The sequence below is a fragment of the Bombus pascuorum genome, unplaced genomic scaffold, assembly GCF_905332965.1.
Source record: "Bombus pascuorum unplaced genomic scaffold, iyBomPasc1.1, whole genome shotgun sequence".
NCBI lineage: Eukaryota > Metazoa > Arthropoda > Insecta > Hymenoptera > Apidae > Bombus > Bombus pascuorum.
In genome coordinates, this window is record NW_026869731.1 from 1,457,609 (window position 1) to 1,529,697 (window position 72,089).

At 34.1% G+C, this 72,089-nt stretch overlaps 7 protein-coding genes across 7 annotated transcripts; 1 reads left to right on the top strand and 6 right to left on the bottom strand.

Annotated features, from left to right (window-relative positions):
* Nucleotides 1-1,428: 1,428 nt before the first annotated feature.
* Nucleotides 1,429-3,820, top strand: LOC132915671 (putative serine protease K12H4.7). Its single transcript, XM_060975504.1, has 8 exons — nt 1,429-1,560; nt 1,661-1,830; nt 1,904-2,139; nt 2,220-2,355; nt 2,426-2,739; nt 2,814-2,946; nt 3,031-3,200; nt 3,273-3,820. The coding sequence occupies exons 1-8, from the start codon at nt 1,429-1,431 to the stop codon at nt 3,380-3,382; spliced, it is 1,401 nt and encodes a 466-aa protein (XP_060831487.1). The 3' UTR covers nt 3,383-3,820.
* A 7,217-nt stretch (nt 3,821-11,037) lies between these two features.
* On the bottom strand, nt 11,038-14,107 carry LOC132915663 (sterol regulatory element-binding protein 2-like). The gene is made up of 4 exons (XM_060975493.1): nt 13,925-14,107; nt 13,499-13,806; nt 11,677-11,832; nt 11,038-11,599 (listed from the first exon to the last, which is right to left on the bottom strand). The coding sequence occupies exons 1-4, from the start codon at nt 13,980-13,982 to the stop codon at nt 11,246-11,248; spliced, it is 876 nt and encodes a 291-aa protein (XP_060831476.1). The 5' UTR covers nt 13,983-14,107; the 3' UTR covers nt 11,038-11,245.
* Nucleotides 14,108-14,576: 469 nt separating this feature from the next.
* On the bottom strand, nt 14,577-17,175 carry LOC132915664 (sterol regulatory element-binding protein 2-like). Its single transcript, XM_060975494.1, has 3 exons — nt 17,038-17,175; nt 15,218-15,373; nt 14,577-15,140 (listed from the first exon to the last, which is right to left on the bottom strand). The coding sequence occupies exons 1-3, from the start codon at nt 17,122-17,124 to the stop codon at nt 14,787-14,789; spliced, it is 597 nt and encodes a 198-aa protein (XP_060831477.1). The 5' UTR covers nt 17,125-17,175; the 3' UTR covers nt 14,577-14,786.
* A 1,346-nt stretch (nt 17,176-18,521) lies between these two features.
* On the bottom strand, nt 18,522-19,186 carry LOC132915648 (uncharacterized). The gene is made up of 2 exons (XM_060975479.1): nt 18,999-19,186; nt 18,522-18,880 (listed from the first exon to the last, which is right to left on the bottom strand). The coding sequence occupies exons 1-2, from the start codon at nt 19,054-19,056 to the stop codon at nt 18,537-18,539; spliced, it is 402 nt and encodes a 133-aa protein (XP_060831462.1). The 5' UTR covers nt 19,057-19,186; the 3' UTR covers nt 18,522-18,536.
* A 462-nt stretch (nt 19,187-19,648) lies between these two features.
* Nucleotides 19,649-22,637, bottom strand: LOC132915658 (sterol regulatory element-binding protein 2-like). Its single transcript, XM_060975490.1, has 4 exons — nt 22,540-22,637; nt 22,114-22,421; nt 20,292-20,447; nt 19,649-20,214 (listed from the first exon to the last, which is right to left on the bottom strand). Exons 1-4 carry the CDS (start codon nt 22,595-22,597, stop codon nt 19,861-19,863), a joined length of 876 nt encoding a protein of 291 aa, XP_060831473.1. The 5' UTR covers nt 22,598-22,637; the 3' UTR covers nt 19,649-19,860.
* A 548-nt stretch (nt 22,638-23,185) lies between these two features.
* LOC132915651 (sterol regulatory element-binding protein 2-like) lies at nt 23,186-26,259 on the bottom strand. Its single transcript, XM_060975483.1, has 4 exons — nt 26,077-26,259; nt 25,651-25,958; nt 23,833-23,988; nt 23,186-23,755 (listed from the first exon to the last, which is right to left on the bottom strand). The coding sequence occupies exons 1-4, from the start codon at nt 26,132-26,134 to the stop codon at nt 23,402-23,404; spliced, it is 876 nt and encodes a 291-aa protein (XP_060831466.1). The 5' UTR covers nt 26,135-26,259; the 3' UTR covers nt 23,186-23,401.
* A 664-nt stretch (nt 26,260-26,923) lies between these two features.
* Nucleotides 26,924-38,116, bottom strand: LOC132915672 (sterol regulatory element-binding protein 1-like). The gene is made up of 4 exons (XM_060975505.1): nt 37,900-38,116; nt 37,474-37,781; nt 27,370-27,525; nt 26,924-27,292 (listed from the first exon to the last, which is right to left on the bottom strand). The coding sequence occupies exons 1-4, from the start codon at nt 38,114-38,116 to the stop codon at nt 26,939-26,941; spliced, it is 1,035 nt and encodes a 344-aa protein (XP_060831488.1). The 3' UTR covers nt 26,924-26,938.
* Between the last annotated feature and the right edge of the window lie 33,973 nt (nt 38,117-72,089).

Sequence of the window (72,089 nt, forward strand, 5' to 3'; positions counted from 1 at the left end):
ATATATATTTTACAATATAATATGCACTAAAATTCCTTGTTGAAGATAATTACCATATTTAAAGTCGAAAAAGGTTCATAAAATGCCAAAATTTATAGAAAGTCTAAGATGATTAATAACCCAGATTAATGTAAATAATCAAATGTAATTGTCGCTAATGACCTCGTAATTAAAGTAACATCAATCATTAATAAAATGAAAGTACCGTATGCCATTACAAATTGCAAAGACCATCATTTATAATATACTTCTAGTATGTTATAATTTTTTTTTGTTTATGATTGTCCAGTGAATCTTCTTTTTCTCCTTTTTCAATCTATTTAAGAATAATCCTGATATATCTTTGTTCTCTAACACTAATATCTTCTTTCTAATTCTTCCGAGAATTTTACGCAGTTTACATGTCTTTTACATCTCTTGTTATTTATCAAAATTGATAAATGACAAATTGATAAATGACTACGAACTATCGTCTTTTTACAGAATACAGACTCTGTAAGCTATAACTGGATCGTGTTACTCCTTAACATCAGTGAGGTATTGGCAGACTTCATCCTGGTACTGCTTAACTGCCACTTTTATTCAACTTTGTATCCGAGGGTGCACAGCTGTTTCCAAATAGAGACAATCGACGACGTAGGAAACAATGATGAAATCGAGATGCGTGACATGGTCCAGCAGTGGGTCGCCCGACACAGCGAGATGCCGGGTATTCAACCGCCTTGCTTGGAACGTATATATTATCAACAAATAAAGGACGCGAAATATAGCACACTCTTCAACAACAAAACAAGATAAATATAATTAAAGTAAGTACAGGCGATAATACTGCGGATATTTTTACGAAGGCACTGTGTAGAGAGAAATTTGAAAGGTTTAGGTCATGGATGAATGTAAACTAAGAGGAATGTAAATAAAGTAATAAGGTTTAAAGGTTCTATTAAGTAATTCGACGAATCATGTAAATCCGATAAGCAGTCGTTAAGAAGCATCTGGAAGAGTCGGTTGACAACAAGCGAGCGTGCGAGTAGGTTTACGAGGTCTTCAGAGTATAACATATGTGTATAACTGTTGTGTGTTGAATAAAGTGAACTATTTGAATTTCCGAATCCCTTCTATATCTTTACACTAAGTTATCAAATTCATAGTTTAATAAACAGGATATATACAAGGCACTTGTTCAGTTCAGCCTCACAATCTTCAATTTTGATGCACAAAGGAAATATTAATTGTTCATAAAGTACGACCTGCACTCTTTCTGGCAAACTATTGCCTATATAAAAATTACATTAAATTTGGAATAATATTGCTTTGCGTAGGTTCTGATAATAAAACAATTGAACTATTTTTAACTGGCATTTGATATATCTATATCAACTGTTTCTTCTTTCAGCAATGCCCGTTTGTCTTCTTTACTAGTAGACTTTTATGAGGGGTCGAAGCAAATATGGTAATCTAGATGCTCCAATTTTATCTGAAGATCATGAACTTCCAAGTGCTGAATGGTTTACACAGTTTCTAGATCACTTTGATCCAACTGATGCGCGTGTTTGGCAACAGGTAATAAGAATATATTAAATATTTCTTAATTTTTATTTTATAATATAAATCTTTTTATTATTTTTTCAGAGATATTTCGTAAACGTTAGGTTGGGGTTAGGTTGGAGAGCACTATAAGAAAGGTGGTCCAGTATTTTTGATGATAAGTGGTGAAGCTGCAGCAAATGCTAAATGGATGGCAGAAGGTCAATGGATCGAATATGCTAAGCAATTTGGGGCGCTATGTTTTCAAGTGGAACACCGCTTTTATGGACAAAGTCATCCTACTTCGTATGTAACATTGTTTATAAAATATATAATTGATACATTTTAAGTTATAATGTTACGTTTTTGTTATCTGCAGGGATCTCGGCGTGAAAAATTTAATGTATCTTTCATCGCAACAGGCACTTGCAGATTTGGCTTACTTTATAGAATTCATGAATATTAATTACAAGTTACCAGCTGGTACTAAATGGATTGCATTTGGAGGATCATATGCTGGATCATTAGCTGCTTGGTTGCGTAATAAATATCCTCATTTAGTACACGGGGCTGTTTCTGCTAGTGGTCCTTTATTAGCAGAAATTGATTTTCAGGGTAAATATAAGATACACTTAAATATAAAAAATATTTTATTTAAAACAGAAGTGTTTTATATTAATAATTATACTTTATAGAATACTTTGTTGTTGTTGAAAATGCCCTCAAAGAATATTCTGAAGCATGTGTAAATGCAATACTAGAAGCAAACAAACAATTTCATATAATGTTACATCGTCCTATCGGTCAACAAGGAATAGCTAAAAAATTTATGTAAGTAAAAGTAAAATTCTTCATTTACAAATCAAATATATCATTATTGAAAAATTATTTTTACTTATAGTTTATGTGATCCAATCAACGAACATACCAAACGTAATGATATTTCGAATTTATATGAAACAATAGCAAGCATCTTTGCTGGTATTGTACAGTACAATAAAGACAATCGTAATAATTCCGCAATGGCTAATTTAACTATCGATAGTGCCTGCGACATATTAACGAACGAAACATTGGGTATTGCTATTGACAGACTTGCAATTTTGAGCACTAAAATATTACAAGCATCAGAAAAAAAGTGTTTGGATTATATGTATAATAAAATGATTCATAAACTTCGGAACATAACATGGGCTAGCGAAGAAGCAGAAGGGGGTAATGTATTTTTTTACTTATACTATTGCTGTTTTAATTTTTATTTATTGTATTTTAAAATATATTTCTTGTAGGACGTCAATGGACGTACCAAACGTGTACAGAATTTGGATTCTTTCAAACTTCGACAGCACGCCCAAAATTATTTAGTGAAACTTTCCCAGTAGATTTCTTTGTGCAACAATGCATTGATATATTTGGCCCAAGGTTTATTTAAAATTACGATAAATACATTTCTCAATTATGATAAATCATTAGCTATAAAATTATAACATTTCCGTATTCTAACAGGTACAATATTCATTTGCTGAATTCGGCAGTGAATAGAACAAATATTCTGTATGGAGGATTAGATTTAAAGACTACAAATGTAGTATTTGTACATGGATCAATTGATCGTTGGCATGTTTTGGGAATTACAAAATCAGCAAATCCGCAAATACCTGTCATTTATATTGATGGTGTGTACATATTAATTGAAATTTTTCATTTTTCGTGTAATACAAAAAATTTATTTATTATTATGACCATAGGTACTGCTCATTGTGCCAACATGTATCCTCCTTCCAAAAATGATCCACTTCAGTTGAAAGCTACCAGAGTTGAGGTTGGACATTTAATAGATGAATGGCTGCATAATTAAATATGATATTTTTAACGCTGTGTGTGCTACATTTAACTACTTTATGATAAGTAGTTTTTTATTTTTTTAAACAAAAATGATGTATTAAAAGAATTAAATTTATCTTATTAACTTTTTGAACAATTTGTATTTTCCTTTATGAACTTCTGTGAAACAATTATGATACATAAATATTTTTAGTTGAAACAATTCGTGCATAACTAAGACTAAAACTAACTATGTACGTACATAACAAGTTACTGAAGATACACGAGTGTTCACCATTCTGTGTTTATGTTTAAACAACTAGAATGCATGTATAGATACAATTAAACAAGTTTGCCCATAATGGCACTATTACAATTTTTTGTAGATTACTGAAGTATTAAATAAATACATGTACAAACTTACTACGAATATCTTACGTCAGTCAATGAATAAATACATATCTATTAATTATATATGTTTTATTCTTGACAAGCATGAGAAAAGATGTTCAACTGGTTAAAATAATACTAAACACAAATAATTTATTAAGGTGTTTTAAAATCTGCAAAAACAGATCCGACATGAATTTGAATAAGTGCAAAGTGTCTTAAAATGAGCACCATAACTAAATGAATTTTGATTCTGATATGTATAGCGTCGGCCTTTCCTTAACGGTACCATCTTCGAATATCGTTTCGTTATGAGTTTGTTCGATTCCTTTAAGGCGAGGCCAAGGTGCCCATTACAGATATTGATCAACCGAGTATGCGTATGATTTTCATAAAATATTGTCAATCCTATTATAATCGAACATTCTTATAATAGTTTGTATCGAATTCGTTTAAAAATTATTAGAATTCGTTTGATCAGTAATTATACATATACATATATTACTTTCTCATTTTTTTGGCATATCCTTCGATCAACTCGTGATCCTCCTACATTCACAACTTTCATCTTTGACTTACGCTACTGCAGTATACGGTATTTACATTACGTAACAAGGTAGTCGTAAATAATTTACTGTATAACAGAACAATAAATGTAGGATGAATTAGTTTTTCTATCTATGAATCACGCTTAAAAATTCTCCTACGCAACGTTTGAATTGTTCACCATGTTGTTTTAAGTTTCCATTTTAAATGGAGTTACAAATTATTTCATAAATGATATAGCAGAATACATGGATGGATGGTGATTTAATGCTAAAAAGAAGATGAAATATAAGAAAATTTATTCACATGAAACTTTATTTCTAAAGAAAATGATTTTAAATATTTGTCAAACGTTTGTTATGATATATATGCATTTGGTAATATTTTATTTTACTAATTTCTTCGTCAAATGACTACAAAATATTGTTCTAAGAATATTAGATATACATATACATATTTCTTGAAAAAATTTGGGACAAAGATTTATAATTCATGTTAAATATACATTCTTCTAAGTAAACTTTGAATTGTAAATGGAAAACAATATACATTTTTGATATTCTAACTTAGAATTAGCTGAATTACTAGAAACAGTTAGTTGAATTTTAAACACAAGATTTTATACATGTTTCAAAATGTATATGTGTAATTTAGATCTAGAATATTATAGAAAATGTCAACGATCCACCTCAAAAGATTTTGAGATAGATGTGCTTTTCTATAAAAAATAAAGTTATTTAGAAATTAAAATTGAAATTAAAGCAATGTATGAATTCATCAATTTTTTTCTTAAAGAATCAGATCAATATATAAAATTCACATACTACTGTATTGAAGAAATAAAAAAGAGATGTTCTTATATATAAAAATACACATACACAAGAAGTATTTCACTTATGTAAACAAATTTGTCTGTACAAATATTTTTAAATCCAAATATTACCAAATAAACATTCAATTAATTATATCTTTCAACAAATAATCAAAAATACATTTGCTGAAATTAAAACTCTATATTGAAGGAAATTTACCTTACATTTTGTACGTATTTCCTAACATAAAGTCATCATCTTCCAGTGCGTCACCATTTATAAAATATGCATACAGCATAAAAAATACAACTTGCTCGTGATCTAATCGCGACTCGTCACAATAATCGATTCACCGAAAATCTCAAAAAAATAAACGGTTCTAGGTAACCGATTTTATGTTTAGTATCTGTGATGAGACTGAGACTGCCTCCACTCGGGCGTAGAGTTACCGTGGTGATGATGATGATGATGATGATGGCGTTTCTTGTCAGAAATGCTGGCGTGCTTGTCAGACGGGTACGTGGCTACATCGCTCGCAACTAATTCTGAACCATCTCTCTCGGTGTTGTTGCCACGGTAATTTTCTCGGTATCCTGGTTCATCCAGGGTCTCCTTGCGACGAAGAGGAGGATGATTGGTCTTATGACCGGCCGTCTCATGCAGATTTTCCCAAGCTTGACGGTAATATCGATTCAGTCCTCCTCGACTCTCAGAGGAACTGCTTCCAAAGCTGGCCACGGTATTGCAATCTGGAGATCACGGTGTCGGTAATGCTTGCTGCTACTGCCGCGATTTCCGTGTGAATAGTTTAACAAATATTTATTATTATTTCAACTTCGAGACCTTTATGCATAATGATTTACTGGTAATATCTGTAGGTTGACAAAATGATAAGTTGTACAATTTTTCTATTTTATATAGAACATTAGTCGAATAAGACTATTGAATGGTAATTTGTTAAATTGATGTACAGAAGTAGTTTTCTAGAAAACTAATGTTTTATCGGTAGAAATGTTTTGTTAAATCAGATAATCATCATCGTGTGAAATGTTAATTTCAACAGGCACGAAGTTTTTTCGGTTATAAATATGATATTTATTTTTTTAGTGAATTTTGAAACTAGAAATTTATCGGTAGGACGATTTTGTTAAATCAGATAATAGTCGTCCTGTGAAATGTTAATTTCAACAGGCACGAAGTTTTTTCGGTTATAAATATCATATTTATTTTTTTAGTGAATTTTGAAACTAGAAATTTATCGGTAGGACGATTTTGTTAAATCAGATAATAGTCGTCCTGTGAAATGTTAATTTCAACAGGCACGAAGTTTTTTCGGTTACAAATATCATATTTATAAATAAATTTATAAATATCATATTTATAACCGAAAAAACGTCGTGCCGAAGGCCGATAGTTAGAATGCCGACTATCGGCGAGGAAGAGTAATGTTACATACATCTGTGTAATGGCATCGTGGGTACATTAGCCGAAGACTTCCTCTTTGTACTGATTACACCAGGTCGACTGTGGTGCTAATGTCCAAAATGTTTTTATCATTTCAATCTTCTTTCAAACTTCTTTTTCAGGGCCTCCATTTCAGGCCTTACATCATCTCTTCCGCGATCCTTTATTGGGCTGCTCTGCCTGTCCGATTCCGTTGGTACCGCTGCCCCTGTTGTTCCCTTCTGGAACTCGTTCATTGTTCTTACCATGTCCTCAATCCTTCTTTCCATTGATTCCAACTTCGCCTTGCACGCCTCCCTCGTCCTTTCGTCTAGGAAGTCCGACATTGGAAAGGCGGAAGTCTGGTGAGACCATGCCGCAACAGTGTATTCCGTAGCGTCTCTATGGGTTCTAATGTACGTCCCCTTTAGATTAGAGGACCTGACTGCCACCCTTAGGACTTCTGCCTGATGGCGCAGGACTTCAGCGCCGACATCCCTTGGTGAGGCCTTCAGCCGGTCCGACACTTCCGGTCCGATTATCTTCTGCATCTTACCCCTGGAGGTGATCGAGGCCACTGATTCCTCGTCCTCCGATCGGGTTTCAGATATCGAGTCAGCTCTCGCTCTCGACTGTTCTCTGGAACTATCCCTCGATCTTACTCCATCCTTTGATTTCCCTCTCTCCCCTACTCTTCTGGGGACCCGAAAGATCTCGCTATCGTCCACAGCGGTCAGCGTTTTTACTGCGGGTGGGGAGGATGATGACAACTTCCCCTCCCGACTACTACTTCTACTTCCGTTCCTGCTTCTTATCTTTTCTTTTTCGGCTCGCTTCTCCTTGTCCCGTTCCTTCCTATCCGCCTTCGCGGTACCTTCCTTTGATGTAGCTTGCTCTATCGGAGCCTCTTTCATTTCAATGTCCTTCTTCCTCCTCACTAGTCGTGATAACATGAATGGGGGCCTGGTGGTCCACCCCCATCCGGCCACGGTCACAAGCTAACGACACAGCGGGGCCCGCTTGTCCACCCACGTCTGCGCCGGTACTGGGGTATCCCTCCCCTGCACCGTAAACTTCATTATTTATATTTTCCGACATATCATCATTATCTCCATCATAAAGGGTTTGTTTTATCGTCTTGGTGCTTTCTCGTCTTGGTGCCACTCACTCTTTCGCACCCTACCCCGGTCGGGACCGATGCAGGGTGACGGGGAGCCCCGCGTGAAGGTGAGGTGAGTGGTCTTGACAGATATGGGCCCACCAACTTCTCCGAAGTTCTCCGCACCGGATCAGCGATCTGACGGGCGCCACAGCGCCGGCCAGCCGCCACCCGACTATAGGTGAACATCAGATACATCGGGGTTTCTCAGGGCATGATGCTACGCACTGAGAACCCATACCCGCCTCGTGCTCCCCATGTGAAGTGTGTATCTATGTAAAGTCCAAGGTATTTGACTTGCCTTGTTTGTGTTATTTGCGTGCCGTTCAGGAAGATGTTTGGTGTTATCTGTTTTCTCAATGTGAATGTGATGTGGTTGCATTTGTTAGGGATAGCTTTGATTTGTTTGTCTTGTAGCCACTTTTCTATTTTTGTGATGTGCTCTTGTAGTATTGTGGCTGCTGTTACAGGGTTAGTGTGCCTGACTAGCACGGCTGTGTCGTCCGCGAATGTCAGTATTTTGCTATTGGTAGTTGTTGGAATGTTGGCCGTGTATAGTGTGTATAGTATGGGTCCTAGGACGCTTCCTTGTGGAACACCTGCTTTGATGTCTTTGGCTTCGGAGTGTGCGTCCTTGATTTTTACTGTGAAGGTTCTGCTGCTTTAGAACCATGACGTATATTACACATATATAATATAGATAATATAAGGATAAAGGGAAAATCGAAAGAAAATCGACATACCGTAGGAGTTTCTTTTATTTTGCATAACTATACAGTAATTTACAGTAATAAACATCAAATCCTACGGTTACAACACTTACACGACATTTTATTATATTTTATTTTAACACGCAAAACATGTATGTATAACATCTACACCTAAAACATCTACATCTAAAGCATTTAGTACTAATACGGCGAACTTCTTCGCCTTTGTCATATAAGCCGTTCCGGTCCGTGGTATTGCACACCTGTAATCAGAAAATCGTGTCCGTCCGGACACAGTATTTTATATTTGGCCTACCTATAAGTTGTTTGAAAATAAGATAAGAGAAAAATGTAAAGCCGAAGGACCTTACCCCTTCTGTTATGTGTCCTAATTGTGGCCGGAGCGGCCACTACTCCACCGGTTGCTATTTGTTCGAAATCCAATACAATCTCGCTTCCTTCGGGCAGCGGAGAATAAAATATTTCGAGGACCGGAGGTCGGTGGACCTCGTTGTTGTTCTCGCGCCGATATTTATATCCGCTTACACGGATCATGCATACATCAGGGTAATGGTCTGCGATCTGGAACGGAAAGAGAAAATTCATACGTTTAGTCTCGTATGATTGCATTCCATGTTATATTCTTGTGCGAAACAATGCCACGACAGTTGGATAAGGTAGTTAATACGAATATACGTTGTTACAGGCAGATATATCTTTTTCATTTTCAGCTATTTTACGGGGATGTTGAAGAAGTTACAGTAACGAGATATCTTAGTGGGATTATAGTAATTTAAACTTTGATATTGCTACGTCCTTCTATATGAAATAATTGATTTCAGAAATGTGTAATATTGTTCAAAATATAGTGAGAAAAAATTCTGTTAAATATTTATTAGATTTCGATTTAAAATTTGAAGTTAAGCGAACGCAACGTCCTTAACCTTAAACCTTATTATTGACCTTATATTATATTAACCTTATTTGAAGATAGAGATATAAAGGTTTGAAGATATCACCAACTTTTCTCATTAAGAAAGAAAAACGCATAAATTAAATGAGAAAATCAATATTTCCAAATAGCATTGGAGGATTTCCCTTAATTCCCACGACACTTTTGAATTTGAAAAAGCATAAAACATTTGAAAATCTATGGAAACGGATGCACATACAGAGCTTAACGAAACGGCTCATACCTTCTATGTACACTCGACGGTAGAAAAAGATCGCAGAAAGAACGAATAAAAAGAACGCGATGAGTCGGCGGAACATGTCATTAATTACTATACACGGTTCGTACCTAACGAAGAAACGTGAATCCATCGCGACGGCGGCATTGCCACTCGAAGTTCATTGGAAGTCGTCCCCTAGGTCTTACATTAATTAACAATGTCAAGGCTTGGTATGACATCGACGAGTAAAAGAACGCTTCTAAAAAAGGTAGAAAGAGAAAGAGGAGAGAGAAAATTCGAGTAAACATCAAAGAAAACCATATAGAAAAAAAACGGAAATGATCATGTACAGGCTGTTGATATTTATACAAATTCATATTTTTATGAATATAATTAAGAAAACGAAACGTAGGCAGAGAACTGTTTCACGTATTAAATATCATAAGAAGTATTTTATTAGGCAGTTTTGAAAGTTTATAACGAAATTTAAGAAAATTTTAAAGGTATTGTGCTTTCATTATAGAATTAGCGTATCATTAAGCGGCACATTCGATAATATTTTGTTATTTTTCTGGGTAGCTTTACGATTTTTTTTTCTTCTTTTTTTTATTTTGGATGTAAAAACTATTTCAGAAATGTCAAATGTCATATGAATAAAATGGGGTAAATTCTCAATGAATACCTTCGTCTACTTTTCATGGAAATAATATCTTTTTTCCTTGCTGGAAATCACACTGTTTCTATTACCCAGAAATATTGCTACAGAAAGATATCTGTAATTGACACATTTTTGACGTCTAATTAAAAAAACTGTTTGTCAAACAGTATTTTGCAAAATTACGTAATTTTTTTATTAGATAATTTTCTTTAGATCTGATAAATATATGTAATATATAGAATATAATAAATATCAGGTGTGTAAGTATAAAACCGGAATTGCGACTGGCGATGAAAAGTGGATATATTTAGAGAATTCTGAGCGTAAAAGATCATGGGTAGCTCCAGGCGAACCACCGACATCGGCTACAATAACAAATCGCTATGGACGGAAAACGATGCTCTGTGTTTGGTGGGATTAGAAGGATGTGATCTATTATGAGCTGTTAAAACCTGGCGAAACCGTTAATACTGAGCGCTACCGACAACAAACGATCGATTTGAATCAAGCTTTGCGTGCAAAACGACCAGAATATGAAAAAAGGCAACACAAAGTAATTTTGCTCCATGATAATGCACCATCGCATACAGCAAAACCGGTCAAGGAAACGATCGAAGCGTTCAGTTGGGAAATACTTTCGCACGCGGCTTACTCACCAGACTTGGCTCCGTTCGATTACTATTTATTTGTATCGATGGGACACGCACTATCTGACCAGCACTTCGCTTCTTACGAAAATGGCTCGATGACTGGTTTGCCTAAAAAGAGACACAGTTTTTTTGACGTGGCATCCACCAATAGCCAGACAGGTGGGAAAAATGTATAGCTAGCGATGGGCAATACTTCGAATAAAATATTTTTAATCATTTTCATACAATAAACGTGTATTTTCTATATAAAAATTCCGGTTTCATATTTACATACCTGGTACAATAATGAGTCATGAAAAAGATAAACCCATGTAAAAGACAAGATTGAATGAGGTATATTCTTATACCAGTAATATATCAGTTAGCAGAGATAGCTGGTCCTAATTGCCTCATTAATTTGTAACATTCTTGAAGTCTCTTTATATCACCTACCCTCTCAAGAGTTTTAGCAGCTTCTGCAAGCATGCCTGCACGTTCTCCAGGAGAGGCTAATAATAGTGGAGGTAAATGTCGGCAAGCTAAACATAAAGCTACCGCGTGTTCTCTTTCTCCAGTATATTGATCTTGTGAACGATCTTTTCCACGGATAATTGAAGAACGTGAATTTCTGTGATGTAAGCTACGGTCTAACAATATTTGAGTTTTCACTGGTGTTGCTCCCGCCATTATACGTGTTGTGGCTTCATAAACAAATACTCTTGCTAAAGTAGACTAAAAAGTACGTGACAATTGTTAAAAACAATAATTAACTTATAAATTATAATATTAGAAAATATATATAAACTTACTGGAATATGTTGACATAATTGTCTCAAACAAGCTAAATCACGTTGAAAACCTCCAAGAGATATATTTGTAGTTAATTTTTCTAAATCGTTATCTAATTCCTGCCAAAGTGTAGTTCGCATTTCAAGTAACCACTCACAAATCCACAATTGAGTAAGCTAAAACAATAATCAAAGCTAATAAGAAAATTATTATTAATTTTGTAGATTTGATTGATTTGTTGGATCCAGGAGCTGTTAAATGCTATCTATCCCTAAGAAAAAGTTTTGATTCCATTTTCTACCATCCTGTAAAATATTATAAGCCAAATTCTTAGAAATCATTTCATTTCTTTTTAAATTAAGGACAAAGGAGTTGATAAATCATCTGGTATGTAAAAAATTTTTTAGGAAGACTACTACATATACATAGGTAAAGAGAATCCCTTTAATTTCAAATGGAGTGAGATATTAACATTTCTTTATTCAAAGAGCTCTTATTAAATATTTATAATATTTAATATTTATCTTGTTAAATATATATAAGAATAATATTTAACTTGAATATTTTTTGACTTTGCACAGTTAAAGAGTTATGGTAAAAAATACGTGTTTCTCTCAAGAGAAACTCCAGAAGGTAAACAGAGAAGAAAGGAGGGGAAAAATATATGTATAAATGTATTCCAAAGTGAAAATTATTTTAATAAATGTTTAAAATGATGTCTTTAGATTTCTAAACACCTATTGAGTCTTTCATAAATACTGTTTTAAGCATTTCATAGCGTTAATGAAATAACCAATGTGTATGCGCAGTAAATACTTTTAAGTTTATATTTTCCTTTATTGTAGGATATATTAAATATTTAATCATCATATGAGAAGATGATTAAATAGTACGGTTCATCTCTCTAAAGAATTTAAAATTTACATTGTTCATAAAATATTTCAAGAAATTACCTTTCTATTATCAAACAAATAGGTAAAAAAATATGTTTATAAAAAGAGTTGAAATATATTCTTGTCTCTAAATGTATCTAGAACTGCATTGAATTATTTATTAAATCTCTTTAATTGTGCAGAATAAAAAGAAATGTTTTAAGTAAATGTTACTCTGTTTGATATGAGTTACCTAAACGAAGAAAATGAATACCTCGTTGCATTTAAGATAAATGAAGGAGGCTGCCTTTAAACTTTTCTTAGTAGTCTTAAAAAAATTGATTGCACTCCAAATGATTACCCCGCTATCATGTTTAATTTAGGAAAGAAAGAAAATATGTACAATAGTTTATAAGAAAACAGTCTATAACATTTTATTTCGTCTACCCTGTATATATATATATTTATCTACCACATATGACGCTGAGACCTGCCACAGGAGTTGCACTGTAGAAGTACTGCATAGTTATATTTCATGCAATGCCACTAGAGTGCTCACTTGTAACAAGTAAGCAATTGCATAAATATATGCATAAAAACTATTGTTACCAGACACTTTTAATTTTGTGAGAATTAAACAATATACTTAAAGTTACTACATATATAATTCATTATTTGATCATTTTCTTTCGTTTTATGAAAAAAAGTGTAATGATATTCATTTTGAGAAGATAAATAACATAAAAACAGATTTTTCGAAAATCATAAATTTCAAAAAATATAAAAAAAATTAAATATTCTATTTCCGTATTCGAATCATATGTTATATAATTTATTACTTCATAATTTCTAAATTTATTATCTGTGTAAAATAAAAGCATTGCAAAAAGATATAAGTAATTATAATAATTTTTGTATAAAAGAATTGAATATATTAATATATTATAAACATAATATTTAAATATCTTACCAAAACGTTTTGGGATGACTGTTGCTTGCAATTATAATAAACCAAACATTGTTCAAGCAATATTCCTGCCTGATCAATAAAACGCATAGAGACTGATTTAGTAGTCGCTTTTGCTGCTTGCAAAGCATTTAAAACAATATATGGTAGTGGACTAATACTATTATTATTATTGCAAAGTTGATAACATTTCTCATAAGGAAATTTGCTTTCAACAATGCTCCATGCTTGTGAATCGTCTTCTTTCAATCTCCAACATGCTGCCAGATATATAACTGCTCCCCACCATAATCCAATTTCATCTTCGCAATCTAAAACATTGATTCACCAAATTCTATTTATTAGTTAAAGAAAAAAAAGGAAGAAAGAAATTTAATGCCATCCAATACCACCAATGAACTCATTAAACAAGAGTTTATTTAAACTTACGTGTAACTGTAACTTTGTCAGTACATAAAAATCCAGCATCTATTCCAGCAGAAGCCATAATAGTTTGTCCATATTCTAATATTGAAGATAAATGAGCATCTCCAACAGTACCGGTTAAAATACGTAAACAATGTCCGATTAAATAATCTCTATATGCACGTGAAGCATACGATAAAGGATCAGCTTTACCAGTTGATATCAGCTTTACCACCGACATCGGCTACAAGAACAAATCGCTATGGACGGAAAACGATGCTCTGTGTTTGGTGGGATTAGAAGGATGTGATCTATTATGAGCTGTTAAAACCTGGCGAAACCGTTAATACTGAGCGCTACCGACAACAAACGATCGATTTGAATCAAGCTTTGCGTGCAAAACGACCAGAATATGAAAAAAGGCAACACAAAGTAATTTTGCTCCATGATAATGCACCATCGCATACAGCAAAACCGGTCAAGGAAACGATCGAAGCGTTCAGTTGGGAAATACTTTCGCACGCGGCTTACTCACCAGACTTGGCTCCGTTCGATTACTATTTATTTGTATCGATGGGACACGCACTATCTGACCAGCACTTCGCTTCTTACGAAAATGGCTCGATGACTGGTTTGCCTAAAAAGAGACACAGTTTTTTTGACGTGGCATCCACCAATAGCCAGACAGGTGGGAAAAATGTATAGCTAGCGATGGGCAATACTTCGAATAAAATATTTTTAATCATTTTCATACAATAAACGTGTATTTTCTATATAAAAATTCCGGTTTCATATTTACATACCTGGTACAATAATGAGTCATGAAAAAGATAAACCCATGTAAAAGACAAGATTGAATGAGGTATATTCTTATACCAGTAATATATCAGTTAGCAGAGATAGCTGGTCCTAATTGCCTCATTAATTTGTAACATTCTTGAAGTCTCTTTATATCACCTACCCTCTCAAGAGTTTTAGCAGCTTCTGCAAGCATGCCTGCACGTTCTCCAGGAGAGGCTAATAATAGTGGAGGTAAATGTCGGCAAGCTAAACATAAAGCTACCGCGTGTTCTCTTTCTCCAGTATATTGATCTTGTGAACGATCTTTTCCACGGATAATTGAAGAACGTGAATTTCTGTGATGTAAGCTACGGTCTAACAATATTTGAGTTTTCACTGGTGTTGCTCCCGCCATTATACGTGTTGTGGCTTCATAAACAAATACTCTTGCTAAAGTAGACTAAAAAGTACGTGACAATTGTTAAAAACAATAATTAACTTATAAATTATAATATTAGAAAATATATATAAACTTACTGGAATATGTTGACATAATTGTCTCAAACAAGCTAAATCACGTTGAAAACCTCCAAGAGATATATTTGTAGTTAATTTTTCTAAATCGTTATCTAATTCCTGCCAAAGTGTAGTTCGCATTTCAAGTAACCACTCACAAATCCACAATTGAGTAAGCTAAAACAATAATCAAAGCTAATAAGAAAATTATTATTAATTTTGTAGATTTGATTGATTTGTTGGATCCAGGAGCTGTTAAATGCTATCTATCCCTAAGAAAAAGTTTTGATTCCATTTTCTACCATCCTGTAAAATATTATAAGCCAAATTCTTAGAAATCATTTCATTTCTTTTTAAATTAAGGACAAAGGAGTTGATAAATCATCTGGTATGTAAAAAATTTTTTAGGAAGACTACTACATATACATAGGTAAAGAGAATCCCTTTAATTTCAAATGGAGTGAGATATTAACATTTCTTTATTCAAAGAGCTCTTATTAAATATTTATAATATTTAATATTTATCTTGTTAAATATATATAAGAATAATATTTAACTTGAATATTTTTTGACTTTGCACAGTTAAAGAGTTATGGTAAAAAATACGTGTTTCTCTCAAGAGAAACTCCAGAAGGTAAACAGAGAAGAAAGGAGGGGAAAAATATATGTATAAATGTATTCCAAAGTGAAAATTATTTTAATAAATGTTTAAAATGATGTCTTTAGATTTCTAAACACCTATTGAGTCTTTCATAAATACTGTTTTAAGCATTTCATAGCGTTAATGAAATAACCAATGTGTATGCGCAGTAAATACTTTTAAGTTTATATTTTCCTTTATTGTAGGATATATTAAATATTTAATCATCATATGAGAAGATGATTAAATAGTACGGTTCATCTCTCTAAAGAATTTAAAATTTACATTGTTCATAAAATATTTCAAGAAATTACCTTTCTATTATCAAACAAATAGGTAAAAAAATATGTTTATAAAAAGAGTTGAAATATATTCTTGTCTCTAAATGTATCTAGAACTGCATTGAATTATTTATTAAATCTCTTTAATTGTGCAGAATAAAAAGAAATGTTTTAAGTAAATGTTACTCTGTTTGATATGAGTTACCTAAACGAAGAAAATGAATACCTCGTTGCATTTAAGATAAATGAAGGAGGCTGCCTTTAAACTTTTCTTAGTAGTCTTAAAAAAATTGATTGCACTCCAAATGATTACCCCGCTATCATGTTTAATTTAGGAAAGAAAGAAAATATGTACAATAGTTTATAAGAAAACAGTCTATAACATTTTATTTCGTCTACCCTGTATATATATATTTATCTACCACATATGACGCTGAGACCTGCCACAGGAGTTGCACTGTAGAAGTACTGCATAGTTATATTTCATGCAATGCCACTAGAGTGCTCACTTGTAACAAGTAAGCAATTGCATAAATATATGCATAAAAACTATTGTTACCAGACACTTTTAATTTTGTGAGAATTAAACAATATACTTAAAGTTACTACATATATAATTCATTATTTGATCATTTTCTTTCGTTTTATGAAAAAAAGTGTAATGATATTCATTTTGAGAAGATAAATAACATAAAAACAGATTTTTCGAAAATCATAAATTTCAAAAAATATAAAAAAAATTAAATATTCTATTTCCGTATTCGAATCATATGTTATATAATTTATTACTTCATAATTTCTAAATTTATTATCTGTGTAAAATAAAAGCATTGCAAAAAGATATAAGTAATTATAATAATTTTTGTATAAAAGAATTGAATATATTAATATATTATAAACATAATATTTAAATATCTTACCAAAACGTTTTGGGATGACTGTTGCTTGCAATTATAATAAACCAAACATTGTTCAAGCAATATTCCTGCCTGATCAATAAAACGCATAGAGACTGATTTAGTAGTCGCTTTTGTTGCTTGCAAAGCATTTAAAACAATATATGGTAGTGGACTAATACTATTATTATTATTGCAAAGTCGATAACATTTTTCATAAGGAAATTTGCTTTCAACAATGCTCCATGCTTGTGAATCGTCTTCTTTCAATTTCCAACATGCTGCTAGATATATAACTGCTCCCCACCATAATCCAATTTCATCTTCGCAATCTAAAACATTGATTCACCAAATTCTATTTATTAGTTAAAGAAAAAAAAGGAAGAAAGAAATTTAATGCCATCCAATACCACCAATGAACTCATTAAACAAGATATTATTTAAACTTACGTGTAACTGTAACTTTGTCAGTACATAAAAATCCAGCATCTATTCCAGCAGAAGCCATAATAGTTTGTCCATATTCTAATATTGAAGATAAATGAGCATCTCCAACAGTACCGGTAAAAATACGTAAACAATGTCCGATTAAATAATCTCTATATGCACGTGAAGCATACGATAAAGGATCAGCTTTACCAGTTGATATCAGCTTTACCACCGACATCGGCTACAAGAACAAATCGCTATGGACGGAAAACGATGCTCTGTGTTTGGTGGGATCAGAAGGATGTGATCTATTATGAGCTGTTAAAACCTGGCGAAACCGTTAATACTGAGCGCTACCGACAACAAACGATCGATTTGAATCAAGCTTTGCGTGCAAAACGACCAGAATATGAAAAAAGGCAACACAAAGTAATTTTGCTCCATGATAATGCACCATCGCATACAGCAAAACCGGTCAAGGAAACGATCGAAGCGTTCAGTTGGTAAATACTTTCGCACGCGGCTTACTCACCAGACTTGGCTCCGTTCGATTACTATTTATTTGTATCGATGGGACACGCACTGTATATATATATATATATATATATATATATATATAAATATTTATCTACCAAATATGACGCTGAGACCTGCCACAGGAGTTGCATTGTAGAAGTATTGCATAGTCATATTTCATGCAACACAACTACTATGCAGACTTGTAACAAGTAAGCAATTGCATAAATATATGCATAAAAACTATTGTTACCAGACACTTTTAATTTTGTGAGAATTAAACAATATACTTAAAGTTACTACATATATAATTCATTATTTGATCATTTTCTTTTGTTTTATGAAAAAAAGTGTAATGATATTCATTTTGAGAAGATAAATAACATAAAAACAGATTTTTCAAAAATCATAAATTTCAAAAAATATAAAAAAAATTAAATATTTTATTTCCGTATTCGAATCATATGTTATATAATTTATTACTTCATAATTTCTAATTTTATTATCTGTGTAAAATAAAAGCATTGCAAAAAGATATAAGTAATTATAATAATTTTTGTATAAAAGAATTGAATATATTAATATATTATAAACATAATATTTAAATATCTTACCAAAACGTTTTGGGATGACTGTTGCTTGCAATTATAATAAACCAAACATTGTTCAAGCAATATTCCTGCCTGATCAATAAAACGCATAGAGACTGATTTAGTAGTCGCTTTTGCTGCTTGCAAAGCATTTAAAACAATATATGGTAGTGGACTAATACTATTATTATTATTGCAAAGTTGATAACATTTCTCATAAGGAAATTTGCTTTCAACAATGCTCCATGCTTGTGAATCGTCTTCTTTCAATCTCCAACATGCTGCTAGATATATAACTGCTCCCCGCCATAATCCAATTTCATCTTCGCAATCTAAAACATTGATTCAACAAATTCTATTTATTAGTTAAAGAAAAAAAAGGAAGAAAGAAATTTAATGCCATCCAATACCACCAATGAACTCATTAAACAAGATTTTATTTAAACTTACGTGTAACTGTAACTTTGTCAGTACATAAAAATCCAGCATCTATTCCAGCAGAAGCCATAATAGTTTGTCCATATTCTAATATTGAAGATAAATGAGCATCTCCAACAGTACCGGTTAAAATACGTAAACAATGTCCGATTAAATAATCTCTATATGCACGTGAAGCATACGATAAAGGATCAGCTTTACCAGTTGATATCAGCTTTACCACCGACATCGGCTACAAGAACAAATCGCTATGGACGGAAAACGATGCTCTGTGTTTGGTGGGATTAGAAGGATGTGATCTATTATGAGCTGTTAAAACCTGGCGAAACCGTTAATACTGAGCGCTACCGACAACAAACGATCGATTTGAATCAAGCTTTGCGTGCAAAACGACCAGAATATGAAAAAAGGCAACACAAAGTAATTTTGCTCCATGATAATGCACCATCGCATACAGCAAAACCGGTCAAGGAAACGATCGAAGCGTTCAGTTGGGAAATACTTTCGCACGCGGCTTACTCACCAGACTTGGCTCCGTTCGATTACTATTTATTTGTATCGATGGGACACGCACTTTCTGACCAGCACTTCGCTTCTTACGAAAATGGCTCGATGACTGGTTTGCCTAAAAAGAGACACAGTTTTTTTGACGTGGCATCCACCAATAGCCAGACAGGTGGGAAAAATGTATAGCTAGCGATGGGCAATACTTCGAATAAAATATTTTTAATCATTTTCATACAATAAACGTGTATTTTCTATATAAAAATTCCGGTTTCATATTTACATACCTGGTACAATAATGAGTCATGAAAAAGATAAACCCATGTAAAAGACAAGATTGAATGAGGTATATTCTTATACCAGTAATATATCAGTTAGCAGAGATAGCTGGTCCTAATTGCCTCATTAATTTGTAACATTCTTGAAGTCTCTTTATATCACCTACCCTCTCAAGAGTTTTAGCAGCTTCTGCAAGCATGCCTGCACGTTCTCCAGGAGAGGCTAATAATAGTGGAGGTAAATGTCGGCAAGCTAAACATAAAGCTACCGCGTGTTCTCTTTCTCCAGTATATTGATCTTGTGAACGATCTTTTCCACGGATAATTGAAGAACGTGAATTTCTGTGATGTAAGCTACGGTCTAACAATATTTGAGTTTTCACTGGTGTTGCTCCCGCCATTATACGTGTTGTGGCTTCATAAACAAATACTCTTGCTAAAGTAGACTAAAAAGTACGTGACAATTGTTAAAAACAATAATTAACTTATAAATTATAATATTAGAAAATATATATAAACTTACTGGAATATGTTGACATAATTGTCTCAAACAAGCTAAATCACGTTGAAAACCTCCAAGAGATATATTTGTAGTTAATTTTTCTAAATCGTTATCTAATTCCTGCCAAAGTGTAGTTCGCATTTCAAGTAACCACTCACAAATCCACAATTGAGTAAGCTAAAACAATAATCAAAGCTAATAAGAAAATTATTATTAATTTTGTAGATTTGATTGATTTGTTGGATCCAGGAGCTGTTAAATGCTATCTATCCCTAAGAAAAAGTTTTGATTCCATTTTCTACCATCCTGTAAAATATTATAAGCCAAATTCTTAGAAATCATTTCATTTCTTTTTAAATTAAGGACAAAGGAGTTGATAAATCATCTGGTATGTAAAAAATTTTTTAGGAAGACTACTACATATACATAGGTAAAGAGAATCCCTTTAATTTCAAATGGAGTGAGATATTAACATTTCTTTATTCAAAGAGCTCTTATTAAATATTTATAATATTTAATATTTATCTTGTTAAATATATATAAGAATAATATTTAACTTGAATATTTTTTGACTTTGCACAGTTAAAGAGTTATGGTAAAAAATACGTGTTTCTCTCAAGAGAAACTCCAGAAGGTAAACAGAGAAGAAAGGAGGGGAAAAATATATGTATAAATGTATTCCAAAGTGAAAATTATTTTAATAAATGTTTAAAATGATGTCTTTAGATTTCTAAACACCTATTGAGTCTTTCATAAATACTGTTTTAAGCATTTCATAGCGTTAATGAAATAACCAATGTGTATGCGCAGTAAATACTTTTAAGTTTATATTTTCCTTTATTGTAGGATATATTAAATATTTAATCATCATATGAGAAGATGATTAAATAGTACGGTTCATCTCTCTAAAGAATTTAAAATTTACATTGTTCATAAAATATTTCAAGAAATTACCTTTCTATTATCAAACAAATAGGTAAAAAAATATGTTTATAAAAAGAGTTGAAATATATTCTTGTCTCTAAATGTATCTAGAACTGCATTGAATTATTTATTAAATCTCTTTAATTGTGCAGAATAAAAAGAAATGTTTTAAGTAAATGTTACTCTGTTTGATATGAGTTACCTAAACGAAGAAAATGAATACCTCGTTGCATTTAAGATAAATGAAGGAGGCTGCCTTTAAACTTTTCTTAGTAGTCTTAAAAAAATTGATTGCACTCCAAATGATTACCCCGCTATCATGTTTAATTTAGGAAAGAAAGAAAATATGTACAATAGTTTATAAGAAAACAGTCTATAACATTTTATTTCGTCTACCCTGTATATATATATATTTATCTACCACATATGACGCTGAGACCTGCCACAGGAGTTGCACTGTAGAAGTACTGCATAGTTATATTTCATGCAATGCCACTAGAGTGCTCACTTGTAACAAGTAAGCAATTGCATAAATATATGCATAAAAACTATTGTTACCAGACACTTTTAATTTTGTGAGAATTAAACAATATACTTAAAGTTACTACATATATAATTCATTATTTGATCATTTTCTTTCGTTTTATGAAAAAAAGTGTAATGATATTCATTTTGAGAAGATAAATAACATAAAAACAGATTTTTCGAAAATCATAAATTTCAAAAAATATAAAAAAAATTAAATATTCTATTTCCGTATTCGAATCATATGTTATATAATTTATTACTTCATAATTTCTAAATTTATTATCTGTGTAAAATAAAAGCATTGCAAAAAGATATAAGTAATTATAATAATTTTTGTATAAAAGAATTGAATATATTAATATATTATAAACATAATATTTAAATATCTTACCAAAACGTTTTGGGATGACTGTTGCTTGCAATTATAATAAACCAAACATTGTTCAAGCAATATTCCTGCCTGATCAATAAAACGCATAGAGACTGATTTAGTAGTCGCTTTTGCTGCTTGCAAAGCATTTAAAACAATATATGGTAGTGGACTAATACTATTATTATTATTGCAAAGTTGATAACATTTCTCATAAGGAAATTTGCTTTCAACAATGCTCCATGCTTGTGAATCGTCTTCTTTCAATCTCCAACATGCTGCTAGATATATAACTGCTCCCCGCCATAATCCAATTTCATCTTCGCAATCTAAAACATTGATTCACCAAATTCTATTTATTAGTTAAAGAAAAAAAAGGAAGAAAGAAATTTAATGCCATCCAATACCACCAATGAACTCATTAAACAAGATATTATTTAAACTTACGTGTAACTGTAACTTTGTCAGTACATAAAAATCCAGCATCTATTCCAGCAGAAGCCATAATAGTTTGTCCATATTCTAATGTTGAAGATAAATGAGCATCTCCAACAGTACCGGTAAAAATACGTAAACAATGTCCGATTAAATAATCTCTATATGCACGTGAAGCATACGATAAAGGATCAGCTTTACCAGTTGATATCAGCTTTACCACCGACATCGGCTACAAGAACAAATCGCTATGGACGGAAAACGATGCTCTGTGTTTGGTGGGATCAGAAGGATGTGATCTATTATGAGCTGTTAAAACCTGGCGAAACCGTTAATACTGAGCGCTACCGACAACAAACGATCGATTTGAATCAAGCTTTGCGTGCAAAACGACCAGAATATGAAAAAAGGCAACACAAAGTAATTTTGCTCCATGATAATGCACCATCGCATACAGCAAAACCGGTCAAGGAAACGATCGAAGCGTTCAGTTGGGAAATACTTTCGCACGCGGCTTACTCACCAGACTTGGCTCCGTTCGATTACTATTTATTTGTATCGATGGGACACGCACTTTCTGACCAGCACTTCGCTTCTTACGAAAATGGCTCGATGACTGGTTTGCCTAAAAAGAGACACATTTTTTTTGACGTGGCATCCACCAATAGCCAGACAGGTGGGAAAAATGTATAGCTAGCGATGGGCAATACTTCGAATAAAATATTTTTAATCATTTTCATACAATAAACGTGTATTTTCTATATAAAAATTCCGGTTTCATATTTACATACCTGGTACAATAATGAGTCATGAAAAAGATAAACCCATGTAAAAGACAAGATTGAATGAGGTATATTCTTATACCAGTAATATATCAGTTAGCAGAGATAGCTGGTCCTAATTGCCTCATTAATTTGTAACATTCTTGAAGTCTCTTTATATCACCTACCCTCTCAAGAGTTTTAGCAGCTTCTGCAAGCATGCCTGCACGTTCTCCAGGAGAGGCTAATAATAGTGGAGGTAAATGTCGGCAAGCTAAACATAAAGCTACCGCGTGTTCTCTTTCTCCAGTATATTGATCTTGTGAACGATCTTTTCCACGGATAATTGAAGAACGTGAATTTCTGTGATGTAAGCTACGGTCTAACAATATTTGAGTTTTCACTGGTGTTGCTCCCGCCATTATACGTGTTGTGGCTTCATAAACAAATACTCTTGCTAAAGTAGACTAAAAAGTACGTGACAATTGTTAAAAACAATAATTAACTTATAAATTATAATATTAGAAAATATATATAAACTTACTGGAATATGTTGACATAATTGTCTCAAACAAGCTAAATCACGTTGAAAACCTCCAAGAGATATATTTGTAGTTAATTTTTCTAAATCGTTATCTAATTCCTGCCAAAGTGTAGTTCGCATTTCAAGTAACCAATCACAAATCCACAATTGAGTAAGCTAAAACAATAATCAAAGCTAATAAGAAAATTATTATTAATTTTGTAGATTTGATTGATTTGTTGGATTCAGGAGCTGTTAAATGCTATCTATCCCTAAGAAAAAGTTTTGATTCCATTTTCTACCATCCTGTAAAATATTATAAGCCAAATTCTTAGAAATCATTTCATTTCTTTTTAAATTAAGGACAAAGGAGTTGATAAATCATCTGGTATGTAAAAAATTTTTTAGGAAGACTACTATACATAGGTAAAGAGAATCCCTTTAATTTCAAATGGAGTGAGATATTAACATTTCTTTATTCAAAGAGCTCTTATTAAATATTTATAATATTTAATATTTATCTTGTTAAATATATATAAGAATAATATTTAACTTGAATATTTTTTGACTTTGCACAGTTAAAGAGTTATGGTAAAAAATACGTGTTTCTCTCAAGAGAAACTCCAGAAGGTAAACAGAGAAGAAAGGAGGGGAAAAATATATGTATAAATATATTCCAAAGTGAAAATTATTTTAATAAATGTTTAAAATGATGTCTTTAGATTTCTAAACACCTATTGAGTCTTTCATAAATACTGTTTTAAGCATTTCATAGCGTTAATGAAATAACCAATGTGTATGCGCAGTAAATACTTTTAAGTTTATATTTTCCTTTATTGTAGGATATATTAAATATTTAATCATCATATGAGAAGATGATTAAATAGTACGGTTCATCTCTCTAAAGAATTTAAAATTTACATTGTTCATAAAATATTTCAAGAAATTACCTTTCTATTATCAAACAAATAGGTAAAAAAATATGTTTATAAAAAGAGTTGAAATATATTCTTGTCTCTAAATGTATCTAGAACTGCATTGAATTATTTATTAAATCTCTTTAATTGTGCAGAATAAAAAGAAATGTTTTAAGTAAATGTTACTCTGTTTGATATGAGTTACCTAAACGAAGAAAATGAATACCTCGTTGCATTTAAGATAAATGAAGGAGGCTGCCTTTAAACTTTTCTTAGTAGTCTTAAAAAAATTGATTGCACTCCAAATGATTACCCCGCTATCATGTTTAATTTAGGAAAGAAAGAAAATATGTACAATAGTTTATAAGAAAACAGTCTATAACATTTTATTTCGTCTACCCTGTATATATATATATTTATCTACCACATATGACGCTGAGACCTGCCACAGGAGTTGCACTGTAGAAGTACTGCATAGTTATATTTCATGCAATGCCACTAGAGTGCTCACTTGTAACAAGTAAGCAATTGCATAAATATATGCATAAAAACTATTGTTACCAGACACTTTTAATTTTGTGAGAATTAAACAATATACTTAAAGTTACTACATATATAATTCATTATTTGATCATTTTCTTTCGTTTTATGAAAAAAAGTGTAATGATATTCATTTTGAGAAGATAAATAACATAAAAACAGATTTTTCGAAAATCATAAATTTCAAAAAATATAAAAAAAATTAAATATTCTATTTCCGTATTCGAATCATATGTTATATAATTTATTACTTCATAATTTCTAAATTTATTATCTGTGTAAAATAAAAGCATTGCAAAAAGATATAAGTAATTATAATAATTTTTGTATAAAAGAATTGAATATATTAATATATTATAAACATAATATTTAAATATCTTACCAAAACGTTTTGGGATGACTGTTGCTTGCAATTATAATAAACCAAACATTGTTCAAGCAATATTCCTGCCTGATCAATAAAACGCATAGAGACTGATTTAGTAGTCGCTTTTGCTGCTTGCAAAGCATTTAAAACAATATATGGTAGTGGACTAATACTATTATTATTATTGCAAAGTTGATAACATTTTTCATAAGGAAATTTGCTTTCAACAATGCTCCATGCTTGTGAATCGTCTTCTTTCAATCTCCAACATGCTGCCAGATATATAACTGCTCCCCACCATAATCCAATTTCATCTTCGCAATCTAAAACATTGATTCACCAAATTCTATTTATTAGTTAAAGAAAAAAAAGGAAGAAAGAAATTTAATGCCATCCAATACCACCAATGAACTCATTAAACAAGATTTTATTTAAACTTACGTGTAACTGTAACTTTGTCAGTACATAAAAATCCAGCATCTATTCCAGCAGAAGCCATAATAGTTTGTCCATATTCTAATATTGAAGATAAATGAGCATCTCCAACAGTACCGGTTAAAATACGTAAACAATGTCCGATTAAATAATCTCTATATGCACGTGAAGCATACGATAAAGGATCAGCTTTACCAGTTGATATCAGCTTTACCACCGACATCGGCTACAAGAACAAATCGCTATGGACGGAAAACGATGCTCTGTGTTTGGTGGGATTAGAAGGATGTGATCTATTATGAGCTGTTAAAACCTGGCGAAACCGTTAATACTGAGCGCTACCGACAACAAACGATCGATTTGAATCAAGCTTTGCGTGCAAAACGACCAGAATATGAAAAAAGGCAACACAAAGTAATTTTGCTCCATGATAATGCACCATCGCATACAGCAAAACCGGTCAAGGAAACGATCGAAGCGTTCAGTTGGGAAATACTTTCGCACGCGGCTTACTCACCAGACTTGGCTCCGTTCGATTACTATTTATTTGTATCGATGGGACACGCACTATCTGACCAGCACTTCGCTTCTTACGAAAATGGCTCGATGACTGGTTTGCCTAAAAAGAGACACAGTTTTTTTGACGTGGCATCCACCAATAGCCAGACAGGTGGGAAAAATGTATAGCTAGCGATGGGCAATACTTCGAATAAAATATTTTTAATCATTTTCATACAATAAACGTGTATTTTCTATATAAAAATTCCGGTTTCATATTTACATACCTGGTACAATAATGAGTCATGAAAAAGATAAACCCATGTAAAAGACAAGATTGAATGAGGTATATTCTTATACCAGTAATATATCAGTTAGAAGAGATAGCTGGTCCTAATTGCCTCATTAATTTGTAACATTCTTGAAGTCTCTTTATATCTCCTACCCTCTCAAGAGTTTTAGCAGCTTCTGCAAGCATGCCTGCACGTTCTCCAGGAGAGGCTAATAATAGTGGAGGTAAATGTCGGCAAGCTAAACATAAAGCTACCGCGTGTTCTCTTTCTCCAGTATATTGATCTTGTGAACGATCTTTTCCACGGATAATTGAAGAACGTGAATTTCTGTGATGTAAGCTACGGTCTAACAATATTTGAGTTTTCACTGGTGTTGCTCCCGCCATTATACGTGTTGTGGCTTCATAAACAAATACTCTTGCTAAAGTAGACTAAAAAGTACGTGACAATTGTTAAAAACAATAATTAACTTATAAATTATAATATTAGAAAATATATATAAACTTACTGGAATATGTTGACATAATTGTCTCAAACAAGCTAAATCACGTTGAAAACCTCCAAGAGATATATTTGTAGTTAATTTTTCTAAATCGTTATCTAATTCCTGCCAAAGTGTAGTTCGCATTTCAAGTAACCACTCACAAATCCACAATTGAGTAAGCTAAAACAATAATCAAAGCTAATAAGAAAATTATTATTAATTTTGTAGATTTGATTGATATGTTGGATTCTGGAGCTGTTAAATGCTATCTATCCCTAAGAAAAAGTTTTGATTCCATTTTCTACCATCCTGTAAAATATTATAAGCCAAATTCTTAGAAATCATTTCATTTCTTTTTAAATTAAGGACAAAGGAGTTGATAAATCATCTGGTATGTAAAAAATTTTTTAGGAAGACTACTATACATAGGTAAAGAGAATCCCTTTAATTTCAAATGGAGTGAGATATTAACATTTCTTTATTCAAAGAGCTCTTATTAAATATTTATAATATTTAATATTTATCTTGTTAAATATATATAAGAATAATATTTAACTTGAATATTTTTTGACTTTGCACAGTTAAAGAGTTATGGTAAAAAATACGTGTTTCTCTCAAGAGAAACTCCAGAAGGTAAACAGAGAAGAAAGGAGGGGAAAAATATATGTATAAATGTATTCCAAAGTGAAAATTATTTTAATAAATGTTTAAAATGATGTCTTTAGATTTCTAAACACCTATTAAGTCTTTCATAAATACTGTTTTAAGCATTTCATAGCGTTAATGAAATAACCAATGTGTATGCGCAGTAAATACTTTTAAGTTTATATTTTCCTTTATTGTAGGATATATTAAATATTTAATCATCATATGAGAAGATGATTAAATAGTACGGTTCATCTCTCTAAAGAATTTAAAATTTACATTGTTCATAAAATATTTCAAGAAATTACCTTTCTATTATCAAACAAATAGGTAAAAAAATATGTTTATAAAAAGAGTTGAAATATATTCTTGTCTCTAAATGTATCTAGAACTGCATTGAATTATTTATTAAATCTCTTTAATTGTGCAGAATAAAAAGAAATGTTTTAAGTAAATGTTACTCTGTTTGATATGAGTTACCTAAACGAAGAAAATGAATACCTCGTTGCATTTAAGATAAATGAAGGAGGCTGCCTTTAAACTTTTCTTAGTAGTCTTAAAAAAATTGATTGCACTCCAAATGATTACCCCGCTATCATGTTTAATTTAGGAAAGAAAGAAAATATGTACAATAGTTTATAAGAAAACAGTCTATAACATTTTATTTCGTCTACCCTGTATATATATATATTTATCTACCACATATGACGCTGAGACCTGCCACAGGAGTTGCACTGTAGAAGTACTGCATAGTTATATTTCATGCAATGCCACTAGAGTGCTCACTTGTAACAAGTAAGCAATTGCATAAATATATGCATAAAAACTATTGTTACCAGACACTTTTAATTTTGTGAGAATTAAACAATACACTTAAAGTTACTACATATATAATTCATTATTTGATCATTTACAATTTAGTGAGATTTCAATTTGTTTAAAATTTGTAGATATCTATATGAAATAATCCTTTGAATCCTATTGAATCTTATTTCCGGCCCATGAAAATTAGTACATTTCCTTTCTAGAACAAAATATTTCGTCAACTCCTCATTGAGAAAATCAAGGTAGTCAGAATATAATGTCCAACTAATTTTCCATCAATCTTTTAAAAGAAGAAGACTTCTCGTAGTTCGAGTAATGTAAGAATTCCAACAATTGAAATACACATATTTATAAAAATTGTACATGTATGCTCGAAAGGATCACACGCAAAGGATCAAAAATATCGGAAAATACTCAATATCGTAATTGCAATACGCTTAAAATGTAATTCCAGTACACAATGTGTTAACGTTTCAGAATCAATGCGTACTTTGTATCGATGTCGATATTGTAACAATGTTGAAAGCTACGGCCACAAATTGAACTTATACAGGGTGTCTCACAAACGAGATCACCTAAATATCTGCCTTATTTACGATTGTGCGAAAAAACACTTCTGAAGGCAACTATTGTATTTCAAGGGTAGCTCGCAACGATGATGTTTCACGAGATTTCAAGGGGTGATCGATACACTTTTCATTCTTTATATAAAAGTATTAAGGTATTAAGGTATCTGAAAATGCTTAGTTTAAAAGACCTTAATTTTGACCTTAATTTGGTAAAACTCGTAAAACGGCGCAAAGTGATACACGGTTTATGTTTCCCTGTCTTTCCTACGCTACATTCGATGAAATTAAATAAAATCGGAATATCTTTTAAACAAGCATTTCTTACGCAATTACCTTGATACTTTCGCGCAGAGAACAATCCATTGGTATAAACAAATATATGGAGCTCTATTTAACGAAAATACCGATAACTTAAAACGACTAGAAATCTCCTAAAAGAAAAAAAAAAAAAAAGAAAAGAAAACGAAAAATTTCTTTCTAGCATTACACACATGCCCATTGAAATGGTTCAACTTTGTCCTGAGAAGTATTTGCATACAATCGTAAATAAGGTAGATATTACGTTTAATTGGGACACCCAGTATAGATCCAAAACTTGCTATCCAATCCCTTTAACGTGTAACCACCAAACCGTTGGCAATAAACTTTATAATCGTTTCGTTGCACGTATTTCATTTCAACGGTGAAATTGTCGTCAGAACCTCGTTCAGATCGTCTTTCGTTCGTTTATTCGTTCGTTATTGACCTTCTATCTCATCCGTGTGTTCGCTCGCTCAGCGTTACGCCGATATCATTATCGGAACGTGACACGCCTGTTGCTCTCGACACGGTGACGCACAGTTTACGAAAACTTTTGTAAGGTAGCAAGATCGTAACGCAATAATCCAGTCGATAAAATGACGGAACTTGTTTCGAATCCGTGATACTATCCGACACTGGATCGAACCAACGAGATTATTGAGTTTTTACACGGTGAAGCTTGTTTTAATGTGATTTGCTTTAGCTACTAGCGTGATTAAAATTATCAACCCGCAATTTTTCTTACCATTGCGTTTTATGACCATATAATAAATGATATAGTTCATACAAATGCACAAATTATTAATAAAGATATATCCTCGAAGTGGTGGAATTATTAGAATCATCGAAATTACTAGTTTTTAATTTTTCATACAGTTTACATAAAAATGAAATATATGTTAAGAAACTTTTGATGCTAGAATTACTCGAATGATTAAAATTACCAATTTATAATTCCTTTCTAAAAGTTTAAGAAATATACAATAAGTTGCAGCAAGTTATATAGTTTATATAAATATAGAAAACCAATTTAGTAAATTACATTCTACTACTATCGATTATTATATCTACTACCATCAATAATTAATGAAATGATCATTTTTGTTATAGATTAAAAACATATTAGTTCTGAGATTATTAACTCTTTTTCGTACTTCTATTCAACGTTATCAACATTTTTTCTTGCTCCAACTGTGCAATTTCCAATTTCTGCAGAATATTTATGTCGCTTTTTCTAAAATTTGATTCGATATAGAATGCCGATAGAATGAACATAAATATATGAAATGATAAGAGAAAGTAAAGAAATATTGAAAAAATACGTTGAATTAACGAATTTTTCGTAAACTTCCATGTCTGTAAAATATCATTATTTCAATATTATTTGACAATATTTAATCATGTCATCGGTAACTAAAAATTGTTGTTTCAAGAAAAATTTCCCCCAACTGCTTAACTTAAGTGATATACTACTTTCAGTATCCCTGAATACATAATATTTGATAAAATTAGTCAAGATTCCAGTTTCTATATTAAAATCAAAAATATTAGAAGATAGAAATAGCTATGTTAAAGTAAAAAATATTAAATTATTAAAGCTTGTATATAAAAATAACCTAATGATATTAGAATAATACCTAAATTATCACGCACATAGCTTACATTCGTAAATAAAAGTTTCACGTCGTGCAATTGTAATTGGCATAAACATGGCTAGACGATATTGCGACAGATCCAACGAATATCCTATATCCGGTGCATTTTTCAAAGCCCTTTATCCAACGATATGTGTAAACATTTCATTTGACAGCAGGAGCAAACCTCTGTTGGATTTCATATGTATAAATCCTGGTGGACGCAAACATTATCAAAGTATTTTATTCTTTTTTACTTTTTTTTATCTTTTATTCTTCAAAGTATCAAGATATTTTATTTTACACAGAATATGAAAATAAGAACCGTTTGGCATCGTTTCATGGACAGTGATCATCTCGTTTTCTGATCATCTCGTGATCAGAAAAGTCAATTTGCTGAAGTACAAAAAGCGAAAAAAAGGATGAGAAATTGATCGTAAATAGATTTGTGTACGTACCACTTCGTTACGAGGTTGCATATTGTCATAATTGTTGGACGATTCTCGAGCCACTCGAGCCACTCGGGCCAGCCGAGCCACTCGGGCCAGCCGAGCCACTCGGGCCAGCCCAGCCACTCGAGCCAGCCAAGCCACTCGGGCCAGCCAAGCCACTCGGGCCAGCCGAGCTACTCGAGTCATTTGAGCTACTCGACGCCTCGTACGTCGGCGATAATCCAATTCCTTCATCAGGAACGCGACTATCTGGCATTTTCTTTAACCTATCATGACTGTATTTATATGACCGTTTGCCGTCTAGTGTTTTTAAAATGTACCTATCTCCTTCCAAAATTTCCGCTATCACAAATGGACCGCTAAATTTCGGATCTAGTTTCGTTTGGTTCCTTTCCTCGTTTTTCTTTAATACAAAGTCACCGAGATTGAATTTAACTACTTTGGCTTTCGTTTTATCGAATCTTTCCTTATCATACTTAGCGCTATCTTCCATATTTCGTATGGCCTGTTGTCTTACGTTGCAGATATCTATTTCCTTTTCTTCGGTATTTTCAGATAGTAGTAACCCGTAGGGTCTCGCTGTTTTACCAATTAATAATTCTAGCGGACTCGATTTAGTCACACGATGAGTGGTGCAATTTAAAGCTAACTGTATTTCGCCGATCGCGTCTTGCCATGATCGCCCGGTCGTTTCTACCGTTGTAAACATATTCTTTAATGTACCCATAGTACGCTCTACTTGTCCATTCGCTCTACTAGCACCGGTTGCTATTAGGTGGAGTTTAATTTGTTTATCCTGACAAAAATCTTGAAATTCTTTGCCGGTAAAACATCGCCCTTGATCCGCTATTATCCGAGAGGGACTGCCGAATAGAAATATGGCGGACTTAAGTGCCTTAACGGTGCTAAGTGAGTCTATTTTACGAGTGTGGTGTAAGTATACAAATTTGGTAAAGGCATCGATCAGGACAATGACGTATTCTTTCGAGTCGTTCTTGCCGCTCAGCTTTCCCGTTATGTCTACGTGAATGGTATGCCAAGGTATGCTGGTCTTAGGTATGGGATGTAATTCAACTTGCACTTTGCCTGAATTCGCCTTAGAAATCTGACAAGCATGACAGTTCTCTACGAATTTGCGAACATATTTTTCCATCCCTTCGAACCAGTAATACTCGTACAGTTTCTCGAGCGTTTTATCCCAACCTAAGTGCATAATTGACTGGTGTATGTGGTTAATGACGGACCACCTAAACCCTCTTGGTACGATGGGCAGGCAGAGGGTCTTGCCTCTCCTTTGTATTTTACGGTAAAGGGTACCGGATCGTAACTCGTACGTACTCGCAATGTCTTCCGCGAGCTCGTCGTTTCGCAGTTTGTTGACGATTTCAGAAATTTGAAGGTCGCGACGTTGTCCCGCTAGTAGCCAATCTTCCGAGATTTCGGCCAGATTAATTTTCTTTTCTTCGATCTTGTTGGTAGGGGCGCGGTCGGTGTCTACAAGATTACGCGAGAAGAAATCTACGTGGGCCATTCGTTTGCCTTCTCGATACATAATGTCGAAAGTGAAAGTTTGCAAGTAAGCCCACCACCTATGAACCCTGTCACTTAGACTTACTTTATTACGAGCTGCTTTTAACGAGTTACAATCAGTGACAACGAGAAATTCCCGTCCGTGTAAATAGTGGCGAAACTGTTTAACGGCGTTTACAACTGCCAGGGTCTCTAGTTCATATGAATGATATCTGGATTCCGCGGGGCTCGTTCTCTTACTGTAATATTCTATTACTCGGTTTCTGCCGTCGATTTTGTGCATTAAAATAGCGCCGTATCCGTCCGAACTAGCGTCAGTATGTAATTCTATCGGGTAATTCGGGTCAAATATCATCAACACCGGCTCGTTGGTCAGGATGGAAATTATCTTTTGCCTTATGGTTTCGTGTCTATCTGTCCAAGTTAGGTTTTTAATACCGGAGGTAAGTGCGTACAATGGTTTCATTACCTGCGAAAATTTAGGGACGAATTTTCGGAAATAGGAGGCTAAACCTATGAACTGCCTAAGTTGAGCGACGGTCGTTGGTGCCGGTAGAGAACTCAAGGCTTGTATTTTACCCGGATTTGGGCGAACTTCTCCGTTATGAACTACGTACCCGAGATAAAGTACAGACGTCTTGAGAAAGGAACACTTCGAAAAATTGAAGGAGAACCCGGCGTTTACGAGGGTACCTAGTACGATGCGTAATCTTTCTAGAGCCTGGTCTACCGATTCAGCGATGATTAGGACGTCATCCAGGTAGACAACGACGTACGAGTGGGCGAGGCCGCCCAAGGCATTGAGAATAGCCCTCTGGAAAACGGACGGTGCGTTTTTCAATCCAAACGGCATCGTCGTATACTCGTATTGCCCGTCGGGGGTGACAAACGCTGTATATTCTGTCGAATTGGGATGAATGGGGATTTGATGGAACCCGCTGGCCATGTCGAGGCTAATGAAGTACTTCGCCCTTTGCAATCTCGCGATTTGATCCGCGATAAGAGGTAGAGGATATCGGTCCGCGACCGTATTTTTGTTTAGCTCTCGAAAATCTACGCACAACCTATCCGAGCCGTCCTTCTTTTTTACGAGTAACATAGGGCTCGCGAACGGTGAGTTACTAGGCCTTATGATTTCTGCCCTAATTAATTCGCTTATTCGTTCGCGCACTATGCTTCGCTCTGCCTCGCTAAGTCTGTAGGGGCTTCTTTGTACGGTGATATTAGGATCGATCAGACGTATCTCTAACTGTCCCGTATTTACACGTGCGCGCGGGAAACCCGTAATAAATGAACTTTTAAATTCTTCGAGGATGGAGATCAATCGGTCTTTATCTTTACCGAGCACCTCGGTGTCGACTCCATTAATATCGATTTTACTTTCGGCGGTTATATTGTAAACATTGACAGCTTTTGCCCTGCAAATACTGAGGCTATTTTGGGTAATATTGACGTTAAAACCCTGGCTCAAAATTTCGCGGCCTATCATGATGTCGTAATTTAGATAGCCGTCGGCAAGGATGTGAAAAATTATCTCCAACGCAAAACCATTAATACGTACTATGGATGCAATTTGAGACGTGCAATTAATACGGTGATTTCCTATCCCTCGCATTACTACTACGTCGGTCGTTCTTTTGCCGGAAAACTTCGAGGCTATGGACTCTTTGATTAGCGAACATTCGGCTCCAGAATCGAAATAAAACGAGAACGACTCACCCAGATGGCTTAAGTTACCAGTTGAAGACTCCACCACGCAGGAGTTGACTCGACGTTCGTTATCGGGGTTGCGGTTTGTTTTCTGCAGCAGCGGGCAGTTGGGTGCGATGTGGCCCTCTCCGCGACACTTGAAGCATGACACCTTGGACGATCCAGCCGGTCGGCTTTTCTCCTGTCTCTGGGTTCTCATTCTCGTACGACACTCCGCTATCTTATGCCCGGGAATACCACAGTGACGACACTTGATCCGGGGGTCAGGTATCTTCTGCCGTTTAGCTTCGGGGTCAGCTGATGGATTTCCTGACGAAGGCGCCGGCCTCTTCTTCGCGTAGTGGAAAGCTTTCATTTCCATCAAAAATTGATCCCGAGTCTTGATGTCGCTTGTAAGCGCTAGTTTCTCGACACGTTCATCGAGCAGACTCAGGTGATAAAGAACGGTGGCGTGGACTATCTCGATCGCATCCAGATGATCCCACCTTGCCCCAAGGAGGGAACAGAGACGAACACCATAGGCTCCTATGGATTCACCTTCCAGCCGAGGTTCATTAGAGCTTCGGTTGTCGTTTCGATACCACCAAAGCGCGTAAGAAAAAGTTCTTTAAATTTTGACCAGGTAAGGCTTGCATTGACCGGCACCTGCGCGAGCCACCCCGCGGCAGTGCCCTTCAGCGCTTGACTCACGGTGCGAAGTAACTCATTATATCGCATGGGCCTTCCTTCCATGAGACAACTGGCAAGTGAGCACCATGCGACAGGGTCGGTACCCGCGATATCGGGATTGAACGTCGGTAATGATATGTCCTTATGTTCCACACTCACCCCTGGCTCCTCCCATTGACTCAAGACAGCCAGAAGCCGCTTCGAAATTGTAGACGGTGGTGATACTTCCTTAGGTTCCGCACCCGCCTCTTGCTCTTTCAATTCACTTGCGATGGCCAGAAGCTGCTCCTTAATTGTAGACGGTGGTGATCCCACTTCTGATGTCGGGTTGACGTTAGGTGCGTTTAATAAATCTTCACCAGTGTTGTTCATGGTTGTCGCACAGATATTTATTACACAAGTATGGCTGATACAAGATTGACAATCGGACGCGGTAGCTGGACGCTAATGACAATGGCCCTAGGTTCGATATAGCGAATCCACGGTCAACGGGAAAACGAATATACTTTGCTTCAAAGTCTAAGTCGGACTCAACTTACTACTCGTGATACTAGGAACGCTTGGTTGACTCTTAGCTAATCAGATTGCCAGAAAAGAATGACTTTCCGTCGCGACGACGCTGCAGAGGAAAACTATGATGGGGTGTGCCTAAGGGCACGAGATCATCGGATTCGTCAAAGAAAGCCTCCACTCGGAGGGTGAGGGAAATAGGCGCTGCTGTTAATTGGTCAATTTCTATGTTGGCGGTTGGAAAAGGATGTTAGCCGCCCTAGAGAGAGAGTTCCTAGCAGGCAACGTCGTACGTGACCAAATCAGGCTTTTCCGTAACTTCCCGCAATAGGTGACAGATTTACAGGCTGATGGAAGAAAGACTGTTTGTCAATCTGAAGGACTTTAGTTAACTAAGTCCTAAGATTTGTAACGGTTCCTCAGGTTATCTGAACATAAACTGTAAACGATGCATCGGCATCTGGCGATCATCTGGCCCAAAGAATGGGGTCTGTGTGTGGCGAGCTGCGGGGCTGTTGGAATGTCTTATTGTCAAGTGTCTGTACTGCCAATTCTTTAAAGGAAAGCTATGTTACTTTATGTCTCTGTTATGTGAAACGTTCATCCCGTGACCGTGGCCACGCTCGGCGACCGGATGTCGCCTCGAGCCTAAACTCATTGTCTCAAGTTTCGAATGACTGTGTCTGGGTTATTTCGTAAATGCTACAGTATTCGGGCTTTTCCAAATAATTCCAACGGGGGGGGGGGGCCGGTGTCCTTTCATCTCCGACATATATATTTATCTACCACATATGACGCTGAGACCTGCCACAGGAGTTGCACTGTAGAAGTACTGCATAGTTATATTTCATGCAATGCCACTAGAGTGCTCACTTGTAACAAGTAAGCAATTGCATAAATATATGCATAAAAACTATTGTTACCAGACACTTTTAATTTTGTGAGAATTAAACAATATACTTAAAGTTACTACATATATAATTCATTATTTGATCATTTTCTTTTGTTTTATGAAAAAAAGTGTAATGATATTCATTTTGAGAAGATAAATAACATAAAAACAGATTTTTCAAAAATCATAAATTTCAAAAAATATAAAAAAAATTAAATATTTTATTTCCGTATTCGAATCATATGTTATATAATTTATTACTTCATAATTTCTAAATTTATTATCTGTGTAAAATAAAAGCATTGCAAAAAGATATAAGTAATTATAATAATTTTTGTATAAAAGAATTGAATATATTAATATATTATAAACATAATATTTAAATATCTTACCAAAACGTTTTGGGATGACTGTTGCTTGCAATTATAATAAACCAAACATTGTTCAAGCAATATTCCTGCCTGATCAATAAAACGCATAGAGACTGATTTAGTAGTCGCTTTTGCTGCTTGCAAAGCATTTAAAACAATATATGGTAGTGGACTAATACTATTATTATTATTGCAAAGTCGATAACATTTTTCATAAGGAAATTTGCTTTCAACAATGCTCCATGCTTGTGAATCGTCTTCTTTCAATTTCCAACATGCTGCTAGATATATAACTGCTCCCCACCATAATCCAATTTCATCTTCGCAATCTAAAACATTGATTCACCAAATTCTATTTATTAGTTAAAGAAAAAAAAGGAAGAAAGAAATTTAATGCCATCCAATACCACCAATGAACTCATTAAACAAGATTTTATTTAAACTTACGTGTAACTGTAACTTTGTCAGTACATAAAAATCCAGCATCTATTCCAGCAGAAGCCATAATAGTTTGTCCATATTCTAATATTGAAGATAAATGAGCATCTCCAACAGTACCGGTTAAAATACGTAAACAATGTCCGATTAAATAATCTCTATATGCACGTGAAGCATACGATAAAGGATCAGCTTTACCAGTTGATATCAGCTTTACCACCGACATCGGCTACAAGAACAAATCGCTATGGACGGAAAACGATGCTCTGTGTTTGGTGGGATTAGAAGGATGTGATCTATTATGAGCTGTTAAAACCTGGCGAAACCGTTAATACTGAGCGCTACCGACAACAAACGATCGATTTGAATCAAGCTTTGCGTGCAAAACGACCAGAATATGAAAAAAGGCAACACAAAGTAATTTTGCTCCATGATAATGCACCATCGCATACAGCAAAACCGGTCAAGGAAACGATCGAAGCGTTCAGTTGGGAAATACTTTCGCACGCGGCTTACTCACCAGACTTGGCTCCGTTCGATTACTATTTATTTGTATCGATGGGACACGCACTGTATATATATAAATATTTATCTACCACATATGACGCTGAGACCTGCCACAGGAGTTGCATTGTAGAAGTATTGCATAGTCATATTTCATGCAATACAACTACCATGCAGACTTGTAACAAGTAAGCAATTGCATAAATATATGCATAAAAACTATTGTTACCAGACACTTTTAATTTTGTGAGAATTAAACAATACACTTAAAGTTACTACATATATAATTCATTATTTGATCATTTACAATTTAGTGAGATTTCAATTTGTTTAAAATTTGTAGATATCTATATGAAATAATCCTTTGAATCCTATTGAATCTTATTTCCGGCCCATGAAAATTAGTACATTTCCTTTCTAGAACAAAATATTTCGTCAACTCCTCATTGAGAAAATCAAGGTAGTCAGAATATAATGTCCAACTAATTTTCCATCAATCTTTTAAAAGAAGAAGACTTCTCGTAGTTCGAGTAATGTAAGAATTCCAACAATTGAAATACACATATTTATAAAAATTGTACATGTATGCTCGAAAGGATCACACGCAAAGGATCAAAAATATCGGAAAATACTCAATATCGTAATTGCAATACGCTTAAAATGTAATTCCAGTACACAATGTGTTAACGTTTCAGAATCAATGCGTACTTTGTATCGATGTCGATATTGTAACAATGTTGAAAGCTACGGCCACAAATTGAACTTATACAGGGTGTCTCACAAACGAGATCACCTAAATATCTGCCTTATTTACGATTGTGCGAAAAAACACTTCTGAAGGCAACTATTGTATTTCAAGGGTAGCTCGCAACGATGATGTTTCACGAGATTTCAAGGGGTGATCGATACACTTTTCATTCTTTATATAAAAGTATTAAGGTATTAAGGTATCTGAAAATGCTTAGTTTAAAAGACCTTAATTTTGACCTTAATTTGGTAAAACTCGTAAAACGGCGCAAAGTGATACACGGTTTATGTTTCCCTGTCTTTCCTACGCTACATTCGATGAAATTAAATAAAATCGGAATATCTTTTAAACAAGCATTTCTTACGCAATTACCTTGATACTTTCGCGCAGAGAACAATCCATTGGTATAAACAAATATATGGAGCTCTATTTAACGAAAATACCGATAACTTAAAACGACTAGAAATCTCCTAAAAGAAAAAAAAAAAAAAGAAAAGAAAACGAAAAATTTCTTTCTAGCATTACACACATGCCCATTGAAATGGTTCAACTTTGTCCTGAGAAGTATTTGCATACAATCGTAAATAAGGTAGATATTACGTTTAATTGGGACACCCAGTATAGATCCAAAACTTGCTATCCAATCCCTTTAACGTGTAACCACCAAACCGTTGGCAATAAACTTTATAATCGTTTCGTTGCACGTATTTCATTTCAACGGTGAAATTGTCGTCAGAACCTCGTTCAGATCGTCTTTCGTTCGTTTATTCGTTCGTTATTGACCTTCTATCTCATCCGTGTGTTCGCTCGCTCAGCGTTACGCCGATATCATTATCGGAACGTGACACGCCTGTTGCTCTCGACACGGTGACGCACAGTTTACGAAAACTTTTGTAAGGTAGCAAGATCGTAACGCAATAATCCAGTCGATAAAATGACGGAACTTGTTTCGAATCCGTGATACTATCCGACACTGGATCGAACCAACGAGATTATTGAGTTTTTACACGGTGAAGCTTGTTTTAATGTGATTTGCTTTAGCTACTAGCGTGATTAAAATTATCAACCCGCAATTTTTCTTACCATTGCGTTTTATGACCATATAATAAATGATATAGTTCATACAAATGCACAAATTATTAATAAAGATATATCCTCGAAGTGGTGGAATTATTAGAATCATCGAAATTACTAGTTTTTAATTTTTCATACAGTTTACATAAAAATGAAATATATGTTAAGAAACTTTTGATGCTAGAATTACTCGAATGATTAAAATTACCAATTTATAATTCCTTTCTAAAAGTTTAAGAAATATACAATAAGTTGCAGCAAGTTATATAGTTTATATAAATATAGAAAACCAATTTAGTAAATTACATTCTACTACTATCGATTATTATATCTACTACCATCAATAATTAATGAAATGATCATTTTTGTTATAGATTAAAAACATATTAGTTCTGAGATTATTAACTCTTTTTCGTACTTCTATTCAACGTTATCAACATTTTTTCTTGCTCCAACTGTGCAATTTCCAATTTCTGCAGAATATTTATGTCGCTTTTTCTAAAATTTGATTCGATATAGAATGCCGATAGAATGAACATAAATATATGAAATGATAAGAGAAAGTAAAGAAATATTGAAAAAATACGTTGAATTAACGAATTTTTCGTAAACTTCCATGTCTGTAAAATATCATTATTTCAATATTATTTGACAATATTTAATCATGTCATCGGTAACTAAAAATTGTTGTTTCAAGAAAAATTTCCCCCAACTGCTTAACTTAAGTGATATACTACTTTCAGTATCCCTGAATACATAATATTTGATAAAATTAGTCAAGATTCCAGTTTCTATATTAAAATCAAAAATATTAGAAGATAGAAATAGCTATGTTAAAGTAAAAAATATTAAATTATTAAAGCTTGTATATAAAAATAACCTAATGATATTAGAATAATACCTAAATTATCACGCACATAGCTTACATTCGTAAATAAAAGTTTCACGTCGTGCAATTGTAATTGGCATAAACATGGCTAGACGATATTGCGACAGATCCAACGAATATCCTATATCCGGTGCATTTTTCAAAGCCCTTTATCCAACGATATGTGTAAACATTTCATTTGACAGCAGGAGCAAACCTCTGTTGGATTTCATATGTATAAATCCTGGTGGACGCAAACATTATCAAAGTATTTTATTCTTTTTTACTTTTTTTTATCTTTTATTCTTCAAAGTATCAAGATATTTTATTTTACACAGAATATGAAAATAAGAACCGTTTGGCATCGTTTCATGGACAGTGATCATCTCGTTTTCTGATCATCTCGTGATCAGAAAAGTCAATTTGCTGAAGTACAAAAAGCGAAAAAAAGGATGAGAAATTGATCGTAAATAGATTTGTGTACGTACCACTTCGTTACGAGGTTGCATATTGTCATAATTGTTGGACGATTCTCGAGCCACTCGAGCCACTCGGGCCAGCCGAGCCACTCGGGCCAGCCGAGCCACTCGGGCCAGCCCAGCCACTCGAGCCAGCCAAGCCACTCGGGCCAGCCAAGCCACTCGGGCCAGCCGAGCTACTCGAGTCATTTGAGCTACTCGACGCCTCGTACGTCGGCGATAATCCAATTCCTTCATCCACACTGTCCTCCTCATCAGGTTCATCTAAACAGTTGGAACCAATGTTAGAGAACGAAGTCGGTAGACAAAGTGGCAACTGAAATTGACTGAAACCAATCTTTTCATCAGCTTTCTGACCAATCAAAATCAACGGATAAAGGCAAACTTTTTATCCTTTGATCATATCGTAGGAATAATTTTAGAAGAACGAATGTCGAGTACGCGAAAAGAGTAGAAATTTACTATAATTGCACGTCTGTTGAATATTTAAAGTGCTATGAATATTAAATAATAGTATTAAAAGCTACCATCTTTTTTATGAGTTCCAACTTGAAAAATACATCGTAAAAGCTGCTGAAAGCACAAATTTAATATTCGGGAAAGTTCATACAAACGCTGAAACACTTTATCGTTGATGTTTAGAAATCAAGTTTCATGATTAGATTGAAAATTTATACTTGTATGAGCGTAAGGGAAACAGGCCTGGATATAAATTTGTCTCACTTGTTGAATATCGAAACATGTACTTCCGATATTCTATGTACATTTGCATATTACGTTCCATCTTTTCCACAACCATTCCCAAAGCCTCCCACTAATAAATTCCAGAGGCCAGGTAAAAACCTAATTAATCTCCGTGTCTAACTCAAACATACAATTTTATTCTCGTTTGCTCTTTCGTAATTGTGACAACGTACCATTGAGGATAAAAACTACAGAGACTCTTTTCTTTTTTCATGCCATTCGCATGGACTTTTTATCCGCGCTTCGTAGCCGAGCTGCGGTGGTCGCTGAAGGATTCTCCGTGTAATTCATAAGTTCCTTTTGCCTTCGTTGGCTCGTGACGCAAGTATTTTTAATTAGGCTCCTAACTGCCACACCTCGCTATACGCAACCAGCTTCTTCGACAAGAAGTGACACTGTTTCATGCTTAGGCAACATTTCGATTTATTCGCGAGATTCGATTTTATCGCCTGTTCCTCTTTTACAGCGTTTCATGCTTATTATGCCAAGTCTGACTTGAAAAAATTATCATTGCCAGATACTATGAAACTTGTAGAGGAGGAATTCGATGATGGTTTCAGATGTAAAGTTGTTTCAAATAGATTGAAATATGTAAGCGATTACGATTATGTTAGGTTGTCCGAGAAGTTTCTTTCGTTTCATAAGGTGATAATAGAATTTTTTTTATTTGGTAGACCATTTACAATCAATTCTCATTGAGAACTAGAAGTAAATTATTTTAGCGCGGTACTGTAACTTGGATTATAAGAGTTTATAGTACGTTTGATTCATTGATGCATTGATGGGAACACCTGTTGAATGAACAGGTGACACCTGTTGAATCACAAACTAGTTACTACGTTTAATTGAAGTTTGCACTGAATTTACATACTTGTATAAATAATTTACTATCTTAACAATTTCATATTTACTGTTCGATTGAAACTGTATTCTTTTTACCATAGTTACTTTAATATTTTAATGTAAAATTTCATTCTTTTAACGATTTTCACAATTTACACGGAAGATCACTTGCATTATCAGTTAAAAATGTTCGAATTGAAATATGGAAAGAATACGATGAAGTTTCGTTATGTAACGACGAATCTATTGAGATATATGTAATTTTGTTTGTTACTCCGGATTAGCTGCGAAGCAGCGACACGCATATAAGTATGAGTGTGTGTGGGGGGGAATACGTGCATGCGCAGTGTCCCGCAGAACAGAGGAACGCAACTGTTGCATACGCATGGCGGGAAAAAGATAGTGAGATGTGCTGAGACACGTGCAATGGGTATCTACGAATATTTTGTAAATCACATATTAAATAAATATGAAACTATTTTAATATCATTTCTACGTGTAATGTAAATGGTTCTATACATTTATTTCGGCGAGTTCCCTTTTGACTGCCGAAGAGTGCAGACGTGCCTGGTGCCCGGAGAGGTCTCTCCGTCGAAATTGGACGTGGAAAAAAGTGCCCCCGAAAGTGCGAAAAGCGGGGAAAACAAAGCAATGCAACGAGTGCCACCGCTCAGGATATCAAACAACGGTGAAACATACGCCATATACAAAACCATGGAAATCCATGAATGCACAGAAACCGAAATGGATATGACTCAGATGAGTGACGAGAGAAACACCACCAACAACGATCTAACACAACAAGACGAAAGCTGGAAGATCGTAACTCCCAGCAAAAGAAGAAAAATTACAACAAACGCAAATACTAGGAGGGCTGCAGAAACAGAAAGTAAGCAGTGGCTCCAAGAAATCCCACTACAAAACCCCTTCAGCATACTACCACAAGAGAAGGAACCAGAAACAACTGAAACAACTGAAAAACCAATAACACACAACCCCAAACCACCGCCAATATACATCGATGCGCAAGTAATAGACCCCCTCCTCGAACTGCTAAACAATACGGCAGGCAAAGAAAACTACTCAATAAAACAACTTAAACTGGACCAGGTGAAAGTGCAAACCAACGCCCCAGAAACCTACAGAAAAGTGGTAAAAGTGCTAAAAGAAAAAAACGCCGGGTACCACACCTACCAGCTCAAAACTGACAAAAGCTATAAAGCAGTTATCAGAGGGCTACACCCAAGAACAAACACAAACAACATATGCGACGAACTAGCCAAAATCGGACACCAGGTAAGAGCAATAAACAACATAACGAGATTTGATACCAAACAACCACTACCGCTGTTCCTAATAGAACTAGAACCGAACAAAAACAACAAGGAAATCTATGACATTAAACAAATCTTAAACACAATAATCACAGTTGAACCACCCAGACAAAAAAAAGACATACCTCAGTGCATGCGGTGCCAACAATATGGGCACACAAAAAATTACTGCAACAGAAACCCGGTGTGCGTCAAATGCGCAGGAAAGCACCTGACAACTTACTGCCCATATACGGGAAAAATAAACGAGGTAAAGTGCTACAACTGCAACGGAAACCACCCAGCCAGCTACAAAGGCTGCCCAGCCAGAAAAATACTCCAACGTAAATTGTTTCCGCCGCTTAGAAGCAGGACATATAACTACCACCACACACAACAAGACAGGGCAGAAGCTGAGACACCAATTAAAGTACAGTACGTAATGAACAACAACCACAACAATATCAACACCACTGGCAGTCGAAGCTACGCGCAAGCAACCAAGGAAGTAACACCCGTAGCCAACCAAAACCACAACAACAACACCAACGACGCTACAGAAATAAAAGAACTATTAAAACAATCCATCAAAAGCACCGACATGTTAACAAGAACGATAAGCGAACTAAACGAAGCATTCAAGCAGCAATCATTACAAATCACAGCTATGATACAACTGATAACAACCATGCTAAGCAAAAAGTAAAAACGGACATACTAAAAATAGCTGCCTGGAACTCTAACGGTCTACAACAAAGGGCCATTGAAACCAAAGCATTCCTATACCACAACAACATAGACATACTACTCGTATCGGAGACGCATTTCACAACAAAAAGCTACACAAAAATACCGCACTATACCATATACGATACCAAGCACCCCTCAGGAAAAGCACACGGAGGAACCGCAGTGATAATAAGAAACGACATTAAACACCACCTACACAGCCAAGTTAGTAAAGAACACATACAAGCAACTACCGTTACCGTACAAACTAGCAGCAACCGTCTACAGCTGTCAGCAGTATATGCACCACCGCGACACAAAATTACAGCACAAATGTGGGAAGAATACTTCCAACAACTAGGCGACAAGTTTATCGCAGCAGGAGACTACAACTCAAAGCACACAACATGGGGATCAAGAATCACTACACCTCGAGGCAGAACCCTGGAAAAAAACATCAGGAAAAACAATCTCAATATATTATCCACAGGAAGACCGACATACTGGCCGACAGACCTGAGCAAAATCCCTGACCTACTCGACTTTGCAGTCACAAAGGGATTAAACGGAAATAAAATAAATATAGCATCCAGCCTCGAGCTTAGCTCCGACCATACACCCATAATAATAACATACAGAAACAAGCCAATACTCTACAACAACTCAGAGACGCTATGCAACAAATCCACTAATTGGCAAACCTTCAAAGAAATAATTGAAAGCAAAATCAACTGCAACATCCCACTGAAAACGCCCCAACACATCGAACAAGCTGTAACAACACTTACAAAAACTATACAAGAGGCAGCACGGGCAACCACAAAACCAGCAACTACCACTAGACAAACAAAACAAATCCCATCATACATCCTCGAAAAAATTAGAGATAAAAGAAAAGCGAAAGCAAAATGGCAAAAACATAGAACAAAAGAAAACAAAAAACACCTAAACAAACTCGCAAAGGAAATAAAAAACGAAATAAAAGAGCACAACAACAACGAATTCACAAAGTTCATAGAGTCACTATCTGCACACGAGAACTACAACTACTCACTATGGAAAGCCACAAAAAAAATAAAGAAGGCGATAAAACCAGCCCCAGCAATCAGAAAAGCAGACAACACAGGGGCAAGAAGCAACGAAGAGCAAGCCGAAGAATTTTCCATCCACCTATGCAACACATTTACACCACACAACATCAATAACAGCAACCACAATAGCCATACGGACGACGACGCGATAGCCACTAGCACTGCAATCGACAAGCAATACACCATACCCAAAACAACAGCACAAGAAATAAGAAACATAATAGAAAAAACAAAAAACAACAAAGCACCAGGAATCGATCTAATCAATGGCAAAATATTGAAAAACCTCCCTCCAAAAGCGATACGGCTAATTACAATAATATTCAATGCAATACTAAGAATACAATATCATCCTACATTATGGAGGCACAAATCATAATGTTACCCAAACCAGGCAAAGACCCACATGAAGCAACATCCTACAGACCAATATCACTACTCCCCGTGCTCTCCAAAATACTAGAAAAAATAATATACGCCCGACTAAAACCAATAATAGAGAAGGAAAAACTAATACCAGACCATCAATTTGGATTCAGAAATAAACACTTCACCATAGAACAAATGCACAGGCTTGTCAACGAAATAATACACACAATAGAAAACAAACAATATTGTACAGCCCTATTCATGGACATAGAGAAAGCTTTCGATAAAATAAATCACGAAAGCCTAATACAAACAATCAAGAAACAATTCCCGGAAAAAATATACCAAATAATAAAATCATACATAAGCAACAGAACCTTCACAGTAAAAATCAAGGACGCACACTCCGAAGCAAAAGACATCAAAGCAGGTGTTCCACAAGGAAGCGTCCTAGGACCCATACTATACACATTATACACGGCCAACATTCCAACAACTACCAATAGCAAGATACTGACATTCGCGGACGACACAGCCGTGCTAGTCAGGCACACTAACCCTGTAACAGCAGCCACAATACTACAAGAGCACATCACAAAAATAGAAAAGTGGCTACAGGACAAACAAATCAAAGCTAACCCTAACAAATGCAACCACATTACATTCACATTGAGAAAACAGATAACACCAAACATCTTCCTGAACGGCACGCAAATAACACAAACAAGGCAAGTCAAATACCTTAGACTTCACATAGATACACATTTCACATGGAAACAGCACATCAAATCAATAATAGACAAGATACAGATAGCAAGGAGACAAATGCACTGGCTAACAAGCCGAAAATCCAAACTAAGCACAGAAAACAAACTGAAAATATACAAAATAATCATAAAGCCAATCTGGACATACGGAATTCCACTATGGGGAACAGCAGCAATGAGCCATATAAACAAAATAGAAACAATCCAAGCCAAAATCCTTAGAACAATGGTAAACGCCCCGTGGTACGTTAGAAACGAGGACATAAGGAAAGACCTCGGAATACCAACGGTCAAGGAGGAGATTACCAGATTCGCAACAAGATACAGAACAAGAATAGAAACACACCCGAACCATCTGGCAGCTGAAACGTGCAACACAACAAACATCGCAAGAAGACTAAAAAGGAAACACCCAATAGACCTCATAAAAGATATAACTTAGAAAAAAAAAAAACGAAGCTGGCACCCCGCTGGGGGTAGCCGCCCACATGCTACATTATTTTTTTTATTTATATTTTTTTTTTCTTCACCAACAAGATATAACACTTTACCAAATGTCCGCAAGGACAAATTGTAAAATAACCAAAATAAAATAAAAAAAAAAAAAAAAAATTTATTTCGGCGACTAAGATCCACAATTCTCAACAGAATCATTACTATCATATTTTGAAAGAAACTGTTTTCTGCGCAGCAGCAAAAAGTGTATATCGTTTTTATCCTAAGTATTCAATAGAAGCGTGGTTTAAGCTTGAGTAGATTTGCATGTAGGCTTTAAAGCGAAATCTTTATTACCTCTACGATAAGATACTTTAAAGGCTTTTTATGAAAGTAGGTATACACATTAAAATCAGTACTCTTTTCCTTTTTCATTTATTTTTTTTTTCCATTACCTTGTTACGTAAGTGCAAGACAAAAATTACGGAGACTGAAGAAGATAAGTTTATTGTCTTTTATCTACGCTTGAATATATGTGTTACGTCGCGCGAGATGGTCCGTGCGACGTCCCTCCTTTCGGGCTGGCCGCCAAGGCCTACCCCTCGTTACACTGACCTGCAAGAAACCCAAGGAACCACCATAAACCGAAGCTTTCCAGCTTAACTTCTATTCACACAAGTCTTTTCGGTTTATAGATGGTCCTTTGAACGGTCCTTGGGTTTATTGCACACTCTTGCTAATTTCGGAGAAAGCAGCTGTGCCCCGCGAAACAGCTGGTTATAACCAATATAACCAATGGGCATCACGGATCGTTACCCTCACTTTTCTAACGAAAAGTGTGAGCAACGAATCCGCGTGCTTGGTTCCGAAAGGGTACACCCACATCGAGCTTTCCCCCTAAATACTACTCGGAGAGTCAAGTCACTGCTCTTACACTCCTCGGTCAGTCAAGTACTTTGCTCTAACATACCTCGGACTGTTCTTCTACACATCGGCCAGTCAAGTCTACTATTCAGTCACGTTCACGGCATTCAACGCGCAAACGCTATCCACCCTCGGGTCAAACATTGTACTGTCCGACGACCTCCAAGATTTTCTCTATACGGTCTACGGGTTGTAATCTGGTGTAAATATACTTCTGTTATATAACTGTAGACTACAGTTATTCAACCACAAACACCCCTATTATCCCAAAAGAAATAAGGGGATCGCCCTGCTCGCGGTATCGATTCCTATAATCGTAACGGGAATTTACGACTCCCGTTAACGCGCCTCAACGCGAACGCGTCTCCCCAACTCAGTGTATACGCAATTGTAATTATTAAGTGCATAATAAAGTGCGACAAAAAAGAAAGTTAATAGTTGTGTTTCGGCCGAACCTTCATGTATATTTTATAATCTGAGTTGTGACTTGTGATTTTACGTGACAAATGTGTCGTCGGTCGTTAAATTGAATAGTTTGGTAAAAAAGGCCTACGTGACCCTGGCCACGAGCGAACGCGGAACACGTGCGTTAGTGAAGAAGCCAGAGAGTATGAATCGAGAAATCAGGGAGTGCGAGTTGCGTTGTCGAGATAGTGTTGCTAGTGTCGATTCGTATAATCGTAACGGGAATTTACGAGTGCCGTTGACGCGCCTCAACGCGAACGCGTCTCCCCGCGACTGGACTGGACCCATAGTACCAACTCAGTGTATACGCAATTGTAATTATTAAGTGCATAATAAAGTGCGACAAAAAAGAAAGTTAATAGTTGTGTTTCGGCCAAACCTTCTTGTATATTTTATAATCTGAGTTGTGACTTGTGATTTTACGTGACAAATGTGTCGTCGGTCGTTAAATTGAATAGTTTGGTAAAAAAGGCCTACGTGACCCTGGCCACGAGCGGACGCGGAACACGTGCGTTAGTGAAGAAGCCAGAGGGTATGAATCGAGAAATCAGGGAGTGCGAGTTGCCACGAGTTTTTTTTTACATTCGATTTTAGCACCAGCTTTTTTAAAACTCTGGCAATTAGTTAACAGAATGTGATTTAATCATGGAATAGGTCCATTTATTTTGCTTGTAATCCGAATAATAATCAAGATACAAGAAATATAAGTATCCAAATTTAAAACTGAAGATAAAAGACAATAATGAGCAACCGTGCGCTTGTATTTCTCAACTGTTATCTTAGAATATTTAGTAAAACTGCGAATTATTTAAAAAGAAATAAACATTTTTTCATACAAAATGAAGATAGTAAGCAATAATATAAATTTAAAAATGAAAATGATAAATGGTAATACGAATTAAAAATAAGTAACTATATATGCGTTTATTCTTCGTTACTAGCATTTCATAATATCCAATAAAACTGTGTATTATTTTGAAAGTTCGAAACAGAAAAAACTTTCTTCCATATAAAATGACTTAATAATAAAGTTATACTTTGCATTGCAACTCTTCCGTCACACAAAATCGCTTCATAGAATTTTTCCTCTTTGCTAAAAGAATTATGAAAATTTCCTTTATCGTGTTTTCCTACTTTTCAATCACATTTTGTAAGATTATAACCTTTTTACCCTTCCTTTATTACGTGCTTCCATCATCTGTGGTTTAAAATAATATTAAATCAACAATATCTACCTCCACGTTTCAAATGAGTTCTGAAACATTAAGTGACATTTTTTATGGAAGAGTAATTTCAAAATTCAATAATAATTTGTCAATCGACTTTACATTAAAACTACCTTTCCATTTCATATCAGAATTAAATGCACGTTTCTATTGATTTCTTGAACATTTAAGAAGTATTACTAACATTAACTATATGCAAACTAATAATATTAACAAAGACAAATTAATATAGATAACTAAACCAATCTTATTCGTTTCCCACAAAACATTTATCAACTCTCAAAAGGCTTTATATCTTCGAATCGCTTACTTCAACTACTCCGCATAAAGATCACAAAAACGTGATAAGACCATCTTTGTAGGTTTTCTGACATTCGTAAATTCATCGGAGTTTATAACCAAGAATTTCTCTGATCCTTTAAACATTTTGGACTTCGTCAAAGACGCTACAATCACCATAGGCAGAACTGGGTTAACCAATCTGGGAAATAAGCGGCTCGTTTGCCGCATAAAAGCGCATGCAATGCTGTTAATTTACGTATTAGGGAAGATCATAGGTAGACTGTGTAAATACATATATACAATATCCAAAATAAAATACTCGAATGCTTATCCATTTTGATTATGTGCATTATATTATAATTATATTATGTGTATCTATAATTTCTTTCAATGATCATCCGCTGTTAATTCTATCACCTACATATTTTTCTAATCTACTTTTCAAAGAAGGCAATTTTCCATTAATCTCTTCGTCTATCGCGTTAAATTCTTCCGAAATCGGAAGTTTTTACAGTCGTGTAATAACACAATTTTTCTTATCACTAATAACTAATAATAATTTTCTCAAGAATTAGAAATATCCTAGGCTCTTCTGGGACATTTCTATAGCTATTTTCACAAGGATCGAGAGTGACAGAGATATTCTTTTTAGCCGATTTCTACGGCACATATTGAAACTTTTTACTAACAATAAATTTTTGATAGGTAAATTTCGATATTATGAAACGAGTCGATGATACCGAAGAGAAAATGAGAGGAGAAGGAAAGAGCAACGAGCGCTAATTATAAAAGGGTCAAGTGGTCGTATTTTTTACGAGTACTGTTCACTGCTGTTCACTAGCAAAGAGTATAGAGTATAGAGTTACGGGTTTCATGGATTAATAATAGATTTTCGAACACGCTTTGTTAACGAAGGATCGTTAGACGGGTCTTTGAAGAATTCCTTTGACGAAGTTGTCGCACAAGAAATTTTAATTTTAACGCATATACTAGTGATCCAAGGAAGATTCGAATGCTTTAGGTTCTTGGACGAATATTTGTGCCTTTTTATACAAAGTCGATGTTTTTTCTCAAATTAACGATGCAATCCTTTTTCAAATTAACGAGCTAACTTTTAACACGTTAAATTTTCACAATTCCGATTTCGATGGAATGTTCTTCGTTTTTTCGAAACCTGTTACTCTCAACAATTGAAAATCTCCAACTCGAACAGAGAAAATAGGAAAAAAAGAAGGAAATATAAAAAAAGAAGAAAGGTTGAAGAAAAAAGAACAGAGAGAGAGAAAGAGAGTAGAGAAAAAAGGTTATCGTTGAAATTGTGCCGGCATTACTTCAACTTCAAAAATTTCCCTGGAAATTACTCGGCTCTTTTCCCTGCCCTCTCGCCGCTAGAGAGCATGGAAACAAACGTTTCCGAGGACGAGTGCAGCGTTCTAGGAGGCGACGCGCTTCTTAAAGACCGCCAGAGAGGAAACTTCAGAGGATGGGACGGTTCCATCCTACTCGTTAGCTGTTACAACTTGCAGGAGCGTGCAGACGCGCGATTTTAGTTTCCCATAAACCGTCATCGACCATTCGAACGGCGTAATACAACCCTTCTGCCTACGAAGAATTTCAATTCGCGACGAACTAAACCTGCGCGAGCCTAAATCAGGAAATTTTGACAGAAACAACGGAAGTATATTGTTTACAGAACGAACCATAGGATGAATGGCGATTGGACTGTTGAGAATTTTTATAGAAAATGCAGATGTGTATGTTGGAATTGAAATTACTTAGCGTTAGACAAATATTAATAGGAGAATTTGGAAATTTGCATTTAGCAAAGTTTGTAATTTAAGTTACGCATTCGTTAAAATGAAATATCAATTTAAATTGGCAGATTCAGAGGTATCGAGACACGTGTAGAATTTGTAAATCTAGGCAGCCAGTGGATTTACAGAATGTTATAAGTAAGGGAGAAAAAGCAGAAATTATAGTATATAATTATAAAAATTTATAAAAAAAAATTTACTATTGATATTAAGAAAAAGATCATAGTCAATTATTTTATTTCATTTTTATAAGAGATATTTGATATATTTTTCTTTCATTTCCATGCGACATATACACGTATAAATTATGTGTATGAAACTAAATATCTATACAATTTCAAACAATTTTCTACCTTCTCTCAATGTCTCAAATGTTCTACTTATTTTGATTTGACCGCGTTATTCACTGTGGATGAGTAAATCAAACATATAAAGTGACCCCCAATCAGGAAATACAAAATTATGTACACTTTACCAAAAAAAGGTATCGACTGATTTCTGAAATATATACCGCTGAAAATAAAAAAATTAGCAAACTGACAAAAAACATTACTTACAATGGTGGCCATTATGACGACTTATGACGAAGAGAAGTCGCTTGACGTTTCCTCAGCTTCCGCCAGCTGGTTACCTTCTTCGGCAGACGATTGAACTCGACTGAACACAGAGCACAGCGCACGGAGCCTGCTCGCACCGTTTGCGAAAAAGCAGCAACGCGCACGAGCGAGTATTGACCAATCAGGATCGCGCGAATGGTCATTATTAACCCCACGCAACCCTCGCCTAATTTTTTCTCAGATTTAAAAAGTGCCTTTGCCTGTGTGCGTATATGAGATCCATGGATACTGTGGATACCATGGAAACATACTTTGCAAGCTCCTGTTGTCAGGCAAATCTGACATTCGACGTGGTTTTCCTTTTCTAGTTTACCCCCGTGTAATACGCGATTTCCACTTCGAACGTGGGAGTATGTGCGCGCATATGGGTGTGCTTGTGTGCGTATATATGCTTTAACGAGTGAGCACATACATATGCGCTACAGAGCAACAGGCACGCGAGAACATCAAATCTGAGTTTTTAGATTGAAAAACACATTTATAGAAAAACGTAATTTTCTCATTTATGATGATTACAGACATTATGCATTTACATATTTATGAGCTGCGACGTGTTTCGAAAGACGATTGCTCGTTAATAGAGTAAAGGTTAAGGTAGGAATGCGACAATCATTGTAACTTCTAGAAACAAAAAATGTTTATTGTTTTTAGTATACGAAACTCGCAAACACAGGTATATAATAAGTTGTGTAAGTAACTTACGACAATAATATGATAATATGTGTTACGACCATTCGCGGAGAGACACCGTCGCGAGGAAAACGCGTCGGCGGGACGCGTAAATTCTCTCTACGATTCGGTTAATCGACGCCGCGAAATAGTCGTTCCCCTTGTTTCGGTTAACATAACAGGGGTGGTTTGATGAATGAAACCTGTTAACACTGTGTTAACAGGTTGATATATCGTCTATATTCAACAATCACTTATACAATAATATAAACGTCACAAAGTATTTGGCGATACGTACAATTAATGTGTTACAGAGAAATTCTACCCGACTTTGAAAGGATATACCTTAAGAACAATGTAAGCGAAATTTTTTAAACACGAATAAAAAGTAGAGGCGAGAAGAATCTGAATAACTGTAATTTGACCTTTCTTCAAAAAAATTAATTGTTAATCAAATTTTCGAATTGTTCACGATAGATTGAAATCTACAGATATAGGTAAATATGCTTTGCCAATATATTAAAGATCAGATAAATAACAATTCATTGCTATTCGAAATAAATACATAAGATCATTCTGTTCGAATGTAAAGTTTGTTAACAATAGATAATAACATTAAATCTCTACATTACTAAAAATGGAAATAAATTTTTATAACAGCGAACTTTGTTTTAATTTCAATACAAAATTTTAATTTTTCAGTTCAAGAAGATAATTCACTTAATGGAAGACATATTTTCATACATTAATCATACATATGTATATTAAAAACAACAAAGTAGTATGAACCATAGGCTTTTATATGCTTTACATAATTTGATAAGCTGACCCAAAATTAAGATTGTATTGATATAGATTGTACAAAAATCGTTGGTTTTATAATCATTTAATGCGCATGCAAAATCTGTCCCAAATTCGAAATGGAAGAAGTCATCTACGAATATTTTTCTGAAAAGATGAACATTGAAAAAAAAGAAATTTAAAGGACTGAAATGGAACATTCTCTTTTGATCAAATTCAAGTAACAACTAAATGCTTTAAAATTATTTGGAGAATTTTTGTATTAAAAGTTCTAATGAAAGAATATGAGAAATTGTTTGGGAAATTTTTCAGTCTTTCAGTTTATGAATTGAAATTGCGATCCTTCTTTCAAGTAAAATATGTTCTTATAAAAGTGGATTGTAACTTAATAATTAATTCCATAATTATTTAATTTAAAGAAGAAGTTAAAAACTCGTAAATGACTAAACTTACATTTAATAAAAAAAAAAAACTGAGTAAAAATTAAAAGGTTTGTAATATGAAAAACTATATTAAATAATGTAACTATGAAATGTACATAACAAAAATTTTTTAAATTTAAAAACATGTAACAATGTAGCTTTTTTCTTCGAAAATTATAAAATAAATTCAATTGCTACCTAATTAAATAAAATTAAAATAATATCAATTTTAATAATAATATTTATATTATATATGTTATATATTATATTAACAATAATAAAATTTAATAATAATATTAATATTATTCTTGATGGAATTATTCATAATTTCATTATTTTTTCTTGTGTTTATTTTATTTCATAAAAAATATGTATATCAAAAATAAAATTTAAATATAAAGTTTAATTGTTCAATCTTCATTCATTATACTTAAACAAAGTATACGCTTAATGCGATTAGGTTTCCAATCTCTCCTCGTTATATACATTGCAACATAAATTTCATTTATTTTTCAGAAACTGTATTCCGTAATGGATTTAATTAAGGGTTCCTAACACTGAAACCATGATCTATGCGCTACAACTATTTAACGTTGGAAAATTAGATCTTTTATATGGACACTGGTAACTTTTGACATGTTGTTTCAGCACATGTCGATATCGTTATCCTTGTTTTGTTAAAAAAGGATGATACATATACCAATTTATTTCAAAACATTGTAATTGTCATATCAATCTTTAATATAGCCAATATTGAAACAATTATAATACAAAATACAGATATTAATACAAAATGTTATATGTACGATATTTCAACAAAGGTATGAGAAGTTATTTAATATCAAAATTCTATACAAGAAAGGGTATCAAAATAATAAAGGAAAAAAGGAATGAAAACAATTACCAATATTAACTTCATTATTCTATCATTACGTTAGAATTTAATAGAAAGTAGCTTTAAAAATCATAAACATATCTTTAAAAAATGCCACAATATTATTATTAGTTCGTTCTGATTGTCCAAGCAATCAATAAGTGGAACAACCACTCTACCCGTAAATCAATCAGTTTCTAAGGTATAACCGCATACATTGAGAGCTGCATACTGACGAATAAAGTCGCTTAATCCAACGAATTCATCGAGAGACATCGTAAAGTCGGGTAGAATTTCTCTGTAACACATTAATTGTACGTATCGCCAAATACTTTGTGACGCTTATATTATTGTATAAGTGATTGTTGAATATAGACGATATATCAACCTGTTAACACAGTGTTAACAGGTTTCATTCATTAAACCACCCCTGTTACGTTAACCGAAACAAGGGGAACGACTATTTCACGGCATCGATTAACCGAATCGTAGCGAGAATTTACGCCTCCCGTCGGACGCGTTTTCCTCGCGACGGTGTCTCTCCGCGAACGGTTGTAACATTTGGTTCTTCGAGCCGGATTCAGTGGTGAGTGAAAAGTGCACACCAGTAACACTCACTAAAAAATATTATTATTATGCGTTCCACATATGTAAGTGTATATACCGATATAAGTTTAAAAGACAAATTGGTTTTCCATCAATTTTTTTACCGATTCGAAAACGATAATATATTATCTGAAAATTCTCGTTCAACCATGATTCAGTTTTTTCGTGTATTATGTACGCAAAGTAATTCCAATCTGTATTGTTTTTCGTTCGAAAACCGGGTCGTTTAGTGTTTACTCGCATGAGAGTATTCGTCGCTGTCAGATGCATTAGCCAGATATGTAGCCCATCGGTTTCAAAGAACGTTATTATTTCAACCATAAACATGATCACGTATTAACGTAAATACTATCATAGAAAAATCTTTTCACTGTCATAAATACTTAAAAAAGAACATTATACGAAATAACGACATGGAAAATGGATATTACTCACTAACAACTGGAATAAAATCCAATTCTAAATATTCCAAAAGTTATATTATAATAAATTATTATAGTTATATTATATAAAAGTTATATTGTTAGTATATTGGCTAGAAACAATAAATGTAAATATAATAGATTTTTGTTGATACCAATTTCTACCAATGATTAATTTAATTATATTAATTAATATATATTAATTAATATTATTATAGATACGATGTTTTTACGATACTAAGTTTATAGTTTCATTTTTTTCCTGTTACCGTTACTATTGAAAAATTGTTGCTTATATTTTTAGCTACATATGTAATCAAAACATAAAAGATATAACTTAGAAAAAACGAAGCTGGCACCCCGCTGGGGGTAGCCACCCACATGCTATATTTATTTTTTATTTTATTTTATTTTGGTTTTTACAATTTGCCCTGAAGGACATTTGGTAAAGTCTTATATCTCATTGGTGATAAAATGGCCTGATAAAATGATACCTAATTCTAACCTATACATATAAACTATAAACAAAAGATGAGAATTAGGTTTGGGTTAGCTGTTATTTTATTGGATTAGACTTCACAGCGGTCGACAATCAGCATACGTTGTCTCGGGCGCATAATCGTGCAACAGGTACAATTCACTGTAATATCGACAGATTTTTGCAAATGTCTCGGATATTAAGACCGAGCAGCGGTTATACGTGCAGGAAAAAGTTGTTTAGAATCATGAGCCCGACAATATATTAAAAAAGCATAAAAATTCAAGACGGCGGCAGCTTTCTAAATAATTACCATGAATTGTTTTAAGTATCAAGTATCATGTCTATGCCAATAATAGGTAGGTAACTTGTTTAATTTTTCTTACGACTTTGTTTTATTAAATTCCTTTAAGGTTTCCTTATGGTTGATTATATTATTTAGGTCAGGAAGCAACACTTCGATAAAGCTCTGTATTCGTAATAAATTAAATTCGAGATCTGCTGAAATGGAGGAAGAATTTAAAGCGTGCGCTACTTGAAATATCAGCGAACAAACAATTTTAGAACCGGATAATTCTTGCAATATTTGTTGTAGATATTTACTTTAGAAAATGTTATTTGGATAACATTTTTGATTCAAATTTTATTTCTGGCGGTTATGAGCCTTATCTTTATAAAAAACAGAAATATTTACGTATATGTGTATACTTGTTTATGTATATATTGATAATATCTGTAGAATTTTGAACAGTCGTAATGTCGTGACAAAAGTGTCATCAACTAATCTGTGGGCTGTGTTTCACTTTTTTATTCCTGTTAAATTAAATTACATCTTCGAGTAAATTTTAGCGATAAGAAGCTTTTCCTTTAAGATATAGTACCTATGAGATAGGGAGGGGTTAGGTTACACAGATTGTACGATTTTCTTTTTCAGTTACAGTTTTTAATTACAGCAGCTCAGGTATTTACTTAACTCTTTCGTTTCTATGGCTGAAATATTTAATAAATGGTCGAGATAATATTCCTCGGATGACACTGTGGAGGAGATATCTCGTGTAACTATTTATCAAAACGATGCAAAACGTGTAAATTGGATTGCCGTATCTGTCTCCGATTGTTCATCTAGTTCCAACTTGAAAAACTTAGATATTCTTTATTTCCCCGAGAACTGTTGGATTAAGGAAATTGATTGGAGATGATCGTTTGTTTGATTTTAAAATATAACAACTTTAACACTAGGTTTACGCACATTTCGAATGCGTCAAATAGACGCGTATAGATATAGGTATACTACACAGAAAGCTTGGAAACTTTGGAAAGCTTTGCAAAAAATGAATTTCGATATACATTTATGTATATTGCTAAATGGATAAAAGTTAATGGCAGAGAAATGTAAATGGCTCGTGTAATTTTCCGCATGAAATTCGAAATACGTCGAAATGACGTCTCCCGTAAATTATATCACTTCGATGAGCTACTAAAATTACAAGCGTTTATGCGTTTTGATTGCACCGAACCGTTTCAGTATAGGTTTAACTCTGATTTCGTTTGCATCCATCTGAAAGTGGTTTGTACAGGACGCATATTGATCGGTTGCCGTGTACACCGTTAATTTTCCAATCAGCGGCATTTTGAATATAGCGACGACATTTGCGCTTTAGTCGCGTAAATGAACTATGGACGACTTGGTTACGATGAATTAATATCCGAATATTAATATTAGGTGAAAATATTATCATAAAATCGGACAGTGGTTAAAATTTCCAACCTTCGATGAAAACATTAAGTAGAGTCACCGATTAGATGAAAACGTGGAATAAAACCTCAGTTGATATACTAAATTCTTTTTTTTTTTTTTTTTTTTCATTTAAGCTTAGATATTCAAACTTTTATCTTATACCGAAATAAAACAATTTTTATATTCAAGATATTGATACATATATCGAATCACTAAGATATTGCAGGTTTATACAGCTTTAAAAAATAGTCTTCCTTTGCTATCAAATTATAAGTTTTGCTTTGCCGATAAAAATCTCACTTGCTCGTTTACGATTCCTGATCCGAAACATAAATAATTATAGTTTTGTTAGTCAAAGCTTGATTTTTCCTTTATACGAAACAACATGAATTTGTGTATATTAAAAATTACGAAAGTAAACTATTTCGTTTAAAACAATATTTTAGTGCATTAAATATAAATTTTATTCAAAGTTATAGAGTAATTTTTATTTCTTCCAAAAATGAAATTTAGTATATTCTACATTGTGTACTGCCGTATACACCGGTTAATAGCTAAATATTGTATCAATATCGTTTTCAATTTGGGATTTAATATACGTATCAATGTTTTCAATATAGAAATTCAATATAAAAATGAAATGGTAACTGCAGAAACCGAGAATTGGTAATTAAAAGAATAAATGCTATTATTTTCAAGCGCTACGTTAACAGGTTTCATTTACGGAAAAATTTCCAGTTAAGAGGAATATTTTCCATTATTTATATTTATAAAAGAGGGATTTAAAAATTACCTCAGTGGTAGAACATGTTCCAGGAACGAAACAAATGGTGGTATATACTCGTCAATGAATGTAACTAAATTTTTACATTTTAAAAATTCGACGTTACTTGTCGAATGATGTACATACGTACATACATATGTACATACGTATACAATACTTATATACGTATATTTGCAAATACTATAATTAATTTAACCGAGGTTGATTCTTTTTGTAAATTTTTAATTCATTAATTGTAGACGTTTCTGGTTAAGAAATGACCTAGTTATCAACAGGTTAACAATTTTCTATCTGCCTTGGCCAGTATGAAATTATTCGAAATTTGATTTTTAATCGTATCCATCGGCACACTCGGTGCGTGAAAAAAGCAATCGCGTGAAGCTTAGCCGGGCAATCGATGCGTTCCAATGATTTGTTGCAGCATGGTCCAATACCGTCTAAACCGTAACCGACAATAATCAACAGTTTCACTGACCACGATGATAAAGTTAACGCCAGCAATTTTCGGGCGTGCACCAGACACTAATAGCTGTCATCCATTACGAGCTCTGATGTTCTCGAAGTGAACAGCCACGGGCCGGTTACTCGTTTGTTTTAACAGTCACATCGCGAACGAGCAACGTAAATTACGTTCTGCTTGCCGTGTGTCACAATAACAACTATTTGTAATCGAAGAATGCGACCGGCTCATTGATATTCCTGCGGTTATCGAGTCGAATTTTTCTGCGGTTCTACCTGCTGCTTCAGTTTGCATTATAATATTTCTTTCTTTCCTTCTTTCTTTTTCTTTCTTTCTTTCTTTCCTTTTCTTTCTTTCTTTCTTTCCTTTTCTTTCTTTCTTTTTTTCCTTTTCTTTTCCTTTTTCTCTCTTTCCTTTGTTCACCATGTATGTTTTGCTTGTCAGTTACGTCAAGTACTACTTACACACAGTGGCTCATGAAAGTTTTCCGACATTTACCATAGAACATTTTTATAGATATGTACGTTGTACATGTTATGACACTGCTGACGTTTATGCAAATGTGCTTTTTTATAGAATGCAAATAGGAGAACGAAATTAATAAATAAATAATAAATAAAATGAAATATATAAAGATAGAAGTTTGTTAGAATGATTAGCAGACTATAAAAATGTATTGTTTTATTTCACGTTCTTTGTATGATGCATGTTTTGCATATTTATGTATAAGGCCATATGCAAACGTATCTATCACGTATTTATGTGACGTATTTATCTCGTCGAACGTTGTTACGACCGTTTGCGGAGAGACGCGGCCGCGGAGAGACGCGGTCGCGGGGAAAACGCGTCAGCGAGAGGGGTAAATTCTCGCTACGATTCGTGTAATCGACACCGCGAAGTAGTGGTTCCTCGTGTTTCGATTAGGATAACCGGAGCGGTTTAATGAATTTATCACTGTGTTAATAGGTTAAAATATCGTCTATATTCAACGATTAATCATACACTAATATGAGCGTCACAAGAGATAAAAGTCTCTGGAACTCGCGGCCAGGTAGCAACCATACACTCGTCGATACATTGTATTGATATACGACGCCGGCGGACCGCTAGCGACGGTTAGAAACACGACATTGAAGGGGCGCCGTGACAATGTGCGAACATCTGGTTGCCAGTCTGCCCGCGGTAGATGATCTGGTCGATGAGGGTGTCACTCGACGTAACAACCGTTATGCGTAATTTAAAAAATCTAATGATTACACAAGAAGATAATAAATATGGCTTTGATTATTAATTTGTCATTTATCTATATATTTTAATAACATTCGTGAATTGTTGATGTAAATCGACAAAATGGTCCACATGTTGCGACTCACATATATTCTATTTGCTATACGTAACATTTTGAAGTTTCGCCAATATTGTAATAAAACACAAATATATCGTGACTACGCTGCTCAAATTTGTAACGAGTCTGAAAATCTATATAGAGGTTACAAAAATTATTATATTATTATAATATAATAATATAATATAAGTTATTGCGTCTATGCTGTGCTGGTTTTGTCGTTGACTTTGATCGGTTATAGAAGTTTTTGATCAAAGGATGACCCTAGTTAATAGGTTAAAATTCATCAGAGTCTTGATACAGAAAGTCATGCATAGTAAAAGTAAAATTCATTTCGCATGTGAGACGATAAACGGTACCAAAATCGTGTTACATCGCGCGATCGAACCTATTATAAAACGGCGTCTGATGACGTACTATAGGAAAATAATGGTTCGTTATCTCGATACTAGATGCTCGTTTGACAGGAACTATAATACTTTTAAGGTCTTTGATACGGTGTTAAATTACGTCAACGATGGCCAGCTCGTCGATTCACGGAATGTATAATCTTCGACAGCGAGGATCGGCTCTGTTATGGTCGGTAAAGCGAAAGAATATCGTCTCTAGTCCTTAAGGTATTGCATAAACGTTCTTTCGCAACTATTCTAAACATCAGTAGCTTGGACGTTTCTTTTGAAGCGTGCCTCCTCGACCGTGTTTGCGGCGGACGATCGATAACTTCCCCCTTCCGTCATCCATACCGCGTTGGCGCATCCTCCAGCTTCTATTCGCGCGTAGGAAGCAACACAGTGAGGGTTGAATTACGGTAGAATTTTATAAGTGAGTGTTGAATTACGGTAGAATTTTACAGGAATTATCAGAGGGTTCGGTACTTCCTGAAAAAATTTCTTTTTTTCTTTTTTTCTTCTTTTTTCTTTTTTTTTTTTTTGCGTTCACTTATTCGCGTGGTTCGCAATTTCTGTAGTACATTTATCGATAATTATAAAAATATAAGTAAATATTACTAGCATTGATATCGCGAAGTCTTTGTAACAGTTGAGAGCAATATATATATATATATATATATGTATAGTGTATATATTGTCTATATATGTATATAACTTGTTCCTATTTATTATACTATTTTCATCTTTTTTTCTACACATCTACTTACGCATCTGGTCGTCATATTGTAAGAATCATATGACATTGCTGAAAAACTGCAACAGTCAGTTTTTATATACTACTTTCAAATCCGGTCAATCATTGACTACAGATACGAAAAATCTGCAATTTGTGCACTAAGATTTGAAATTGGAAAGAATAAACAGGCAAAATGTACGTATATGTCTAACTTATAACCAATGGATCTGTCTATTGTAATACGATAATAGGGAGACTATAACGAAAATAATGTACGCATAGAAATGTATTCAGATCCATAAGAATGATGACTCTAAAATTAACAATTTCCATAATAGGATATAATAGGAAATAATGTCATAATCAATAATGTTCAATTTTAAAGACGTAAAAATTGAAGAGACGATATACAAATATTTGAAACATTCAAAGTGTAGTATTTTTTATAGTATTTAGCAGGTGTATACGTATAAAAGGGATAACGTAAAAATATTTATTAATATAATATAATATAATATAATATAATATAATATAATATAATATAATATAATATAGAAAAATAATACGCAAATATTAGATACGTATAAATATTATAATACTATGCACATGTGGAAATTAGACTTGTGAAAATTTATGAAAATTTATGAAAAATCTTATGAAATTTAGCGGAAAGATAAAAACTAAATTAAAAGTAGCGAGGAGCAAAAATAAATTACATTGGCGGTTTAATATCTGAGAGGATTACGTGTATTGGTTTTGCAGCGGTATTAATTTTCTCTGGTTTTACGTTGGACTAAATTTTCTGATGTGTATGCTCCCATATTTGATCGAAAAACACATTCCTCTCTTTCTGCAAATAATTATTCTGGTTTTAAATTTGTTTATCTGTTTACTCTTCTCGTCGAAAGATTTAATGAAATGTCCTTAGTGGTAACTAATGAAATTTTAAAACGGGAATATCCGTTAGAAACGTATAAATTTCTCACAACAGCATGGCGTACATTTTGGCCAATTTTATTATACATTTTTCAACAAGGATAAAGGGTTATTTCTCGATAATAAGACACGACATAATTATTTCTATTTCACTTCTATTGGGTCAACGATCAAATAATTTCCTTTGTGCAGCATTTCAATTGCTACGTACTATTTTACACAGTCCTATAATGCGTACTTTATCTTCTAGCTATGAATTCTTTAAGCACTGTCGTAAAATATTAAACGACAACAGTTTGTGTGACACGTTATTTGATGATTGTCAAATAAATAGAAATTGTAAATGTCTAAAAATAAATCAATTTATGTCGAAACAAAAAATTAAATATTTCGTTCCAAAGCTTCAATGAAATTTCAGTGAAAGGTAATTTGAATTTCCCTGGAAATATCGACAATTCTTACACTTTGTATTTAAAAATGTTTGACAGAATTTGCGCGTAATACGTACGTCATTGATGGAAAGAGAACAAAAATTGGTTACTTTTTATAAGGATGAACAACATTCTAAACGGCTAGGTTAAATCCTAGTTTGTTAAAAGTCTTTCTGTAAGTTAAATTTCAGTTTGTTGTAGAAATAGGCTGATTTGTTTCATTGCACTTACATCCGTGATATTTATTTATCTATATTCTACATTTTATCCGTTTTTAATTTGTTAAAAATTCACATATATATGATAAACGATCGTGACATTAAAGTATACTATATAACAAAATCTGTGCATGTTTTTATTAATAACATACGTCGTATAAAGTGTAGAACATCAATTAAAATTATAATATTCTGAAATTAAACATGTGTCTAAACCAAATTGTAATGTTTACGTAGGATTTCGCTCCTATGTATTTGGATATGTTAATTGATTTGTTTTGACAATGCACGAATGTTACTAAAACGTATGAATTAATCATCTTTCATAATCCTGTTGTGGAATAATTATTCATTTAAAACTATATCAGTGTCGTACTGATTGAATTGAATACGTGATTGATCTAGGTGTTAAATAACATTAAATATTATTGCCTCGGTTAATCGCAATATTCTATCTATCAATTTATTCAATCATATCTTTCCATCATATCTACTGTATATATAGCTTTATCACCGAGTGAGCTAAAAACAATGGATTCTTTCGGTAACATGACTCTTCCATAATATTTGATAGCTCCGGGCATAACAGGCTGTTATGATATTCAGGGATGACTGTAACAGAGAATAAAGTGGTCCTGGATGTTTATTTGTTCTACCATGTGTTTTAGTAGCATTCGTGTCTTGTTCATACAAATCGACCAAAGTGTGCATTACTCTTAAAAAGTATTAAGACACTTGTTTATTTTTGATGTATATTTTACAAAATTAAGAATAAATTATTATAACTACATTCGTAATTACTTTAGTTTCATATAATAATATATTATGGTCGGATTGAATTAATTTTTCGAAGCTAATACGCAACAATAAAACTGGTGTTTGTAATCGTAAAATATTACAAAACTATTGACGAAGTCTTCAGCTACAAATTTTTTAACTTTTTAATCTTTTGATTATAAATTAGATAAAGAGAAATCTTGCAGATCTCTTTCAGTTGTAATTTGACTTCCGATATTAAAATCAGCGATATTTAAATAGCAAATTGTACACGCTAGATAGGAAAATATAATGTTGCTGTTTTTTAATAGATAATTTATTATTATAGTTTGGTGATTGCATAAAAAGGCACACGTGGCTACAGAAACTATCGGCATACCATTCTATTTATTACAGCATTTACATGCTAATTAATTAGGTCAAAATATACTACATTTCATTATCAATATCATTTTCATATCAGTAGTACTTTAATATGGTTACAAAAATTTGACGAACAAAATCTGACGGAAAACTGCTTCATTGGAGAATAACAGTATGTGCCAATAGTTTTTTTAATTACTATACTAGATTTCTAATTATAATCATATTTACCATTAATTTCTACACTTCAAATAAATCTAAATAATGTTGTCGCAAATCGTTTCAATTGCCTAGATACATTATCAGCTATCAATGATATCGTCACAGATTACCAACGTTTATGAACTATACTTACGAGCAACGGTACACTGCAACGGAACATTACGATGCAATACCTCTAACCGACCTGTAGTTACAATCTCCGTTTCCCTAAGCTTCAACCCTCGACCTCTGATACTTCCGCCTATCGTTCAACCCCCTCAAATAGGCGATCGACAATATGGAATCGAGACGTATAATGGAAACCGATAGTGCCTATGCGATCATTGCTCCCCCTCGAAGGAATATAACAGCCGTGCCATTTCCATAAAATCTTCGGCATTTGGTGCTTAAGGAGGAGGAACGTTCATATTAACAAGATGAGATCAAATTTTTTCCTGTTCGACCAAGGCGATCTATTGGTTTTATCATGGACGAGGCAGGGAAAAAGCGAGTGAGGTGGAGAGTCGGCTCGTATGCCTCGACCGCGGAAACATTTTCAACGGGACTAGAGCCCCTCTTTGTTCTCGTATCGTGTTGGAGCTTTTACATTCCATGTAACGTAATACGTTTGCTGCGAATAAACGCAGTCGTCGTGTCGCGAAAGTGAAACGTGCCTGGTCAACAAATCGATCGGTAGATACAATTTGAAATCCGCTCGGCAAGCGAATCAAATCAGCGCAGAAAAATTAGATTGGGGAGTTAACCAGGGGTTGTAGCATGAGAGACGGAACGTTGAAGCTTGTAAACTGTTTTTCGTGGGATCACGAGAACGTAGAAACGTAACGAATTGAAAGATCTTCAATCTAGTTTACCAAGTTTCAAATTATTTGTCAAAGCTTGACGTTTACGGATTTTGACGTCTTTACGAAGCCAATATTTGGACAAAAATGTTACCCTCTCGAATTATAGATATTAAATTGAAATCTACTGTAAGAATAAAAGTTAATATAAATGCTATTTCATATCGAAAAATTTTATTACACGAGATGGAGCGGTAGTCGCAGTACGACCGGGCAGGGGTGATTCCACGTGGAAAATATGAAAGCAATTTCGTATGGTATTCGTTCGTCTGCGGCTTCGCTTTCAAGAAAATCGACTTTGAAGATTTGACAAATATACCTAAATTTGCTTAATTCCGGATAAGAGTAAATAATCGACAGGGATTTAAATTTCATTTGAAAATAAGTAAAAAAATATAGGAAAAACATAGGAAAATTAAAGTATGCTTGACAAATTTTCAAATTTGATTTTCTCAGAAACGAAGCGTCATATGAACAAATTTTATTGTACAGTTTCGACTTATCTTTTCATGTAGAATCAGCCTGTTTCCGATTGTACTACGACTATCCTCTCCATTTTGCATATATATAACAAATAAATTGTTCTTAGATGTATATCAGCTTTGCCAACCATTTGGTCAGAAATAATCCAAAAATGTTTTTATCGCCGATAACGCTAGTGATTATTCTTAGTCAAAAAGAATTTCCATCGTCGATGATAGTTATTGAAAATGAAAAAAACTAAGCAAAGTACATCTGTTATCCCGTTGACCGCGGATTCGTTATCGAACATCCATACTTATTATATAGTTATTGTCACATCCATACTTGTGTTAATAAACGTTACCTCGATTGTGTGACAACGATGAATAATTCCTCTGAAGATTCATTATATGCCCCTAACTTTAATCTTAATGATAACCCGACATCACAGAAGTGGGATCAGTGCCGATTGTAACGATGCAACAGCTCGTGACCTATTGTGCGCGAGTTGACTTGGAAATTTAACGCTACCACGTTTTAACCCCGGTATCGTGAGCGCCGACCCGGCTGCATGGTGCATAATCGTTAACCTAATGATGAAAGAAAATCCTTTACGAGGCAGCGAGTTATTTTCTGCCTTGAATCGTGCTTTAGAGGGTTCTGCAGCGCATTGGATTACGCAAGTACTGAACGATGAAGAAATTACCTAGCCGGTAATTAATGAACTTTTCATCACGCGTTTTGGTGGCCAAGAGACGGCGACCTCGGCGCTAATGGAGATATACAAGGAAGGACTGTCGAAGAGCGAATCCTCAGGAGCTTACGGTAATCGTCTCCGTTCCCTTCTGAAGACAAGATGGCAAAATTTATTGACGGCCGAAATAATTAATGCCGCCGCTCTTTGCCTCGGTCTACAAGATCGACTCTCCGAACGACTAGCACTCACGAATGACATAGAGACGGAAGATCAATTTCAGAGTGAAATGTGATTTCTCTGCGACGAGGAGAAGTCGACGGCTTCGTCAGAAAGCCCCGGATAAAGTGCCATCACTGTGGCCACTACGGACATCGAATGTCGGGTTGTCGCAAGAGGATAAAATTGGAGCAGGTGAAGAATATACGAAACTCTGATGAAAACCGATCAGCCACATCATCGACGGCATCTTGCTTCAAGTGCCGCTAGAAGGGATATGTCGCGCCTAATTGTCCGTTATTGTGGAGGAAAAACTACGATTGTAATAACGAACGTCGAGTAGACTCCCGCGTAGAGGAAGATCCAATTGGTAGATTAAATCATCTGGGTGAATCGTTCCAATTTAACTTCGTTTCGGGAGCTGAATGCTCACTAATTGAAGAATCCGTAGCCCCAAAATTTTCTGGCAAAAGAATGAGTGATTTAGTAATACTGCGAGGGATAGATAGAAAACACTTGTATTAAATGTACATCACAAATTTTGTTCACAGTATGTATTAATGGTTTTACATGGGAGATCATTTTTCATGTCCTTGCTGATAGTTACTTACTTGGAATATGATATCATGATTGATCGTGAAATTTTAAGACAAGCTTTTAACGTGAATATTACAGAAAATTTCTTTGTAAAACAAAAGTTGTTAATGTCTGTGGCAAAACCGCTGAGAAGAAGATCGATGTTTATGAAGTTGATACCGAGGTACTTGATCATGGTTAAAGTCGTTTGATCTTTGTTCTCGAAAAGTTCAAAAGTTCATTCGTTACGGGCTTCCCACGCACTCGTGTAAATACGAGCCAGCTAGAAATACGGTTTATTGATCCAAACGTTGCCGCGCAAGGAAGAAGCCCTTATAAATTGAGCGAGAAAGAGCGAAGAATAATGCGTGATAGAATAAGCGAATTAATTAGAGTAAAAATTATAAGGCCTAGTAATTCACGGTTATGTAAAGAAAACTCGTAAAGAAAAAGGACGGCTCGGACAGATTGTGCGTAGATTTTCGGGAACTAAATAAAAATAATGTCGCGGATCGATATCTTCTACCTCTTATTAGCCCGAACATGGCCAGCGGGTTCCACGAAATTCCCATTCATCCTAATTCTACAGAATGTACAGCAGTTTTCACCCCCAACGGGCAATACGAGTACGTAACGACGTCGTTTGGCTGTTCCCAAGGTCTTGGGTGACCTCGTCTACTCGTATCTTGTTGCTTACCTTAAATTGGACAGATAAACATGAAAATATAAGCCAAAAGGTAATTTCCGTCCTGACTGATGAACTGGCGTAAATGATGTTCGACCCTAATTAATTATCCGATAGAATTACATCCTAACGTTAGATCGCGTGGATACGGGGCTATTTTGACCAATAAGGTCGACGGTAAAAACCGGCTAATAGAATAGTATAGTATAGTAAGAAAACTAGTCCCGTGGATTCTACGTATCATTCGTATGAACTAGAGACGTTGGCAGTTGTAAACGCCGTTAAACATTTTCGTCACTATCTACATGGACGGGAATTTCTTGTTGTTATTGATTGTAATTCGTTGAAGGAAACCAGTAATAAAGTGAATGACGGGGTTTACAGGTGGTGGGCTTATTTACAAAATTTTACTTTTGACATAATGTACCGAGAAGGTAAACGAATGGCCCACGTAGATTTCCTTTCGCGGAACCTCGTGGATAGCGACCGTGTACCATAACCAACAAAATCAAAGGAACAAGGAAATATGTACCGAGCAACAGAGAATCCTTGTGGGCTTCGTAAAATCGACCACGAACACCACCAAATTTTCTGTGACTTAGATTGATTTTGAATGACCTTGAATGAGTATAGTCGTTGAATTCATCATTATGTTTAGCGAACTTGAAATGCCCTCGTGCAAAAAATTCAATTACACTAAATTTTCTTCCCCGTGCAATATTTTTGATTTTCTTAACATTTTTTTCTATCATCAATATTTTCAACAATATCCAACTGTCATCTTATACGCGTATAATAGTGAATATCCAACTTTACGTCCTTGTTCTGCATAAACTTCATCAGTTAACATTTACAAATTTGGGCAAAAACCTGATAATTTATCGCGCAAACTGCGCATATCAGAATAATTATAGAAGTGCTGTTAAATATTGATCGTTAAATATTATATGTATAATAATGTTCGACATATTAGCTTGTATGATGTACTGACGTACTGCTGACGTACTGCGCATATTTTATATGCGTATATATATCATACGTTTTCTGTAAATTTAATATGCACAAACGTCCAGAATTTAATTATTGGCAATAGCAAATGACACGGTTCCAGCGACTAAATTATAATACATAATCATATCATACTGCAAGTTAATAAGTAGAATACATTATTTAACATAAAGATACAATAACATTATCGTAAATTACATCCAACATATTACGAAATGATGATACAAAGATAAAACTACAAGATATGTATACAGCGGTTATTGATTGATTAATAAGTGATTCTATATTATAAGATTATTATAATAATTAACGAATTATACATAGAAGTATAAAAATAAAATTACGATTTTGAAGTTACCTCTAATTACAGATCACGTGAGAAAATATAAGTGGATTTCTGTTGATACTCTGACTTTTATATTTTGCATGTTAATCGTCAAATTTCACACGAATGTCTTAATACTTCTAAATAGAATATTGCAATATTGGTTATAAAGAATAAAATCATTGCAATAATGTTGCGAATAAAATATATCTTGCGATATATATTGCAAAGTATATGACGAAATATATAATGAAATAATGTATCTAAACGTTAACGTGGTGTAAAGGATTAAATTTTTATGCGGTAGTATACAACCCGACTCGAAGAAAAACCTTCCTCTTTTCAAGCATTAAATTTACAGTATAACCGTGTATTAAATTCCGTGGAATAAGCTTATGAATATCTCACATACCTCACTTTATAAGCTTCGCAATAATTTGCACAGACTTGGAAACTTAAATTGTTCACAAGACAAGCATTCTATCTCGCAGTATTTAGTTTAAATACCTACTTCTGAGAATACCTACTGCAGAATGTGTAATAAAGCTAGTAATGGCGAAATTGTATGTATATTTGCACGATATTAAATGCAATTCTAGCAATAATAATTCGTTTTCAAGCGTTATTTTCAAATAAAGTTACTTGGAGTAATTAATCTTTTTATTTGCTATTTTTACTTCAAACAAGAAATATTTAATCTCGTATCGAAATTATGCAACGAAATATATATATATATATGAGAAAACGTTTTATCAAACTTCTACAATCTGAAAGTTAAGCGTATTTGGTTCGTATTGCAATGGATAGCGCGTGATTATATTGTTAGACGATTTAGGTAATTATTAACGGTAATTATTAAGATATTTATGTATATTTGTATTTTATCGTAAAATCTTTCCATCATTGTTTCGAAGTGGTTCGATGCATTTATAGAAAAACACGTGATTTGAAGATTAGATCGAACGCTCGTTAAAATTGTTTTTACCCGTTAAATTATCAGTTAATGTTGAAAACGTGAAATTTGTAATTTTATGTTCTTATCGAGCGTAGGAACTATTGCCTTTTCACAAAGCATAATCGAAATTGAAATTAAGTGGAAGAATATGTACACTACTACGATTGAAGATATTATTGCAAAACGCTTTCTAATGTTACTCTATAGAATATTGTATAGAATATATATATATAAATTTAACTTTTCGTACGTGAAAACCTCAATATATATAAATATGTCGGAGATGAAAGGACACCGGGCCTCCCCCCTTGGAATTCGTTGAAAAATATCCCAATACTGTCTTTATAAATTAAACCGATTATTATAAACCTTTGTGAATTAAATCGATTATAATTGTCTGAGATTTGCGATAACGAGTTTGGATTCGAGGCGATAACTGGTTGTCAGATGCAGCCACGACCACGGAATAAACG

What these genes read in the sequence shown, in the direction of transcription:
- LOC132915664 (XM_060975494.1), bottom strand. Translation starts at nt 17,124, where the DNA reads ATGCGTTTTATTGATCAGGCAGGAATATTGCTTGAACAATGTTTGGTT. An exon ending in AGTCATCCCAAAACGTTTTG is followed by an intron (nt 15,374 to 17,037) that starts GTAAGATATTTA and finishes TTATTGTTTTAG; the next exon opens with CTTACTCAATTGTGGATTTG. An exon ending in AATTATGTCAACATATTCCA is followed by an intron (nt 15,141 to 15,217) that starts GTAAGTTTATAT and finishes CGTACTTTTTAG; the next exon opens with TCTACTTTAGCAAGAGTATT.
- LOC132915651 (XM_060975483.1), bottom strand. Translation starts at nt 26,134, where the DNA reads ATGGCTTCTGCTGGAATAGATGCTGGATTTTTATGTACTGACAAAGTT. An exon ending in AGTCATCCCAAAACGTTTTG is followed by an intron (nt 23,989 to 25,650) that starts GTAAGATATTTA and finishes TTATTGTTTTAG; the next exon opens with CTTACTCAATTGTGGATTTG. An exon ending in AATTATGTCAACATATTCCA is followed by an intron (nt 23,756 to 23,832) that starts GTAAGTTTATAT and finishes CGTACTTTTTAG; the next exon opens with TCTACTTTAGCAAGAGTATT.
- LOC132915648 (XM_060975479.1), bottom strand. Translation starts at nt 19,056, where the DNA reads ATGGCTTCTGCTGGAATAGATGCTGGATTTTTATGTACTGACAAAGTT. An exon ending in TGACAAAGTTACAGTTACAC is followed by an intron (nt 18,881 to 18,998) that starts GTAAGTTTAAAT and finishes TCAATGTTTTAG; the next exon opens with ATTGCGAAGATGAAATTGGA.
- LOC132915671 (XM_060975504.1), top strand. Translation starts at nt 1,429, where the DNA reads ATGAGGGGTCGAAGCAAATATGGTAATCTAGATGCTCCAATTTTATCT. An exon ending in TAGCGAAGAAGCAGAAGGGG is followed by an intron (nt 2,740 to 2,813) that starts GTAATGTATTTT and finishes TATTTCTTGTAG; the next exon opens with GACGTCAATGGACGTACCAA. An exon ending in ACCTGTCATTTATATTGATG is followed by an intron (nt 3,201 to 3,272) that starts GTGTGTACATAT and finishes TTATGACCATAG; the next exon opens with GTACTGCTCATTGTGCCAAC.
- LOC132915663 (XM_060975493.1), bottom strand. Translation starts at nt 13,982, where the DNA reads ATGGCTTCTGCTGGAATAGATGCTGGATTTTTATGTACTGACAAAGTT. An exon ending in TGACAAAGTTACAGTTACAC is followed by an intron (nt 13,807 to 13,924) that starts GTAAGTTTAAAT and finishes TCAATGTTTTAG; the next exon opens with ATTGCGAAGATGAAATTGGA. An exon ending in AATTATGTCAACATATTCCA is followed by an intron (nt 11,600 to 11,676) that starts GTAAGTTTATAT and finishes CGTACTTTTTAG; the next exon opens with TCTACTTTAGCAAGAGTATT.
- LOC132915658 (XM_060975490.1), bottom strand. Translation starts at nt 22,597, where the DNA reads ATGGCTTCTGCTGGAATAGATGCTGGATTTTTATGTACTGACAAAGTT. An exon ending in AGTCATCCCAAAACGTTTTG is followed by an intron (nt 20,448 to 22,113) that starts GTAAGATATTTA and finishes TTATTGTTTTAG; the next exon opens with CTTACTCAATTGTGGATTTG. An exon ending in AATTATGTCAACATATTCCA is followed by an intron (nt 20,215 to 20,291) that starts GTAAGTTTATAT and finishes CGTACTTTTTAG; the next exon opens with TCTACTTTAGCAAGAGTATT.
- LOC132915672 (XM_060975505.1), bottom strand. Translation starts at nt 38,116, where the DNA reads ATGTCGGTGGTAAAGCTGATATCAACTGGTAAAGCTGATCCTTTATCG. An exon ending in TGACAAAGTTACAGTTACAC is followed by an intron (nt 37,782 to 37,899) that starts GTAAGTTTAAAT and finishes TCAATGTTTTAG; the next exon opens with ATTGCGAAGATGAAATTGGA. An exon ending in AATTATGTCAACATATTCCA is followed by an intron (nt 27,293 to 27,369) that starts GTAAGTTTATAT and finishes CGTACTTTTTAG; the next exon opens with TCTACTTTAGCAAGAGTATT.